Genomic DNA, 72089 nt, shown 5'->3' on the forward strand with positions numbered 1-72089 from the left:
ATATAATCTGAATATCAAAATTGAAATGCTAACAATGCCACCTATTACTATTATATAAATTACATTCACACTTTCTCAAACATAAATAGCTCATTGGGCATCAAATTATAAGTTAAAAATTGAAACAAATAACAACAGTGTATGAAATGGGACAAAACCCAGACCAAACCAGAAATTACAGTCAGAGAAATTCTTAGACCACACAAGCTGTTTTCAAGGCTAGTCTCTAGACCAGACCAGACCAACCTACCAATTTCAGTTTGGCCCAGTGCACTTTGGTAGTTTGGACCATATAAGGAACACCCCTATGAGAGAGAATTGATGTTTGAGAAAGGTGGTAATTTGTATAAACTTTTGCAATGCAAAATTTGCACAAGTACTGGTTACAAATCTATATCTATACTACTATAAAAAATATGAATATAATCTTGTGTTTTTGAATATAGTCACTCTTTATTGTGAGGGCATACAATGTAATTTGAATACTATTGTTAAGTACATTCAATTCCATTTCATTAAGTTTCGCATTTAAGATGTTAACTCCCATTCTCCCTTATTGGATTATATGTTTAAGACATCTTAATAGTATAAAAACTTATATTTTAAAATCAACCAAAAAACAAAACCGTATTATTGTTTAGGTGGTGATAAGAAGTTCAACCATTTTGGGTCAAATGGACCAACTCTTGATGCCATAATTAAAAAACAAAAATTTAAAAATAAATAAAGTATAAAATATAAAACATAAAGAAAATTTATAGAAAAAATTGTTTTATTAATGATGAAAATATATAATAGAATAAAAAAATATAAAATATAAAATATAAGAAGTTCACCCCTATGAGACACAACCACCTCACCTCTGCCTTTTAGCCTTTTAAAACCTTGATTCATCGTAATAAACAAAACTTGTTTTTACTAATGATGAAATAATAATAAAAATTTTAAAAATAACTAGTTTAAACATCAAAGCCAGATGAGCCAACCCATGACATTATAATTAAATAGTAAAAAATTTAGAATATATAAAATCCAAAATTTATAAGAAAATGTATAGAAAAGTTTGAACATATCTCCATTTTCTCATATTATATATTTATTATATTAAACAAAATGCTTGATAAATAATAATAATAATAATAATAATAATAATAATAATAATAATAATAATAATAATTGTTATTGTAATTTGAATTTCTAAGTACAACGTATGTGCCCATTTACTAGTGAGACAAAAAGTACAAATTTAGTGAGGTAGAAATGTAAATCATAGTTACAAACAAATGGATGACTCAATTATTTTTCATAGATACAAATAAATCAAAGGTACAAAAATTGTTAACTTACTATTGGTTCATCATTGTTCTTAATCGAGTTTATACAGAGCCTATAGAGGTTGACTCAATTGATTCAACGCAACTGATCCTAGGTACCATGTATAGTAGGATTAGATGATTGGAAAGGAGAAAGAGAAGATTGTTGCCCTCTCAAGAATGTAATGTAGATTGTCCTAAATAGAATTCTAGTCGAAACAAAAAAATTCTTGGATGTAACAATTCATCAAAAAAAATTCTAGTCGAAACAACTTGCAAACAACTTTTGGATGTAATCTCTCACCTAGGGGTGTCTTTGGACTGGATTTGGTCCAATCCGATCCAGTCCAATGTGAGTCCATTACAAATGGATTTAGTCCAATCCAGTTTAATGAATATTTTGGACCATTTTGGATTGGTTTAGAGACTGTCCAATCTGTTCAAATTCTTGTTAATTTAGATTGGTTTTAACTCAAACCTGGTCCATTGACATCTATGTTCTTATCTTCTATCAGTGTGGATCATATATTGGCTCAATGCAATATAAATTCATTATAAACAGACTAGGTCCAATCTGATATGTCATATTGGTCTATCCAGTCCATCCAAATTCAACATGCCTTGTTGGTCCGTCCAATCCGTCCAAATTGATTTTGATTTGGATGGAGTCCAACCCAAAACCGACCCATTGACTCTCCTACTTGCACCCGATTTTCATCAAAGAACAATTCTGTCAAAGTGAACCTGGGTTAATGTATAATTCAGGAGGTAACCATAAGAGTAGGATGCAGGAGGATGATGAGTACAGATAGAGTTATACAAAAGTAGTGAGGGAACGTTGTGTTGTTCAATATTATTATGGGTACTATGATATGGAAAAGATATGATATCTGAAAAGCATTTGACCAATAAATTGGAATTATAAAGGTGATAGCGAATTAGGTGTTATTTATCAAAATTCATGGATGGGCTTTCATTGGTCAAAGCTCTTTCCATACCATATCTTTTCTGCATCATAGATTTTCCCTATTGTTATTACTACAAGCTCTTCTATATGACATCAAATTCTTTGGTTACTAATCCTGTTATAAATTAAGCGTTGTTGATGCTTCCTCCCTTCACTCCAGGCACCGGATTGTAATTCAATTTGAGGACTGCAAATGGATCGAATCAAATCGGATATAGGCAGATCCAAATTTGATTTCTTTATATTCAAATTCGAGTTGGATCATATTCATCGGATATCTAACAGATTCGATTGAATTCAAATTATAATCGGATATCAATAATAGCACAAATAAATTGGACTAACATTAAATGATTATTAATAAAATGAATTAAAAATAACTTTAATATTATATTTTATAAACAAAATGAATTGAAAATTACTTGTATATATAAAACTTAGACATGACAATTTAGTGAAAATACAACATTCAAACCAAACGAAATTATTGCGTACCCCTTCCTCCATAATACAAAAGAGAAGAACCTGCACACAGCCACCCACAAACAGCTAGAATTTACAAGGAATGAATGGATTACATACTAATAATCTCATACATGTGAGAATGCAATCACACCTTCACAATCTGTATATAACTAGAAACAAACTTGGCTGTGTCTACTGGCATAATATGCATGTTGACAGGGAAGAACAAAGAAACTGAATACAGTAGGAGGCCCATTTCCAAATTTCAAGTGCATTCCCATTTTGTAATCTTTTTGTTTGGATTCATTATATCAAACAGAAGATGAAGATAAATAGCTAGAGATGCAACCAACTATTCATCTCTGTATTCTTTCATCTGTTCTAAAGTGTCAGAGTAACAACACTTAACAGACCCTCCCAATAGTGGACAAAAACTGCATGGCAGGGTTGAGAGCCCATACACTATTGCCCTACGAATGGATGCCCAATATATAAGCATAGTGTCCATACACTGTAGTGGACAAAGCTTCATGGGATGCTTTGAGAGTCCATACACTTTTGTCAAATTATTTTTAGTTTAAAGTTTTATGTACAGAATACAGAAGTAATTTTGCAAATGAGTCTTTTTAGGCTTAATACATAAGTATTTATTTTTAATGTTCGGTATAGAAAATTGTGCAACTTATTCAACAAAATCAATCCTAGAGATTGATTTCAACAATATGACACAGATATAGAAAAATGGAGTTTATCAAGTTTAGACATTTGGGTCCGTTTGGTTTGCAGCGACAAATGGAATCAGAATTGGAAATGAATTATCTCGGAATTGGAATCAGAATGATCTATTCTCATAATTTGTTTGGTTTAGACAGGAATTGAAATGAGATTTCATTTTCAAGAGAAGGAAGCCATTCCCTCAAATGGAAGAATGCCATTCCAGAAGGAATGAAAATGGAATTCTGATTCCACTCAACCAAACAGTTGGAGTCGAACGGCCTATTCCAGATCCTTATTCCCACAGACCAAATCGCCTATTCTGATTCCCCCTTGCTTTATAGTAATAGTTAGTGCTTGTTTGAAAGGGCTTTCATGCAGCCGCTTCTGGCATTGCAAGAAAGGCCCCACATGAAAAGCTGTGTTTGGTATAAAATCCAGAAAGCCAGAATTACGCTTACATAAGTCAAGAAGTCGACTTTCCAGTGAAGTTATTTTTGCGCTGCTCAATCAAAGCTACAACCCTCCCAAACAGGCTCTTATTCTTAACAAAGAAAATACAGGGAGTGTGATTGTATAAAGCTCGATTGTTGGCCCCTATGGGCTTTGATAGGAGTTTCCATCCATCAAAATGCAAAATGAGATTGAAGGGACTGTCAGAGTTGTTTCTGAAATGCTTTGATCTTTGTTGACTCCAAGCTCAAATGCACAAGTCAAGATATCCTTAGGAGTGTGCCTTGTCCATTGGAAAGGTAACAGGTGAGGATACAGTGTGTTATTTTAGGATTTGATCAACAAGGTTTTTAAAACTGAACCGAACAAAAAACTGGTCAATGGTCCAGTTCCTAGGTCGAACAGTCCGACCGTTTGAACCAAATGGACGGTCCATTCTGACAAAAAAATAAAAACCGTCAAAACCGGTAGACGGTTTGAATGATTTGACTGCCTACGTTAATGGTTTGCTGACCAAATCAACATTTTTTGGTAAATCCTGATTTTTCGGTCTAACTGTCCGGTCCGGTCCAGTTTTGAAAACCATGTGATCTAACAGCCATCATAGAATAGAAAAGCTAGGACTTTACTAAGGATACAGCCTGGCTTGGGCCGGAACGGGATATGTCAAAAAATGCTTAGATAGGGCCGGTGGACTGGACTGGGCTTATTGTTGCCACCCATAAAGAAAAACTATCCAACGGTTGGATTTTGCCATTTGAGACTGGAAGTTTGGAATGAAGGATAGAGTATTCTTGGATTGGTCTGGGTACAGGTCAACATTCCAACCCAAGGGATGGAGTTGGGTGTTCATCATCTGGGGTTTGGGCCTCCCAGTTCAGATCATCAAATAGGGCGGTATTCTTGTTTAAGAGTCAAATGGCTTTACATCCAGGGTACCCTAATGGCTGTCATGTCATGAGAGGTCAAAGGGTGGACATATGAATATCCATTCCATTACTGTCCTTCAATCTACAAAATAGGGTTATGTTTGATTCAATTTTCATTCTTTTTTATTTTTGTCCAAGATGAAATTTTAAAATGGACAAAAATGAATAAAAATGGGTAAAATAATTGCTATGAATCAAACATTTTTTTTTTCATAAAGATGAATTCTTATCAAACCAGCAAGTGCTTATATTGCTCATTTTCATTCTTAAAAAATGTATTAGTGGACATAAACCACTGGCCTAGGTCTCCAAAATCATCGGCATAGATGTTTATTGGTGGACGGCTGGCAGTCAATGCCCGTTGGCATAAGTTTCCACGGCAATCCGCCAATAAACATTTATGGTGATGATTTTTGTAAACTTACGCTGGCGGTTTATGACCAATGGCATAGAGTTTCTTTAAAGAATGAAAACGAGCAAGATGGAACATGATTGTTTTTCATGCTACAGGCTACCTCAATTTTTATGCTATGGATGGACTGACTTTTCATTCTAAAAAGAATAAGGCCCATGGCAAGAATTTCGTAACCAAACACTAATGTTATTCATTCAATCATTCTTGTCCATTATTGTCCAGAATAGAGCAACCAACGAAACATGGCCCTAATTTCTGGTTTCCCAATTGCAAAAGCTGTGAGCCAGTGATTAATACTCCCATCCCATGGGCCACAACTTAAAGAGCTCCCCTTGTTCTTCAAAATTCAAACTCTTTCCACCCAAATTGGATATTATACTCTACAGTGAACTCCAATAAGGACATTGGGCTGTCGGATTTTTCTCTTCATCACTTGCACTCAGGTGTCTCACCTTCCAAATTGAATGGAAATAACAATACTCTCTCTCTCTCTCCCCCCTCATCATAGGAGCTAAAAACTACTTTGCCTGAAGAGTGAAGACCCCACACAATGGGTTGTGTCCTCTAAGTGGTGCAAAATCAAGCTCGGTTATCCCCATCTGAATTGAACCACCTGAGCTCCATGGGGAGGGAGGTAGCATCATCTTCGGATCATGATAGAATAGAATATTCTGTGTCCTTTCCTTCTGACTTTCTTCACTATTTCACACAGAAGAGCAAGTGCTATCCATTTGTAATTGGAGAAAATGGTTGAGGGCTGGTCAACGATGCACCACCATGAGATGCCTGATCCTGGTTTCATGCTTCATTTCACTTACTCCCTCTTCTCTTCTGGCTCTTGTAGTCTTGTACTGATTATTTAAACACAGCAAGGGGCCAAATTGTGATAATATATATAAGAATTAAAAATAAAAGAGCCAAATTCTATTTACTAGAAGGGGGAGCTAAACCTCTTCTTAATCTCACAAGGAAGATGAAAGGAGAGTTCACACTAAATGGATTCCGTTCCTTAACCAAAAATGCATACTAAAACATTACCTCTTGCATACAGTGTTAAGTGGTAACCTCCTTCAACTTGGGCCAAACACAACTAAGAGACCCAACTTTGCATAAATAACAGACTACTGATTCACAATAGCAAATTAATTGGCTCAGGTTCCTATAAATAATCAACTCTTAAGTGGCTTTTGGCTCATAAGTGAAAAGACTCCCAGTCTTGAAATTGGATAGGTATTATGAGTTGATTGAAATACATCTCTCTTTGATTGACGAGTGACGACTCTCTCCATTTATCCAAATTGTTGATGTCATAACTACACATGGTCGGAGAGAAATGGGGAATCCCCTAACCATCATGGGGAGTGCCCTATAGCAAGATTTGACATTTTGTGCTGAAGGCCACAGATGTGGGTTTTGACAATTTCACTCTCAATGAGATGAATTGAAAATTGCTACACTTGTGTTATATTTTGATAAGAATCATAGTTCAGCCTCACCATGGTGGCAAGAATTAGGATTCTTTTTGGAAAGCCATGTAAGAAAATTGCCATTTATTAGGGCCTTGATGAAAGTATGCTTTTCTTAAGGATGATTGGCCATTGTTTTCGCTAGAGGTGCAATTTGGGTCAGATTGGGCTGAGAATTTGTAAAATTTTTAATGGGCTCAAACCCTAATCTGAGCCCTATGTAATTGAAATTCTTTAAATTGGGCAACCCAATTTGTTGCCCAAGTTTTTCGCTTCATAAAAGTAATGAATAAATCGTTCATGGAGATTGTTTAGAGGCAAAACATTCATGGAGACAATTCTTTGTGGGAGCAGCCATTGCAAGATATTTATCTAGTATCAGTGCTTGATACAAATTTCCCTTTATTAGTGAAGGCAGATGTGGTACCATTTCTTTATGGGTAAATTGCTTGTGCCTCCTCTCCGGTTTACCTATTAACTTCCGTTTGGATAAGCTTTTACCTGTGGAAAACAATATTGAGACAAAAAGTATTTTGAGCGTTTGGATCAGAGTTGCTTTTCAAAACATAATAATCTAAAGCCAAAGCACTTCCAAACCCCAAAACACAAACCCTGAAATTGGGCCTCTGTTAAAACCGCAAACCCTAAAGCTTATCGAAGCACAACCTTTGTCACCCCTCATGTATAGTCTGTGGTTAAGTTACTAATTCCACTCAACTGACAAGCTCTTTTGATCGTAACAGTAGATAACACCCCACTATGAAAAAACTCTGTTTGTCCCTTTTGTGGTCAACTGGTGGTTCATCCATTCTTCCTTACAATCAGAAGTCCAATGTTTCAATCCAATTCATCACGACTGCCCAACATTTTGTCTTATCACTTCCAAAGAGAGTATTTTCTGTGCTTTGTTACAAGTAGGATCCTGTGAAATGTTGGCATGGCTACAGCCAATAGGTTTAGAGGGTTTATCCTGCACAACCTATCCATGGCTTCAGTAACATTCCAGAGTTCAGCAAATGGGTCAGCTCTTACCTCTTAGGCCTCAGCTGGTTATCCATAAGCAGAAGTCGCACAATGGAAGAGTCCAATTCATCAAATCCTTCTGGTTTGACATTTTTGCTTGTGTCTAATCAACTGTTGGAGTATCAAATGAGCTCTGCATATTCTGCATCAATGGGGAAGGTCCACCCATTGGCAATTGTGGAATAATACAATGCAGAACGGGATTCTTCATTCTTGTGTTCGAGAATATGTGCGAAGATAAAGCTAATGCAGATGCATTTTATAGCACATAAGATACTAAAACAAAGAATCTCCTTTCCCAAATTCTTATTAGTTATTTCCTATACCATAGAAATCAGAGAGCACTCGGCCAACCAGAGACCTCCCGATATGCATGGCATCAATTAGAAACAGAAATTAAAAAAACAAAAGGAGACAAAACGTACATCTGGGTCAGGGAGATACTGGGTACAAGAGAAATTAAATAGCTGCTCATGAACAACCAAGATTCCCATAGAAGCCTCTGGTTTTTATGGAATTAACAAAGGAAATGGAGCTTGGTTGCATGTGCAAGTGGTATCAAACCATGAAATGACAAAAGCGATTCCTTTTATGTACAAAATTACCTGTTTAAACTATGATTTAATTTCCTCACTGTACTTGTTTGCTTTCTTCTTTCATGGTAGTGAAGCCCAACACAACACAATGAATGAATGAACCTGTGGAAACCAAAAGTGCTGCAAGTACGGTACTGAAAGCTGAAGCATGCGTTGGCAGATAATACACAAAGAATCTAGATTGGTTCTTAGTTCTTAGACCGGCCTAAAGGATCCTGGAGCTGGAGATGTTTCGTTTTCTTGTAACTGTGTGTTCGTGGCTTCATGCTTTCTTTTTTTTTGGTGCTTTCTTCACGTTTTAAGCCAAAATTAAGAGACCCCAACTTTGCTTTAAGCCTTTAACAAGGGCTATGGCCTATGAGTTGTAAAGTAATCCAGAGTTCTGTCTGTCATCTGGTTTCATCCAGTTGGGACCAACAACAAACAGGTGAAACGGTTTGTGAGCCCAGACAAGTCATGGGTTTCTTTAGTTGTACCAACTGTGCTCCTGGTGGTTACCATGATTGATGATTTTGGTTTCCAGCACTACTAGTAGACTGGAAAACACGAGTTAACTCGCTGAGTTTTCCAACTCGTGTTAGGTAAAGCAGATTCCAGAGGAAAGCAAAGCAGCATATCAGTGTAGGGTTGTGTTCAATTTATTGCTGTGGGCCTCCTCAGGTTCTCAGTCTTCACCCATATGGATGGATTGAGCCAAGAGAGCTGGTTGCTTTGTACTTCTCTGTGGCAACGTTTAATGAATTAATGTTAACTGTGAGGGCTGAGGAGGCGTGGCATTGGCGTTGGAACTTGGGCACTGGGCAGTGGGCACAAGCCCACTTGGGTGGAAAGTGGAAACAATTCAAAGAATTTGGATGCTCCTGCCGACATGAAACTGTTTTAACTGACATTCACCTTACCAGCATCTCCAAGCATTAAAAGCTGTGTGCGAAATATGAGGCCATTCGTCTATTGGCAGACACAAATCTCAGAAGATAATGCTTAATGCTTCTGTGTTCGTTCTATTCTGAGATGGTGATGATGATGCAGATGATGGGCTTAGGGCTTTGCGACAGAACCAATTATCTTAATAAGGGAGATTCTGGGCACAAAACAAACACTTTATTCTCTAATAATATTCCCACCCACTTGGAATCTTCAAAGTTTGAAAGTCATACTCATATCCCTTTCCTTCTCTTCATGCATCTTCTTCTCTCCAAAGTCTGTGGTCTCCTTGGTTTTGTAGCTGGGTCCAATCCCAAGTATCGGTATTTGGTAGCCCACATTTTCCCAATATAATAACAGGAAATGCTAACTCTTGAAATGACCTCCCGAACAGAGAGATATCATTTTGAATTCCTCGGACAGAGCAGAAACCTACGCCTAGCCTAAGTAGGCTTTTTGAGCCCCCAAACCATAAAAAAATAAAAAACCCATGTGCCATGAGAACAGAGAGAGAAAGGAGCAAGCAAGTAAGTAACTACTCCATCGAAAGCCGAGTCCGCTCAGCAAGCAGATACAAGCTGCACGTGAAACCGTACCAACACAGGGGAAATACGTTAAGGTGCCAATCCGACGTTAAGGTGCCAGTCCGCTCAGGAAGTATTGTCGATGACAGGGCTTGGGCATCTTCTCAACTACCGAATATTATCAAATGGTTGGTGGGCAAACTGGGGAATAAGCAGGTTGTCACGGGGGTAGTTCTACAGCGGAAGAAACCCGTGCGGCGTCCTGGCCAAGGCAGGCCAGGACAAGCCTTTCTGCGCTTAGAGGCTAGGAGTTGCCCGATGGGATGGCTCCACCAACGTCAGTAGCACTGGATCATGACCTCAAGTCCAATGGCCGGGGCACTCTCCTGGCTCAGACCGGTCCATGGGAGGCGCCGCTTACGTGCTAAAGGGGGACAACCATCATGGAAGGCGACCATGCGCCGATAAGGTGACTTGGCACCGATGTGAAGGGTCTCCTGTATGCCGATGATGACAGGCACCTGTGTGCCCTGATGATAGGCAACCGCTTGGGCCGGAACACACCCGTGCGCTAAGGGCAACGGGGTAGCTCACTCAGCTTGGGCAAGGGGCTGGCGAAGTGAAGGGACATGCTTGAACCAGGCCCGCATGCCAAGCCTCCCTTGAGTATCGGTAGCGCAGTGCCGGTCCAACACTGTCCCCATGAGCAAGTGTGCGCCCATGAGGAACCCTGGTAGCCATGCTAGCCGTTAACCAGGGCCGCCCCGCAAGGGGATGAAGGTCTAGGAGTGCCAAGGTTAGGCACCCAAGGAGGTCGACCACCCCTCCTCAAAGAGTACGTTAAGCTTCTGGTGGTCTGCCTGAAGATGACATCAGTTCTCCCAAAAATCTTACAGGCGAAAATGACGGGCATGTCCCTAACGTAAGCCTGCCAAGCGTAGGCAAGGCTAAGCCTGTGCTGAACCGTAACAAGGTGGCAACCACCAGCGTGGCAGCTCTCGCTCAGAAACCGGGCTTTTCGGCTTTTGCCGGCAGATTTTGGGGCACGGTTGGCAAAAGAATGGGCCGAACGATCTATTTCCACGAAAAATAAGTATAGCCGTCTCCCACCCAACACCTCTCACTCTCAGTCTCTCTCCGCCCACGCCACAGGAGTCAGGCGGGAGCAGCAGCAGCAGCAGCATCCCGATTCACACACACATACCAAATCCACAACAAAAGACTCAAAACACACACGTAGTACGGCCAAGTGCTCCACTTGTGTCCGTCTCTTCCAATGTTTATCCTTCCTCCTTTTTTATTTCTCTCCCAATCCTGGGAGTGGTCCCGCGCCATATGGTGTGAGTATGATGTGTCTCTTTCTCTCTCTCCCTGCTCATCGGGTCATTTGTCTTCTTTTTCCTTTTTTTTTTTTTTTATTAATCCTCTTTTTCTGTGCAGTGAATCATGCATTCCAACCCGTCCCGTTTCGTTCTTCTTCTAAACCGGCCCGGCCCAACCCTTGAGTTAGAAGTTCCACCGCTGGGTTGGATTTGGAAGGGGAGGAGAGCGAATTTGGTGCTCACAATATTGTGCTTACATCGTTTTCGCAGCCTTTTCGGTCGTATAACGGGAATATCTCCATATTTGTACCTTTTTATTTATGGGAGATGTTTTCATTTTTCATTGTATGACTTAAAAGAGCTGTGAGAACAGTGTCAGTACTGAATCCGATTTCGGGGAGGAGGGAGGACTGGGGACAGAGCCATAGAGGAGGCTTGAAGGTGTTGGATGTCAATTGGACTGGATTTGGTTTAATAGAATACGGTCTAAATGAGTCCATATGGATGAAGTCCAATCCAATCTAATGAAGATCATTTTAGATTAGTCTAATTTGTTCAAATTAATTTTAATTTAGATTGAATCTAACCCAAACCTCGTCCATTGGTATTTGTATTCTTATCCTCTACCAATGAATTGGATATTGCCACAATCCGATCCAATCCAATAAATACTTTGAACCAGTAAGTTTAGACAGACCAATTTAATATATATTTTTATTAGTCCATCCAATCTATTTAAATTGATTTTGATTTAGATGGGCTCTAGCCCAAAACCGTTACATTGAAACCCCTAAGCTTGTGTTGTTGGACTTGGGGTCAGTAATGTACTATTGTGAGTGTCAATCCAACCGTGATGGGATCTGTTCCTCACAAATGGGTGCCTCACAGGTACATCTACCATACATTGAGAACATTTCCCGTGAATAATAATTAATAAGTACGGGAGATATTTTCATAGGATGTGCATGTGAGGCGCCAGGTGTGAAGAGCAGATCCAGTCTCAATCCAACAGTACTGTGTAAATTCAAAATTCAAGAAATAGAGAGGAGAAAGGTCCCTTCTTCCTCCTCCCAACCTATATGGCCCTACCCAATGCACCACCGAAAGAAAACCCAACCAAGGCTCCAAGATGAGTCTGGATCTATTCCGCACCTCCCACATCTTAGAGTATGTTCTAACCACACAATAGGAACATATTTCATACTTATATTTATTATTCATAGAAAAATATTCTCAATACAGAATGGGATGTGGCTGTGAGGCGCGCTCTGTGTATATGAAGCACTGAGAAATAGAAAATCAGGGAAGTCACCATCTCCCCCCAACATGGCAACATGTATTATCGGTAACGGTGCATGTTTTTTTTCCTCAGCTCTAAAGTTTTCTGCTGTCATTTGTGCACTTGTGCAGAATCCATTCCCCCCAAATATCTTTTGTTGGTAAATGGTAAAAATCCCACGCAAAAGTGAAAGAAAAAAAGAAAAAAAGTTGAAAGAATTTGATGAGGTGGACACACATCACTGCAACAGGAATAGGGAAACACTTGTTGGAAAAACGCATGTTTGGAAAATCCCACGACCGCATGTTTGGTTTTATGTGCGTTTCTTAGAAAAACGCTGCCACATCTGCATAGTTAGGGTATGGGCTTTTATCGAGCCTTGAAACAATCTTTAGTTTACTTATTTATTGAAATCAGGTTCAACTATGATATAACAAAGATATGATACCGAAAAACTTGTAACGGTCAATTGAATTCATAAAGCGTTTGGATAGGTTTTGATTGGTTAAAACTCTTTGCCCATACTGTATTTTTTATTATTGTGTCGGAAACATGAAATTGATGTGACAGCCTGAGGTGATTGATCCAATGCATCGCAGACCTAAAAGACTCAGGAGAAGAGTTATCTCTATTTCACAGAAACCCTAACCTCTCGTATGAGGAGAAATTGCGCCATGGTCATATCAGGAGAAAACTTCCGCCTATGTATCTCCTGTTCTCGCAGTTATTGATGCCAGTAAGACCGCTGTCGATCCTAATCTTTCCCGCAAGTCTCCCCTTATCTATTACTTCTAATATAATATGAAACCTAAAAAGTATCCACATAAAACACCTGTTATGGACGAGAACTTCAAACTTTAATTGAGAACCACATAAGATGACAGAGCTAATATCAATTTAACTTGGTTCATACCAGCCAAGAGGCTCTTCAATGGTTAACTGTAGTTCTAGCCTTAAAATTATGGATGTAAATGGATCGGATCGGATCGGATTTGAATAAGGATATATTTGAATTCAATTTGATATTGTTTCTATCAGATCCATCCAATTCGAAGATTCGATTGAAATTGATAAGATTTGATTTGAATTTGAATCTTATCAGTAATATGGAGATCTGATCTGATTCAATTTATTTTCTTTAAAAATTAATAAATTATTAAAAAAATAAAACATATTAATTTAAATAAAGTAAAAACAAAAAATACAAATATTATTTAATTATTTTCATCATATATACATGATTTTTTATAAAAAATAAATAATATAACAAATTTATAAAAATATATTTATAAATAAATAAAAGTGCCACACTAATCACCTATATGACTATTGCTGAGTTGAAAAATAACTTGATATATCAAGTGTTTATTGAAAAATCCCAACCAAACAATAATAACAAAAAGCGTTTAAAGTAATGTTTATATAGGAATGGCAACGGGGCGGGTTCAGGGCGAGGATTACATTTTCCATCCCCGACCCCAACCCCCAAATCACCCCCCATCCTCGTCCCCGATCCCTATTGGGGAAAGAAATCCCTCTACATCATTGACCCCGATGGGGATTAATTCCCCGTCGAAGACCCGAATCCACAAGAAGAGAGACTAAGAGAAAGAGAAAGACTGAGACTAAGATAGAGAAAGAGAGAGAGGACCATTGCAAGTTGAGGCCGGCGACGAGAGAGTCCGACAAGCGACCGTTGTTGGTGACGATAGACTAGTAGTTTGAGAGACTGAGACTAAGTTTCAGTTCTTTCTTCTAAGTATCTCTATCCTCTGTCGAGACTTGAGTGGTAGACCGGTAGTCAGTGACGATAGACGTCCGATGTTTGACAGGCGAGTGGCGACAAGCGATAGCAACGACAATCGGCGGCGAAGACTAACTAGGGTTCACGGTTCAGAGTTCTCTGTCTGTGTTTGTTGAAGACTCTAACCTCTAAGTGTCGAGTGTTTTTTTTTTTAAGTTTTAATCTTTAAAATAATTAAATAAATGAATAATAATATAATATTATAATATTATAATATAAATACTATATAATATTATATTATATACAATTATATATTTATTAATTGGGGATGGGTTGGGGCAAGGATTGCATTCCCCATCCCCATCCCCAAACCTGGTTGAGGATTCAAGGATAGTTCCATCCCCGACCCTTACCCCTCCAAAATACCTCCCCATACTTGACCCCGTTGAGTTGGGGAGCCCGAGTACTTGTTGGGGATGGGGAAAATTGCCACCCTTACGTTTATTCAATAAACACCCACGGTACTAAACATATAGGGTGTTTGGTTCCATGGGCGTTTATGAGTTCACATCTCCACCCCATCGGTTCTGATACTATCCTCGGAAGATATTCCCAATACACAAGGGGATGTGCTGTGGGACATTGTAGGGTGGATATGAAAATTCCGCTACCACATAGGCACCACTTTAACAGTTCCCCTCTCGTTCTTCGGTACAAATTGAGAACAGCAAAAGTGGATTTCAGTTTTTATGCACGCTGATGTGATGCCTAATAGCGCCTAATTGTCTTAATTATTACCTTTCTTAATTTTGCAAACAAAAAATACAAACTTAAATGAAAGAACGTACACGAAACCAAACACATACATTAAGGGCGTCGCTAGCTGTGTCTCCTTTTGGAACCAGCGGAGGACGTGATGGCCTCTGGCCGTTTCTCTCCGCGTGCGTTGGGCCTCGTTGGCTTTTGTAACTTGTTCCTTAAATATTCAGTTTGTGAATGGATGAATGAAGTAACGCCAAACAGACGAACGGTTTTTGCCTGGGGAACTGAATTCTGAATAGACAGGGCAATCACAGAGGAGGAGAGTGTCTCAGTCTCAAGACACTCACCCCATTACGGTATTAATCCACCATGTATTCTGGAGCCCTGTGGGCTGATCGATTCCCGAACGCATGGTGAATACACGAGTCTGGTGATCAGATTACAAGGCATCATCACCTTCTCCATCACACACAAACATCCCCATGAGATTCTCTTCTTAATCCGATTTCTCAATAATGGCCTAAATCCCCATGAGATTCTCTACTTAATCCGATTTCTCAATAATGGCCTATAGCTATTGGCATGTGGCAGCCATGGTCCCCCTAAATTTTTTAAATACTGTAAGAAAAGATAAAAAAGAAGAAAGAATTCAAGGACACAGTGAGAGAACATGATTCAATCAAAGTCGTTATGTACGATGTGTGTCACTATAAATAAAATTTTCGTCAAGAGTCAAACCTAACAGCTCTTGCCAACAACCCTCAGGATCACCCACCCTATTACAATTTGGAATTTGGAAAATAACACCCCACCAAAGAAAAGGCTGAGAAGCTTTCTTTTTTACCCCAATTTCAACTTCCCCCTTGAATCATCATCAATTCATCATCCAGCCGTGTGCCATCATCATCCATTCAACCAACCAGACCAATCAAGTAATAACAACTACCCTCACCAGTCATTCACCATATATAAGTTCTCTAGTATTCTATTTTCCATTTCTGTATTTTGATATTTTATGTACAAAGACTCAAAGCTGAAGCAAGGTATATTCTACAGGTGGCTGGATCCCCCCTTTTTCTTCTTCTTCCTCTTTTGGGTCATGTTGTCTTCTTAAGAATAAGATCCTATGAGTCCCAAATTGTAGAGATTCCTCCTCACTAGACTCCCGAGTGATAATAGAACCGCCCCTCCAGCCCCGCCCACCGTCGGCGCCGCCTCATTCCTAGTCCCTTTGTTCTCATACATTCTTGAAGGAGATTCCTTTACTTTCAAAATGCCAGACCCAATTCTTTCTCGTACCGCCTTTATTATCTTAGGGTCCGCCGCTTCACCGGCTGTATCCGTCACATAGAACACATTCACAGCCATGTCCTCCAGAGTCGATATCTCCGCCCTAGTCACGTTCAACCCATTCTCTCGGAATGTTCGAGTTACATCCGATAACAGCCCCCACCGGTCCGACGTCCGTAGTTCCAACCTTACCCCCTGCACACACACACACACTGGCTTTTAAGATTTTGATGCAATGAAGTATGAAATCAAGCAATGCTTCAGATATCCACAGAAAGAAATAAAGAAAATCGAATATACCTCGGACGTCCTTCTTTCAATGGCAGCTTGCAAGCATTGAATCACACGCTGCTTCTCAGCTTCTGAACTAATTGGAGACCCGTCACTATGTCTTATATAGAATTCCTATAAGAATATAAACAAAAGAAGAGAATTCAGATTTTGTAATGGTAAGTAATCGAGAGATGCATAGATTATATAGCATGAGTAGGCAGAAATATAAACCTGAATTGCTTGATTTCCGGCTGTATCGATCGTCCCATGGAAGACGACGTATTCCATGTCCGTCAATGTGCAGACAATGTCAAACAGTAACTTGGGTCGATCTTTACACTGGACATTAACAACAGAATAACCCCTCTCTGCCCAATTTTGTACAGTGACGGATGGTGTCACGGTGGTGGCTTCAGTTCTCGACCTCCGCTCGTAGTCACGGTCGGCAAACATCATCTGGTGGAGACGGCGTTCTGTGTGGGTGACGGCCATGGAAACGGTGGTCTTAGCACTCAGGATGTCATTGTCCCCCTTGAGCACATTTCTAAGACGCCCTTCGATTCTATTGATCTTCTGGGAGTCTTCGATGGGGAATCCTGAGAGACAATCCTTGACATAGATTAGGGACGCAATCCGACCATTGTGCGTCCACACCTTCGCTTCCATGACATTGCATTGTAGGTCAGCGAGCACTGCAAACACCTCCGAGAGGAGGCCTAGCCGATCGGTGCCCGTTAATTCTAAGGCTGTTAGGTCTTTGAAACCATTAGTTGTAGTAGAGTTACAGGTACCAAGAGACTGTAAGAGACCAAGAGGGATTAGTCATTCATGGCAGTTATGTTGGAACGAATTAAACAGGGAAAAAGAAACCAACAACAGAAATTTATGGATTAGAGATACCCTTCCTTCTTTTCTTTAATTATTTTGGAAAGATTCTGGTTCGCCGGATTTTATTACCTGTTCAATATAGCTGATAACGCTCTCATCCGTGAGTTTGCTTCCGCTTTGATCGGTCACGTGGAAAACTGTCGATAAAAGTGAAGACAAAGAGATTTGGGAACGTTCAGGGCAAGGAACGAAGGGTTTAAATCAATCACGGAAAGCTGCTATACTAAGCTCTGAGTCCGGTGCACTTTAGCAATGGAAGGATCGAAGAAAGCAGATTATATTGCTTACCGTCCATGAACCATCTGCCGTCAGATGATATATAGGCCTTTTTAATACAGAGGTTCAGATCCGTGAGAACTTGAATGGCCTCCAAAAGGATTCCATGTTTTCTTGCGCTGTCAACCTGAAACACAAAAAAACAGAGGGGACTGATTTGGTTTATATGTTTCTGGGTATTCTTTTTTCGAAATCTCTCATGAATTATTTCTGTCTCAAAAAGAATTTCTATTATTATTATTTTTTAATTTTCTTCATTTTCTGGAAGGGATGGAGTGGTTGGGAGAAGCATACCTTCACTACAGTCGCATTAGCACAAACAGCATTGTCAATGACGACCCTGCAGACAAGTCAAGAAGGCAAATTAGAGGTTGGAATTTGGAGAGAAATTGACGCAGGAATGCTCGGTTGTCGTTAATGGTGAACGTAGAAAAAAAACAGAACAGAAGTCGCTTGAAAAGTCGAGTAAGACCAGAGAAAAAAAAAGTTCTGGAATGAACGGAGGAAAACGGGAAAACGTCAGAAAGCGGTGTGAACGGATGAGAAACCAACAAAAAGTGGTTGAATGCTCGAATTAGTTGAACAAAATTTAAAGATGCTTCGAGATGTTCAACAATGGAATACATAGATTAATGTTGAGCAAATTTAAAGATTCAATTGATTGACCAATCGACAGAGAAGATAAAAACTCGCATCAAGTGACAAACGCCTTGGGTTCTTAGAAAAAAAACAAACAAATGAAAAAGGAAAACAAGAGAAGTTGTAAAGATCGAAAAGCGGCCCAAAAACTGCACCGGCACGAAGAGAAAACATCAGACCATAGCCTCCCAAAACCGATCCATTTGATGTAAAACCGAAGCACAGTGTCGTGAAACTGTAAATCCTTGAATATGGGGACAATTCTTCAAGTCAAGGTCTGAAACAGACCAAATTTCACCAAGAAATCTAACAAAAACGCAGAGAAAACAACAACACAGAAAATAAAATAAAAAATCCCCGCAAAACCCCATTCACAGAAGATAGATATCTCCATTCAGAGAAACATACTGACCTCGGAGTGTTCATCCGTCTCACAAGCTTCTCATATTCATCCAAACACGCAGGCCACTCCATCCTCGATTTCAGTCCTTCCCTTTCTCTCTTTTTTAACCAAACCAATAATAATCTCCAAAAGCAAAAGAAATCCCCTCAGTCGGACCTTACACTTGCTCCCTCAACGACCGAAGAACTTCACAACCGGAGAAAAATTGAACAGCAATCTTGTCCAGTTGGGAACTGAACAGATGATAGATAAGTCAAGCTCCCCTTCTTTGTATCAACTCTCTTCACCATAGACGGAATCGAAAGCGGCAGCTCCAACGAAAAGACTCAAAAGAAAAAAGCTCTTCAACCAAGTAGAGACTCCTCTGTTCTTCGAAGTTCAATCCTCAAACAATCGCCTACACCCAGACCCAGCTTTTTCCCTCTCCAAACAGGAAAGAATTTTCTCTCTCTAAGAAGGCAGTAGAACTAGAAGCGCGAGGCACGCCTCGATATTCATCTCCCGGTCTCCTCCCATTTATATACACAAAGCGGGTCGACCCGATTCTATGCCCGGAATCAACCGGCACGCTGACTTAATACTTAACCCCTCCCTGTTACCCGGGTCAACAACCCCTCAAGAGCTAAGACACATGTCTCACCTCTCACGATGCCTTGACTCGGCGGTTCATCCCTACAACTCGGACGCCACGTGGGCAGTGATTCGTTGTTTGCGTGCTTTGGACTCAACAAAAAGGGCGTGAACAGTCGAGTTGTTGACGTAGTCACGGATTCCTTGATCCAAGCAAGGGGTCCATCCACGTGTCACCAGTTGGTGTGGGTCCACCCCCACCCCTCCCCCGGCCCCGGGCGATGGCTTCGTGAATAAGCTGAGATCTGCCGAGCGGAATTATGTTCTCCACGACGCCTCTGTCGTCTTTTCCCCTGTCCGTCCTTTCCTTATTTCCTATCCGGCTTCGGTTGGTTTTTCTCGTTGTACTGTAATTTGATCACCACACTCGCTTATAAAATGCCTTTTTCCCAGCCGTGCCCTCCTGCCCCTCACGGTTGGACGACTCAATACAAGGGCGCATTGGTAATTTTAGTGAAAAAGGATGACGTGTAAGGGGGGGGGAGATGCTGGCGGTGGACCGGTGGTGGATCAAATTGAAACATCATTCACCTACTAGCTCTACACGGGCTGTTGCATCCTCCTTTTCCATTTGGAACTTTTCTATTCTTTTTTAACTACCGCGTGAGATGAATCATGCCCAGATGCTTTGCCACGTGTGCAATAGTTTTACTAACATTCCGTTTGAAAGGGAAACTGCGAAAAGAAAGTGGCAGTTGAGTGTGATTCAAGGTTGGCTAATGGTGTAGTCCCATTCCCAGTTTCCCACTACCAACCAACCTGATAATAGCAAACGTGGTGAACATGCATATTTCTTGCACCAGATCAGATGTCTATTATTAAGCTCCCGGTGGGACCCAATTGATGGTCCACCACACCTCAATCCAGCTGACTTGTATCGGTGTATGTGTATGCATCATTCCTAGACGGGATCTATGGTCTACCAAAGGGACCGTTACCGTTATAACTAAACACCTTTTAAAGCGGCAAATTAATCAATCATCATTCATTCATCAATCCATCAGCAGCAGCCCAACTCCCGATGCCGGTTTCCATCCGGGGGCAGTTTCGTCTCTTTAAGAAGGTGGAAATTAATGCGGGCCCGACGCGTCCTTGTTTCATCAGGTACAGCAACGCGCTTGACATGAGCGGATTCTATAAAGGCGTGGATGCACCCACTTGGATTTATTATGTTGCCTTCTGGGTATTGAACAATTTCATGCTCGACACGTGTTGGCATCATGTCCTATATTAAAAGTGTTGGAGTATTGTCAGATGAGATTCCACATCCGTTGGATACTCTTCGCAGGTCAGGGCAGACCGATCCGACGGTCTAGGATAGGATCAGCAAGTGTGGTCCTGGAAATCCGTAAAACAGGGCCCTCTCCAAGCGCCCGCCCGCAACTCTTGACCGAAACTGATGAAGGCGCTGTGGTGGAAATGGCAAATGGTAATTGGGGAATTGGGGTGGGGGGGGGTCTGAGGGCTTCGTGTGGACCCCACAAGGTTTTTGTTTTTATTTTTTAATGGGATTTTTTGTCTGTGCGGTCATGTGCTGCGGGCAGAAAGCACGTGCATCGTCCCGCCGCGATCCGTGGCACCGACGCGCCGAGGACACAGATGGCGTTCAACGTTAGAAACTGATTCGGTCTGTGGAGACTGGAGAGAATAAATGCGGCGAGCAAAAACCCTGGTTCGGGAGTTCAGACCGTAAGGCCGCACGACGGTCAGGCTGTCGCGTCAGGAGGAGGCCACGTGTCGGGGACACCAATTAAAGTGGTCCAACGCGCGTGGCAGAAACGAAATACTACTCATCAGTGCCCTGCCCCTGCCTAACGAGTAACGACCGTTAGGAGACGAAAAAAGGAGAAAGAGTGAGCTGAAAAAACGACAGTTCGGACAGTTATAAGCTGAGCTGGGGGTTGGCCCCGCCGTTGATCTTGACTTTTGATGGTGCAATCTTTGGCGGGAACAGCGCTAACTTTTACCGCCAAATCGGACGGCAGGTGGGAGCGTGGGATGCTTGAAGAACAGGAAAGGTGGGGGCCATCCCACTGATTAATGATGATGATCAACCATTCCAAGTTCCCAACCTTTTGTTTGGTAAAGAGGCAGACTGATGACTGATGACTGATGAGAGAGTGGAGAGTCAGAGAGTTGGAAACTGGAAACTGGAAACTGGAAAGGGCGACGCATAGCATAATGGATCATTAATGGCTGTAGACAGAGAGGAAAGGACGACGTGATACGTGGAAAGGTGATGTGACACGTGGAAAACTGGTCCGACGTTGATCCCCGAATCACTTTTTTGAATCAGAAAAGCGAGACAAGTCAGGAAGCGATATTCTTTTCTTTTTTTTAATTCCTTTATTTATTTATTTTAGTAATTGGTAATGCCTTTGTATTTCTTTTTTTCAATCAATGAAATTATACAAAAATAAATTAAAATAATTTTGGGAAAACCCGCTGTTTGCTTGCTAGTGCTTTTTTGGGGGTTTCTTGTTGACCGAGGCAAGTGTTGGCGCCAAAATTTGAAGTTGAAGCAAACGCCAAACAGTGAGAGGTTGGTAGTGGGTACTATGAGAGAGAGAGAGAGAGAGAGTGGGTGCAAAAGTTGAAACGTGGAAAGGAAAACTGGTGGTGGTTCGTCACAGACTCACAGGGGCGGAGTGAGGCTGTTTGGGTAAGTGTAAAGTAGAAAAGTAAAGTGGGAAAGGGATACATAGGGCGCCGCTGATCTGTATTCCGTCTGATTATGGAAGCCTGTTTCTGTTCCAAATTAAAGCAGATTTGTTGTCTAGTTTGAAACAATTACAAATATAAATAAGTACAAAATTTTGCAATCTACGTATTTGTATTTGTACTCCTTTTAAAACTTCAATTAGGCACCAACACCAACACCAAATATGGCAGGGACAAGAGCAAAAGCAACCAAACGAAAAGAGATTTCTATTGAGAATCTCGTACTCAACCAAGTATGAGGTATCAAACACATGAACAATCTTAAAATGGTCACTTTGGGAAACTCGTATCGTAGGGTAATGAAAAGAGGCAAAGCAATTCCCTCCTGATGCTGATGGAAGGAAGGATGGGTTGGGTTGGGTTATTCTTGTTTTGAAATAATCCCTTCTGCACGTTTAACGTGTTTGAAGTTTTCTCAAGACTGGTAAGTAGCCATTTTCACAGCCTCAGCTTGGTATCAACACAACACATGCTTAGGGGTTGGGGTTAAGACCAAGGTTTTTAAAATCGATCTGGAGAATGAACCGGTTAAGGGTCCGGTTCTTGGGTCAAATAATCGGCCCATTCTAACAAAAACGTAAAAAATAAATCAAAATAATTAAAACAGTCAAAACCGTTCAAATGGTTAATCACTAGAGTTAGCGGTTTGCTGAAAAACCATGGTTAGGACTCCAATCACAAATAAACGTGAAGAATGGAGAAGCATTCAAAGCACATGATGATGGACCCACTATAAACAAACTGAAATGTACCGCTTTGTTGAATTTTGAATTTAATTTGTCTTTTGTTCTATGGGGTCTATACAGATTAGAGAAGATGAAACCCTCAACCCAAATTTAAAAACTAATCAAGCCAAAATCCTTTATTACGGAACAACTCTTTCATTTTCTAACCCACCCGCCTTTATTTGAGATGAACCATAAGGTTAAGAACAGGACACGTGCAAATAACCAAAAAAAAAAAAAAAAAAAGTTTATCAAAAATTCACCTTAACTTTTCAAAATTTCCAGGGAACCCCATGTTGGTAATTTCACGTTAAAAGATTAATGGTGTAAGTAGATTGCTATTTTACCCTTTATTATATTCAATCCATTTTTTTAATATTTCGAAAACATCCCTATTATTATTTGAACTAAAAACAATTTTTCAGCTTCATTGGAATACTTTCAAGCAAAACACAATGAGAGTAGAAAATCTACTTTCAAACCTCTCTCAATGAGTAGAAAATCTTATATATAAGGCAGCTGGGCACTTAAAGGGCATTTTAATCATAAAAATGTATTTAATATGACTGACTCACCATACAAGGGCATCTTGATCATAAAAATTGCATTTATATTGATGTGGACAAATTCTGTCAATAAACACTAAGGTGCTCTAATAATGGTGAGTTTTAGTAAACAAAAACTCATTGACATGGTGTTTCTGAATGTTTTGAAAAATTATGGTGAATTTAAGAGAAATGCAAAAAAGTCGACAAATTTTATAATAAACAATTTCCCTGAATTTAGGGTGTTTCATTTAATGGACAACACGACCATATGTGGGCAAGGTTGCATTGAATCAAGTTTCAACACAGAGCTCACACAAGTCAACATTGTAAGGATATGAACCAGTCCAGTCGTTAATTGGGGGTTTTCCTATTGCTATTAGACCATTACATTACTATTTTAGTGGGACCCTAGTTCTACTGTTCTAGGGTGGAAAGGCATGTTTGTCCACGGCCACTCCGTCACGTTGGCAAAAGAAAAGCATCGTCAATGAATTGAAATGAGATGATCCGATCCCAATCGATTGGTTGGTTAATGTTTTAATTACATTCCCTATCAAGGCTAGAAGTCAAACGAGGGAGCGGTGGACAATGGCTCACGTCGGTCTCCATCTTGCCTTGCCTTGCAAGTAGGGTTTCCAACTACTCCTTTCGTACTAATTTTATACATTCCAGCGCCAGATCATGCAAGAAGAAAGACATGATTTGTAATTTTGTATTACCGCACTCTAATTTTACGGTCTCAATCACTCTTATTATTTATTTTATATATTTTTTTATTAATAAATAAAACTTATAAACGCTGACAGAAAAGGTGCATGGTGGTAGTTAAACTTAAAAAATTCATGATTCATCCCATATTTGGGAACCGGTCGTTGATCGGACAAGCTTTTTTAATCATTTAATAATCCACTTATGAGTCTTCTGACTTGTGTTAATAAAGATCAGATGGTAATCTAATAAATTCTAAACCAAACACACCCCACCACCCTACTAAATCGATATAAAATAAGATTAAAAAAAAAAAAATCATATTGTTCATTCGGTTAACATAAGAGAAACCCACGTGGCACCTCTACTATCCACCCCATCGCCATTTAGAGTGGTCTGGATGGTGTTATATGCCCACCTTCCCATGAATTGGGTCCCTCCCAAAAGAAAAGAACTGAGAAGAATTGCCAAATACAAACGAAAATGGTCGGCTATTCATTCAATCAATCCTTTTCAGGTGGGACCCAAGTCGGTGAACGTATGGTTCTCATCTTCTGGTCTCTCTCTCTATTCTCTACTGGGTGGAGTGCAGTGGGCTAGGCACTACTCAAACATACCTATTGAGTATTATAGATGATGGAAGGGGAAGAATTCACATTTCACTGGGTGGGTGCCTTGGGAAATCTGAAGACTAAAGTCTAAACAGAGCAACAACCTTGTTTGTTCAGCTGTTCCCCAAGGAGCAGTTTGCGCATATATGGTAGTATATGGTACTACAAAAATCAATGAATATGGAATGGTAGTCAAGCTCAGGCCAACCTCTGGGCCGTACGCATGATGTGAAACATCCATTCAGTCATTCAGTGCATTGGACAACCAAAGATGAACCAAACCCCACCCCCAAGATTTTTGCCCCATCACCCACATGCCAAAGATTTGCAGGTCCCACGCCCACACCCACCATGCACACCACATAAAATTCTACGAGGTGGGAATTCAGGCCAACTCAGACGGATGCCGTTTTCTCCCTGGATCTGAAACAATGGGATGACCGGAGGGGATAATCAGATGATCATCTATCTTCCTAACACATTTATTTAGGTGCCGGTTCAGCTAATCCGTTTAGGAAGATCTTCCAATAGCCTACATGGCCAAAAGGTATATTAAACTTTTGGGGTCTTTGTCTTTTAAGGATCTAGACCATTCGGTAAATACCCTAATATCTAAAGAACTGTTAAACAAGGATTTTATCTACCATGATCAACATAAGAACTGTTAAATGAAAGATTTAAGGAGTAAAGAGACAGAAAACTTCATTGGCAACTTCCAGATTTTTGGCCATTTAGGGCTTTTGTGAGCTTTTCAGTGCACAGGTCATTTCGGTTTCCTGTCTTTCATTGCCAAACATAGAAAGACTAAATTTTAGTCTTCCAAGCTTTGAAAAGCCCACCACACAAAAAGACTTCCCAAACGTTTCATAATTTTAAACATCAAACTTCCGATCTTTTATTCATCCATTAAAAACTGCCTCGAATCCTTTGTTAGCTTGTGTGAAAGGAACAGCACAATGGCTGTTGAACATTTCGAAAAGATCCTAGAATTTTAGGCTCAATTTGGAAGGAGTACAAATACAAATATGTACAAAATAATACAAAAATCTAAAATTTTGCACTCTATATTTTTGTATTTGTATTCCTTCCGAATTGAGCTTTAGGGGAAAGTGACCTTATCAACACAAATCACTCTAATTCTTGGATGAAAGGTAACCAGAATTTGCATGGAACAAAGATCGACATGTAATCCCAATCCCCATGTTACTCTACTCTGTATTTGTTTCTAGCGAAGCTTATATTGTAAGAACCAACCACATCAAACATACCACCTTAATCAATCTAGTAAACCCATTCAGTTATCTGACAATGATTATTTGCTACTAGTAACTAGAGCTATCAATAGACCAGACATTGGTCCAATCTGATCTGGTCCAATATGAGGTCCATTACATATGGACCAGATCCAGTCCAATGCAATGAATACTTTGTACCATTTTGGATCAGTCTAATTCAATGTATGGACTGTCCAGTCTGTTCAAATTGGTTTTAGTTTAGATTGGTTCCAACACAAACCTGTTCAATTGACACCAGTATTCTTCTATCAATGGACCAAAGATTGGTTCAACCTGACTCAATGCAATATAAATCAATTACGAATTGACTGGGTCTAATCCAATCCAATATACTCTCAACCATTAAGTCTGGACTGGTCCAATTCAATGTCTTGTTGATCTAATCCAACCCAAAACCGGTCCATTGCACCCCCAGTAGTAACATCTAACAACCATTTATAAGACTCAGACATTCCTTCCTTCAGACCATATTCACTGTACCAGAAGCAATCCCCAAAAACCTCGGTGAAATTAATTTTCACTCTCCACCGCTATCATGTGGCAAATAAGTTGCTCCACCGCTATCATGTAGCAAATAACCATCACTAAGTCGATCCCTTACAAAGACTGCATCTTTTGTCGATGGTAGCCACTTGTTGGGGCCTAAGTGGTTAACCAATGATCAAGAACACATTCCCACCTAGCTTTAACACAGAATGTCGAGGGAAACAACCAGAAAGGAAAAATGAGCAACAAACAGCGCAGACTGTTATTAATTAGAATAAACTCTTTTACCCCAACTACCCATTCAGGTGGATACCAAGATCTGGCTAATGCCCGAGGGCATAGTCTAGCAAAACATAAAGGCTGTTTGGCAAGTCTTTTTTGGAAGGTCTTCTAGAAGCTCTAACAGTCAAAAGACGTAGTGAGTTTTTGCATCAAGATCTTGACAGCTTGAAGACCTTTGGGTCAAGGCAAATCTTTCTACGCAAAAACGAGTTGAAAAAAAAAACCGAAAAGCCCCATTTGGAATTTCCTGAAAATAGTCCAAAACGGGCTTCACACGTCTTTTGGCAGCTAGATCTCCTCCGAACCAAACAGAAAAAGACTACGCAGACTGCGCAGAAAGATGTTCCAAACGGGACCTTAATCTTTGGGGTCTGTTAACAGATGTTATTTTTATATATGTATGGTACCGCAAGGGTACTTCTGTAATTTCTTTCTTATTTTTAAGTTGTGCGGTCGCCCTAGTATAAACAATAACATATTGCACACCTGCAATATTCTTTTGGGGCTCTCAGTCCTCTCGTCTCTCCTCTCCTCTTTCCCTTTCTCTTGTACAACATGGTCTCAGAGCCAGGTTGTCCAGGCTTGAAAGGTGAGTCGAGCAGTCTGTCTCTTCATCTTCCAGTTGTGTCCATCTGCTGTTCGGCTTCCAGCATGTAAAAGTCTGTCTGCTTTTTTATCTTCCAGCATGTAGAAGGTTTTGTTTCGAGGGTGACAGGTTCTCAGAAATTATCATCTACGGTCCATCTACTGTTTGGCTCCCCTGATGTTCGATTGAAACTTTCAGAAGTTATCATCTGATGTTCATCTACTGTTCGACTGCCCTGGTGTTCGACTGAAGTAACCTCCTCTTTTTTACTTTGTTCTCATTGACTGTTCGGCTGCCCTGATGTTTGACTGAAGTAACCCTTTTTTTTTATTTTGTTCTCATTGACTGTTCGGCTGACCTGATGTTGGACCTGTTCCAGGTTTACCGATTAGATGTGTGGTGAACTTCACCTCTTTCTTTCCTTTCTATTGTGGGGTTGTTTGATCCTTGTGCAACCGTAGGTCATAAGAACCTGTTTATGTGCTGCAACAACAGTTTTGTTTTTGGAACCCTATGAAACCGTAGGTCATAAGGACCTTGTTTGTGTGCTGCAACAACTGTTTTTTGGTGGACTGAAGGTCTGGAAGTGGTTGGTACCTTCTATAATAACTTTTTGAGGCCGTGTTCCATTTTTTTTTTGGGTGTTGTTTTTAAATCTGAAATCATGAGTGGTGAAAATTTTGCTACATCTGGAATTTCCTCAATGTTGAATGGAATGAGTGGGGGTGTAGACATATCCTTTCCCATGGTTGTTGTCCCTCTTGATGGTTTAAATTACTTAGAGTGGTCAAGAGGTATCAAGTTGTACATCACTGCAAGGGGGAAGATAGGTTATATTAATTGGAGAATTAAAGAACCACACTCTAGGAGTGCTGAATATGATAGACAGAATCAGGAAAACAGCATGGTTATGTCTTGGCTCTTAGTCTCTATGCAACCTCAAATAAGGAAGAATTTCATATGGGCTGAAACGGCAAATGAGATCTGGGAACAAGCCAAATCTACATATTCAGAACTGCAACACTATGCAAAGATCTATCAACTACAGGCAGATTCGTCTACTTGTAAATAGGGGGAGAGGTGTCCATCGGTATATTACTTTGACTTGACTTCTGTCTGGAAAGAGTTGGACCATTATCAGAGTGTGGAGTGGAAATGTGACGAGGATGCAAAACTGTACAAGAAACTTGTCTCCCAACAGAGAGTGTTTGCCTTCTTACATGGTTTGAACCCAATGTATGAATCTATCAGAGTCCAGATTCTCAGTTCTAAGGATCTTCCATCAGTTCAGGAAGTTTATGCTCTTGTACAACTGAAGAGAGCAGAAGGAATTTGATGAACAGCCCTGGTGGAGATGCAATTGTGTTGGCAGCAAAAGGGGGTGTCTCTACCAGTGTGGGAAATTCTTCCAGGAAAGGAGATCTCTAGAAAAAAACGAAAGATAAAAAAAAAATTGTGGTGTACTCATTGCCAGAAACCCCGACACAGTAGAGATACATGTTGGGATCTTCATGGGAAACCGAAATGGACTCAAGATCTGAATAAGAAGCAAAGTTCAGATGTGAATAAAACGTCAGGACAACAAGGTACAAAGAAACACACTATGGCCAACATGGCTACTCGAGAGAATCAGCCCCCCATCCATACTATGACTCAGACACATTCCTCTAGATCTGACCCATGGGAGGGTATTATGAATTCCTTCCGTGACCATTTAGAGCTCTATGGTAGAGAAATTCGTCAGATGGATGCTCCTCCCTCAACCTCATTCGCATCTACATTAGGTAACTCTACCACAACTTTCCATGTTGCTTCTAATACCCTTGAGTCTCCCTGGATCATTTCCTTTCGTGACCATTTAGAGCTCTATGGTAGAGAAATTCGTCAGATGGATGCTCCTCCCTCAACCTCATTCGCATCTACATTAGGTAACTCTACCACAACTTTCCATGTTGCTTCTAATACCCTTGACTCTCCCTGGATCATTGATTCTAGAGCGTCAAAACACATGGCTGGTATGTCCTCTTACTTTCAAACTTATCACCTTCTTTCTGGAAGAGACAAGGTGAGACTAGCTGATGGATCATACGCTTCCATAGTTGGACAAGGAACCATCTCTCTTCACCTTGGGCTTACCCTCCCTGATGTTCTACATGTTCCAAAATTTCCCATTAATTTGTTCTCTGTTAGTAGTGTTACTAATTCCTTAAACTGCTCAGTGACTTTTTTCCCTTGTTACTGTGTAATCCAAGATCTGGCCTCAGGGAGGACGATTGGTAGAGGACGTATGGTTGATGGACTTTACATGCTGGAGAATAAGGTTGGTCTTCATGTTACAGTGTATGAGTCAGTCTTGTAAGAGTCAAGTTTATTTATGGCATTGTCGCCTTGGTCATTTGTCTTTTGAGTCTTTAAAAGTTGTGTTTCCAGAACGGTTTAAGTCGGTGTCCGTTTCAAATTTCTCTTGTCAAACGTGTCAATTGAGTAAACATTGTAGAATTCATTTTCATCCAAAAAATAGTAAATCTGAATTTCCATTTCACATTGTTCATTCTAATGTGTGGGGCCCTGTTACTTTACCATCTGAGAGTGGTTACAAGTATTTTATTACCCTCATTGATGATTATTCTAGATATACTTGGGTATATCCCATGCGAACCAGGGAGGAAGTACAAAAAATTATCCAAGATTTTCAGCGGATGGTCTTCACTCAATTTCAAACTACAATCCAAATCTTTCAGTCAGATAATGTGAAAGAGTATTTTCATAGTGATCTCACGGAGTTTTTTGCTTCACGTGGTTCACTTCACCATAGCTCTTGTGCCCGAACACCACAACAAAATAGTGTTGCTGAACGAAAGAACCGACATCTCCTTGAAGTGGCTCGAGGTTTACTACTCCATATGAATGTCCCCAAACGTTTTTTGGCTTGAGGTTGTTCTTTGTTCTACCTACCTCATTAACTGTATGCCCTCTCGGTGGTTAGAGTACAAAGCCCAACATCAGTTTCTCTTCCCTAAGGTCCCCCTTCTTCTCATTCCTCGTATATTTGGTTGTCGGTGCTTTGTCCAAAATTTGTCTCCCACTCGTGGGAAATTGGATTCTCGTGCTACTCCTTGCATTTTCCTAGGGTACTCCTTCACTTAGAAGGGATACCGTTGTTTTGATCATGTTTCTCGGAAATTTTATGTTTCCATGGATGTCTCTTTCTTTGAGGATGAGCCTTTCGTTTTTGTTTCTCCTGCAGGAGGAGTGTAGGCATGAGGATAAACTGGTTCAGCTCCCTCCTCTTCTTGATCCTCCACTTTTTCGTGTCTTATCCGTCGTCGCAAAGGCCAACCAAATTCAAGAGCTGTGGAGAATCTAGAAGTTGTACCTCCAGTGCCATCAAACTCCTCGGGGGCGGATCATACTCACTCAAGTAACTTGGCTCCCAATGATGTCCCTTATTCTATTTCAATTGATACCTCTGTTGCTAATGACCTTGACCTTCCTATTGCTCACAGGAAAGGTGTTAGATTGTGCACCACTAAACACCCCATTTCCAACTTTGTTTCCTATGAGAACATTTCACCCTCTTTTCGTGCTTTTCTTACTTATATTGATAGTGTCCCTATCCCCAAGAATGTGGCAGAAGCTCTTTCAGTACCTGAATGGACAGATGCCATGAAGGAAGAAATTAATTCCCTTCATAAAAATTGTACATGGAAACTTGTAAATCTTCCTAAGGGAAATGATCCAATTGGATGTAAATGGGTGTTCACTGACAAACATAGGGCTGATGGCACAGTGGAGAGGTATAAAGCTTGTTTAGTGGCAAAGGGGTTTCCACAAATATACGGAGTTGATTATGTAGAAACTTTTGCTCCTATTGCCAAGATGAACTCCATTAGAGTTCTATTCTCTCTTGCTGTTAACCTGGATTGGGATCTATATCAGCTTGATATCAAGAATGTATTCTTGAATGGTGATCTTGAAGAAGAAGTTTACATGATACAACCCCATGGTTTCCAAACTCAAGGCAATGAATAGAAGGTTGGCAAGTTGAAGAAGTCTTTATACGGGCTGAAACAATCACCAAGAGCTTGGTTCAGCAAATTCCATGTTGCCCGCTCAAAATTGGGTATCTTCTTTTCCCAAAGGAAATATGTCCTAGATTTACTTCAGGACACTGACTGGAAAGATGGGAGTGAAGCCAGTTGACTCTCCCACTGATCCCAACCATAAATTAAGTGACAGCCAAGGTGAACCTATCAAGGAGGTGAAACAGTTTCAGAGACTTGTAGGGAGATTGTTATATCTCTATGACCCACCCAGACATTGTGTATGTTGTTGGTGTCCTTAGCAAGTTCATGCATGCACCTAGGTCCATTCATCTAGAAGCAGCAGAAAGAATCCACCGATATCTTAAAAGCTTTCCTGGTACTGGCTTGTTATTTCAAAGACACGGGCATTTGAAAGTTGAAGTGTATACTGATGCAGATCGGGCTGGATCTCAAAATGACAGAAAGTCTACTAGTGGCTACTGCACCTTTATAGGAGGAAACCTTGTTACCTGGAGAAGTAAAAAGCAAAGTGTGGTGGCTAGATCTAGTGCTGAAGACAAAACAAAAGAAGAACTGCTAGAGAGGAGAAAAGGCTGATGAATGCGAATTGAAGAGGAGATCGAAGATTGATGCAGAAATCTTAGGTTGTCTTCTTCTTTGATTCTACAATTTGGTAACCTAGATTCGATTAGGGTTTTTTGATGTTTCTTTATTGAATCTTTCTTTTCTTCTTTCTTTTATGCGAACCATGATGGACTTCAAATTTGATATGTAATTAATATTTTAGCAGATCTTATTGATTGTGATTTATTCTTGGGAATTCTTGATTAGGGTTTTCGATTAATAGAATAATCTTGGTCGAATTGTTCTTATTTCTTGGATTACTTGAATTGCTTGAGAAAGAATTTAGGTAATCAAATCATCTAATCAAGAAAACGGATTGAATGCATCTTAGAGATAATTTGCATGGTTCATTGGCATTTATTCATACCTGAATTGATGACCTTCGAGTTCTTTGTTCTTAATGCATCGATGGTGATTAAATTTCTGATAGAGATATAGGAATTATTGCTCATAGATAGAGTGGGTTGTGCTCTCATACAATTAGGGTTTCGCCAACCCAAGACTGAATTCACTTCGATTGGGTTGCTTAAAGATTTAATTGCTAAACCGGTTCTGCTAGTTTCTTGCATGCAGTAATTCTTCTTATCATTAAAGGTGGTATGATCCGAAACTGCTTAGGGTAGTTTGTTAATTAAGAGTTAGGGTTTTTCTTAGCTTAATATTTCGGTTTATCAAATAACAAAAGGCTGATTCAGTACTAGTAATTGTTGGATCAATCCTCGTGGGAACGATACTCTACTCATCATTATATTACTTGATCGGCTAGTGCACTTGCTAGTGTCTTCTAAGCGCATCAATTATCCTGCTCCCATTTAAAATAATTTGGATCTTCAGGCTTCGACTTACCTTCCTTACCAGTAATAAACCCAAGCTTACCTCTTCCTCCGATTGTAAGCTTAGTTGATTGAGACCATTCAAGAAAATTTGTCCCATCAAGTTTTATAGTAGTAATTTGCCCTCCAGCACTGTCATTACTTCCCGGGAGGACATAGGTAGGTAGATACACATCCTTGTTAGAGTCCATTGATCACCACCCCTCTAAAAACACTTTTCTCACCAACACCACAATCTCCCAACACTAGTTGAACACCCAAACACCTTTCCTTGAAGGTTAAACACGGGCTACAACAATAAACAAAAGAAAAGAAGGTGCTGGCGGCAAAATAGGGGAAGAAAAAATTCCCAAAAAAAGTTTTAGGGATCCAAAAAATCTGAAGTTGCTTCCTGTAATCTCAAAAATTTACCACACTTCAAACACAAGTGGGTTTAATAGCAACCAACCTACAATGCGAGCATGCAAGCCCTAAACTCCAAATCTGTAATTTTTGCCAATTTTCATCTAAAAAATCCAAGAAAAATGTAAAAGAGCTTCAAACCTCCATGAAATGCATATCAAAATTCCTCTAAAAATGAGGCACATCAAGGGGTGTCAAAACCGCAAATGAACGTCGCCGATTGTACGGGTTGCTGACGTCAATCGGCGGCGTGTTGACATTAGCAGGTTTGTCTGTGAGTCATGACCAACGGCTAACGCTCTCCTTGATCTTCCGACACTCTGATACCAAGTTAAAGTAATCGAGGAGAAGAAGAAGAAGAAGAGTTTCGTCGAAGAATACAGGTGTGTTACTATTCATACCTTAAAGAGGCCTTCTTAACTTTTGGAAGAAAATTACAAATGGGCCCTTGAATAGGCACCTAAATACAAAAAAGGATGAAAGGGCACAAACGCCCTTACACTCTCAACATAGAAGAACTAGGGTAATAGATAGCAAACAGGAGTCCGATGAAACTCTCTTATTCTCGAATTCCAAAGCAAACAACCTTCCAAGCCTATGCCCCTTCCCCTTCAGCTCCCTAGTGTGCTGTCCTGGATAAAGCAACCATCACGAGTAAATAAGACATTACCATCATCAACAAGTTGCCTAACAAAGATAAGACTAGTAGTCAATTTAGGCACAAAGAAGGTTTTGGAAGATGTAAGGGTTTGGACTCAGAAGTAGACAAAAATAAATCATCACAACAACATACAAATAGAGAATCACCATTAGCAGTAATAATATGGTTGACAGAGGTGTAAGGTTTAAGAGATTGACCAAAGGAGGCCCCAATCATGTGATTTGAGGCCTTAAAATCAATGATCCACATGTGAGAAGGAGAGAAACACAAATAAGCAAACTTACCAAACTTCCAGCTCCAAGAGTCCTCAGAAGACAAGTCAATGGACTGCCTGTATAGCAACCCCAAGAGATTAGAAACTTTCTCAATTTCCCAGTCCTGGAATGACCTTCTAAATGAGGGGCTCCAAGTAATAGTACCCCCACTCACTTCAAACTGACTAGCCACCGATCCATTCTGATTTTTTGCAATCTAAAATAGCTGGGGGAAAACTTATAGCCAAAGGTCTGCTATCACACCAAGTATCCTTCCAGAACCTCAACCTATTACCATTCCCCACCTTTGAAGTCAATCCACTACTCATCCAAGGGAGAACTTCCATGACTTTCTTCCACAGGGAGCAACCTATAGAGTTCAATTATTAGTGGTTAACCAGTCCCCACTATCAGTATCATATTTTGCTGCTATTAATTTTCTCCACCATTTGTCTTTTTCTTTCTCAAATCTCCAATTTTCCCAAAAGAGCTTTATTAAACAACTTTAGCTTCCTGATCCCCAAACCTCCTTTCTCCTTAGGGCCACATACTTGATCCCAGTTAACCAGATGTAATTTCTTTTCCTCCTCCCAACCCCTCCAAAAGAAGTCTCTCTGGATTTTCTCAATTCTTTGGGCTACTTTGACTGGAATTGGGAATAAAGACCTTGGAGGATTCCAAGGTTTTTCAACAAATGACATTTTGAGAACTCGGAAGGAAGTGGTATTATCGGCTCAAGCAAAGGAAAGAGTAAATATGAAGTGGAGACCCCCAGCAACCAACTTTGTTAAACTCAATCTTGATGGGAGTTATATTGGTAGTCAGGTTGCGGCTGGAATGGGAGGGGTGTTCCAAAACATAGAAGGAAAGGTGTTGGCACTATTTTCAGGACCATTAGCTGATGGTAATGCATTGACAACAGAGTTGTGTCAATTGCTCCACAGTTTAAAATTCGCTAAGCAATTCGGTTTCCACAACTTGGAGGTGGAAGGGGACTCTCAAGTGGTCATTTTATGGACAAGATGTAGTTCCCAAATTCCATGGGTCTATAGGCATACTTTTCAGGAAATAGAAAGCATATCAAGGGAGTTGAATGTTGTCTTTAAATGGGTGAGAAAATCAGCAAATGGGATGGTGAATGTTTTGGCTAAACAAGGGACAGCAAGGCACCAAATGTTTTGGGAAAAACTATAAAATATAAAGTTTGCCTTTTAGGGTGGAAAAAAGCCACCTATTTGTAATACTTTAACTTGTTTAATAAAATCTCTTTTTACTGATCCAAAAACACAACTGTCAAAAAGAATTAATTGTGATAAAAATGACAGAGAATATACCCCCTTCATCAAATCAAATCACATAAGAGAAACATGGTTCTTAACACCAACAAAGCATGTACAAAAGGAAAAAGGCACAGCAGTCAACCAAAACTAGCCCAGGTCATCCCCTCAAAAGAAAAACAAATCTGGTTCTTCCCACCCATCTGCCAATCAGTTTATAGATCTTGTTGTTATGGTGCCATCAAAGCATTTAGAGAGCAATTTGGCCATGCCTAGATCATGTAAAGACTTTGCAGTAGTTTCGGGGGGGGGTAAGTAGAAGACATTTCCAAGGTCAGTGGGTTCTGAATCAACTTCTGAGCTCTGCAGACATACAGGAGGTATATGATGAAAAGATTTGTGTTGGCCAGATAGAGAAAAAAAGATCAATTTGGAGAAAGGTTATTGAGGGACATGAAGAGTTTGCAAGATAAGTTTTTTATGGAGTTCAAGAATAGGGAGGGCGATATTGATGGCAAAATTTTCATTGGACCTAAAGCAGCAGTGATAGAGGAATAATTCCCAATTGATTGGAAGGTTTTGGGGATGTCATCACTTTTAGCTTGAGTGATGGGATCCCCCCTTTTGTGTGTGTGTGGGGTGGGGAGTTAGTGGAGAGTTGGAGTCTTCAGTTCTTGTCCATGCTGTTTTGAGTTCCAAGTATTGGAAATTAGGGTGTCCATTTTGGTTGTTTCAACCGCCTAAGAATCCCCTTCTATCATGAGCAGGAACAATATTATATAAAGTACCATAATACTAAAAGCCTTGTAGAAAGGAAAGTATTTGAGTTCTCAAGTGAGTCGCATTCTCAAACTGGTATTTACTCCTGATTACCATTGTTGAGTCACCAACAGCTCCAGTAAAGGCAACACCAAACTCTTGTAGGGCTGGATTACCAACAAATTTCCATCCAACTTGACCTTGACTCTTACACTAGCCAGAAGTTAGAAATCTTGGATCAGAGGCTATCCATGAACAAAACAATATTATATAAAGTACCATAATACTAAAAGCCTTGTAGAAAGGAAAGTATTTGAGTTCTCAAGTGAGTCGCATTCTCAAACTGGTATTTACTCCTGATTACCATTGTTGAGTCACCAACAGCTCCAGTAAAGGCAACACCAAACTCCTGTAGGGCTGGATTACCATCAAATTTCCATCCGATTTGACCTTGACTCTTACACTAGCCAGAAGTTAGAAATCTTGGATCAGAGGCTATCCATGAACACTAAAGCTAGCTACCAAGCTTCACCTTCTAAAGACAAAGTACACTAGTACACCTTTAAATTCTTCCCTTGAAAGTTAGAACAAATGGGCCACTCTATCCGTTGGAAATAGTTAAAAAAAAACTGTATATCTATATAGATATATTGGTTAATTTTCAATAAACCTCTGACAATAGGATTTCAATAGGGATGCAATTGAATGCATAACAAGAATAGAAGTGTGATCAAGGTACTGACCTGTAAGGTTGTAACAGCAATAAGAATCTTGGAAACTATCACCAGTCAGTTGATAATAACTCACTGAACATGTACCTATTAATTTCCAAAAAAAATCTCATCTGAAGGCTTACTCAACTGTCATATTCTTCAGTTAAAATACCAATGTAATAGTAGCAGAAAACAACAAAGATAACAGCTAAGAGGAATTGATTATTTGGAAAAATATGTACATAAAATTTAAACAAGAACTTAATTCAATAACCTATTGACTCTCCAATGGTCAACTGTTTAAAGTAAGAAAGCAAAGAACTAATTCCGCACATGAAATTTTGCCACAATTCCTACCTACAGTACATTCAAATAAAAGAAATTTGACAGAAAAAGATTATAATTTGACCACCATATTTAATTTAAACAAATACTCCTGAAGCATAGGGAACTAATTTAAAAGTTAATACTTGAAGCATCACTTGACCCGATTTGTATCTCTTTTAGGGCCCATTGTAATCTTTTTGAGGTAGAATATAGTGATAACTTGTCCTTATTCCCCCACAAACAAGAAGAGGAAGAGGCTTATGGAGAACAAAGTTTCTCCATGGCTGATGTATTCGAAAAAATCAAGTTCTCTTGGTTCAGCTCCTACATCACTTGGCCTCTACTTTCAGTTACAATCCTTGCAGCTTGTACTCACACATTGACCCTCATTGATCTGGGAAAGAAATAGGTATTGAATACCATTAATAGCTAAGATAGGTGGATTTCTTCCCCCCCCCCCCCCCCCCCCCCCCCTCCCAAACAAACACCCTCATGCATATTTGAATATCAATGTGTAAAGTTGAATTAGTACACTAGCTTCCAAAACATTCAATTAGAATATACACAACAATATGCAACCTGTTCTCAATTCAGGTACCTTATAGGTTTTATGGCATAGCTTAAGTTTGTCCTACTATCCTGAATGTAGTGACATGTAGACTTCTTCAAGTGCAAGATTCATAGATCCAAAATATTTGACTCATCAACTTGTCCACCCCAAAACATTTACACCCAGGTTAAAAAATTAAAGACATTAAAGTGACAATATCAATACAGTTAGGCAATGACTAGTTGATTTGGCCCCTATAGCCACAAAGAACTGACTAGTTGACCAGAAAAAATATTCTAAATTTAAGGTATTTATAATAATCACATAAGCTAATATAGGCCACAAATATGCAATAAAAGAATGATATAGAACATTTTATTTACAATCTTTTTTATCAGTCATTTAATTTACCGTCTTTGTTTTGCAAAACATAGAAAAGGAAGCTTGAATGATAGGTAGTAACAGCCTTTGTTCTTCATATAAAGAGTGCAACCTTGACTATTTGATGTGCCATTTGTTTGTGGCAACTCCGTACCAACAAAATATTATTCAAAGAAAACATACAAGGACCCCTTCTCTACCGTCTTCTTTTATATGACTTATTTCTATTTCATAAACAATCAAACAACCATATGCCATTACAAATATTTTTAGAGCAACAAAATGCATATAAGAAGTGAAAATATAAATTATATCATTTTAAACAATTAGAAATAAACATAAACAAATGAAATTTTAAACTAACTCTGTGGTTGACCAGGTTTATTAGTTAATTAAATGATCAACCTACTCAATGAGTAGTTGCCTGGATGACTGCATAAGTATCAACAAACTAATAAGTGATGCAGTCAGTTTAGCCCTCAACTGACTACCAATGACTGGTCAGCACTTTGATAACACAGTGAAAAAGAAATGGGAGACATCTCAAGTCACATATCACTCATAAAAAAATGCATCCACCATGCATGGCTTTTAAAGCCAGTCTACTAAACAATCCCCCTCACTGAGATATGGGGGAATATCAATCATGGACCCATCTACAAGAATGAAAGGGACACCAAAGTTACAATAACTTTCATCCAATATCCTCACTAGAAATTGATGGCCATTTTATGAATCAAATAGTCATGGCTGTCATCAATCATCATCATCCACCCTATTAACTACATAAATCATATCCTCCAGTCTGCTTCATCTAGTGAGATAATCTTCTACAATTTAATACGAACCATATAACCTGCAAACACCAATTAACCCGACCATAGTATCAATTTTGCAAACAAGTCTTTGGCCCAACTAATGTATACACTATTTCATTTGTACGCAAGTTTATCAGGCTCTTTCTAGGTGCACCTCAATCTCGGCCTAGGCACATGCCTTTCTTTTAAATATGCCTTTTTTTTGTATATAGTTTATCATGTCTTTGGCCCAACTAATGTATACAATTCATCAACTTCTAAATTACCTTTTATTGTTGTTTTAACTAGTAATGATCTATTAACTTATAAAATAAACAAAAACAAAGACAATATCTATATGTATATATATATATATATATATATATATATATTGCGCAAGAAAAAACTTAGGTTGATGACAATGTTTTTGGACATGGAGGAATGACATGAGGCACCCCACTACCTGGAGTGAGGCGTAGTTCAGAATGCAAGAAACATAAGCCTTCTCAAGAGGAGAGGAGAAGGGAGTTGTTCTGGTTTTTCTTTCTTCTTCTTGATGAAAGATGTCTTGTATTAAGAAGAATGAGGATGCATGACACCAGCTGACAGGGGTTATGTCAAAGCAAAGGTAAGCAAGCCATAGAGATCTGGGCCCCCTAGCCCAAGAAGCCAAATTGCACTGCATTATTAAGGTGTTTAGGGGGTTATCTAGGGAGTGAAGCCCCCAACCCAGACTCCCCTTCCATTTACTTTCTTTTTCTTTCCCTCCCTTTCCTTTTCCTTCTCTTCCTTTCCTTTTCTTCCTTTCTTTTTGTATTAGGTGTGCATGAGGCACATGAGGCGTACCAGAGAAATATACCTCATGCACCTGAAGCATGCACCTCAAAGGCATCAACGCCTCCAACATACGCCTCAGGGCATTTTGAGGGCACTTCTCCTGAAGGCATGCCTTTTAAAACATTGGTTGAGGGAACTATCACAAACCTCCAACATGGATTTGTTTGTGTTTGCTCCGAGGAACATTTATAGAGGCTAAGGGCCAATCTCCTAGGGGTTAGTTATACAAGATGTTTAACATCACATTAGCCACTCTAAGCAATGCAACTAGGAGATAAATGATAATATTAAAAGTTTCACATGCTTGAAATGCTAGAGTGCTTGAAGCACTTAGGTTTGACCCACATGTGTTTATTTTTGCTTCCATTTTTTCACATTGAATATGTTTTATATGTTATGCTAGCACCAAAAAAATTATGCTTTTGTATTTTAATTTGAGCCAATAGGCTTTTTAAAACATTTAATTTCTTCCAAAATTAAAATTAATATTTTTTGTCTTTTTTTTGATAAATAAGAGTAATTTTTATTGAAAGAGTATCAGAAATACATGCAGCCTAGGAAGAGGCACGAGATGTTACCTCCCCAAGGACTGAATCATAAGCACTAAAACATGCCCAAACCTGAGATACAAATTACAAATTAGCCCAAAAACAAATCACCCCTTGACACCCCTTGCTTGGCCAAAAGAACCAGCCATTACATTTGCTGATCTGCTAACCCACTGGAACCTAACAGTCATATTTCTTGCCACCCATTTAAGTTTCTTTACCAGATCCCTGTAGCCCCAACAAACTGTGTTTGGGCTATTCAGCCAGCCCACTACTACCTTGGAGTCTCCTTCTACTAACAAATTGTTCGCTTCTAATTGACTAGCCATCTGTATACCTTGTACCGCTGCTAGTAGCTCTGCCCTTATAGAATCACCCTCACCCACTGGTCCTGAGAAAAGAGACAACATATTGTTGTCTTTGTCTCTCAGAATCCCTCCAATTCCATATGGCCCTGGGTTACCTTGGCAGCTACCGTCAAAAGTTCAATTTTACCACTCCATTCGGTGGGGGTTTCCATTCAAGTTGTAATTTGTTCTTGGTGGAGACTGTAGAAGCCACTGCTTTCCAATTTCTCCTTAAGTCATAAAAGGAGAAATCTGCCAACAATTGTGAAGATTTCAGCCATGATTTTTTTTTTATTTTATTTTTTATCAATAACCATGAAATCGTCTTTGTCAATATACATTCCTTGACTTCAGCAAGACTTCTTTCCTTTTCTTGAAATATTCTAGCATTTCTCTCCTCCCATAAGATCCACAAGGTGGCGGCTCTGATACATTTCCACATTATCTTCCCCCTTTTTGTCAATCTCCCAAGAGCATCTAGAGTGAACAGCAGCTTTACTTCAAATGGCAAGTTCCACCTGCACCCAAATAAAGAAACAACCCAATTCCAAATATTGGCAGCAAAGGAGCACGATATCGGCAAATGGTTACAGTCCTCACCCTTCTACACATAAAACACCAATTTGGGGACAGACACAAAAAAGGTTTCTTCTTTGGAAAGTTTTCCACAGTATTGATCTTACCATAATAGGCTTCCCAACAGAACACCGCTACTTTGGGGGGTATTGGCCTTGACCAAATCTCTTTAACAGGGAAGATCTAAGAGGAAGGGTTAGAGCAAAGGGCATTAAAGAAAGATGCGCAATTGAAAGAGCCAACCGGGTTTAGAGCCCTAACTCTTTTGTCCAAGTTAGTGGGGTCCAGGCACACCGAATCTAGAAGCAACAACAGCTCTGAGACACTCAAACTTATAGTTGACTAGCCCAGACTCCTAATTGACTAGCCCAGACTCATTCATTGTTACATTTTTATGTATTGTGGTTTTTTTCCCCAAAAGTTTGTGCCTTGCTTCAGAAGGGCACATGCCTCAAACTGTGCCTTGCACCTCAAGTACTAAAAGGCCCTTGGTTTTCTTGCACCTTGCACTTTTAAGACACTGCCACCAAGGACCATCTCTTATAGACACTCAAACTTATAGTTGTAGTGTCTTAACCCTTCAAAACCAAATTGCAACTAATTCCACTAGAAGAGAAGAAGAAGAGAAGCAATTGACATTCCATTCTAAATAGGATTTTTTTCGATAAGCAACAGAAAATGTTGGCTCTTAAAATAGGATTTTCAAGAGAGCTAGAATATTGGCGGTTAAAATAATGATCCTCAAGAAATAAGAAGCTTAGGAAACAAAAAGCATAGAGAATAGGAAACAGACCAGCTAATTCTTTTCATGCCATTTTTTGTAGAAAGAGTTTTTTATTGGTAACAGTAACTTTCATTAAAAAATAGTTAAACACATACAAATTCAACCACTCACAGCATGAATGTTTTTTTTTGTAATTAATAACTTCCCCCTGACCCCTTTTTTCCCCAAAGTGCTAGTTGCGGTATTTGATTCCACGTCAATGCTAGAACAAACCAGCTAACACACCAACAAGCCAACCCCCGGTTGGTAGCATGAGTGTTTTTTTTATCAATAACTGCCAAAAATTTGGACCATTTCTCGATTTGTGCTATCATCCTTGCCAAGGGCCATGCCAATCTTCTCTGTACCGTTCCAATTTTATCGGATGTCTCCAAAGAGACCAGAGCATGAGTATTGAACCCAAAAATATTTCAAAATTTACAACCCAGCCCAAAAAAAGGTTTTCCCTGAGGGTCCCCTACTTTGCCAAAGTATTGGCCAACCTCCTTGCCACTTGAAGATTACTCTAGCTTCCCTTGCTAAGCAGTATCTCCCTCATTTGTTGTCTAAGGGTGTTGATTTCTGCCTAACACAGGGCTCTTCAAGGGAGCATACCTCCTAATATGAGAGAGACAGAGAGACAGAAGGAAAAACGAGAGAGAGAGAGAGAGAGAATTTGGAAAATGAATGTCTGCCCCCTTTGATCCTTCTTTCATTATTTATACAATCAGTTACATTGGATCACCCACTTGCACAATCTTGTTATTCTTGTTATCCATTCTGTTATAGTAGTTGTACTCAAGTGGTGTTGGTTATAGGTTGACGTGATCTTTTCTTGTATGCTCGACTTATCATCCTAGGTGCCCCCGTCTTAACAGTCCCTCCCCGTAAAGGAGACCTTGCCCTCAAGGTCAATGTGTGGAAATCAGTTTTGTAAATCCAAGTAAGGTTCCCAAGTTGCATCTTCGAGTGGAAGACCTTAACAAACTACCAATGCTTTTGGTTCGACATGATGACCTTTACGCACCCACCTGAAATCTGTTATGTGGGTAGGCTCAGTTGCAATCCACAGTTCCTCAGAGAATGATAGAAGGGTTGGTGTTGTGACCGATCCAGTCTTTGGCCTTTTTTAGCAAAGATACATGAAACACAGAGTGTAATTTGGATGTGGATGGGAGGTCAAGTTTGTATGCCACTGGCCCAATGCGGTCAATGATCTGGAATGGGCTGAAATATCTTGAGCCCCCTTGAAAATCCATTGTAAGGCAGGCCCAAATCGCAAATCACTGGCCCCAACTACCTCAACCATTGGATCCCAAGAACTACATCTGCTCCATTAATTTCTATCTTGAATTCATGTCTTTGGAATTTAAGCCTTCACCCCGTACATATACTGTCACACATTAGATTGCTTCCATTGGCTACATGTACTTGAAAGGCCATGGAAGGCTGAACTGGAATTCCTAGTTGCTTCACCAAAGTTTGTGTGACAAAGTTGAGGGTACTGCCACTGTCTATAAAGACTGTCATTGTGACAAAGTTGAGGGCAACCTTGTACCAACCTTGTCACTCTCATAGTTTGAAAGGATGCCAAACTAGTCAACGCTTGCAAAGATACCTCTAGAAATTCTCTTGTCCACTATTCCCATTCTTGATCATCAATCAGTTCCTTGCCACCCGAGATTTTTTGATACTTGTTGGGTCTTGCAACGATGGCCAGGCCCATTTTTTCCCCACAGACATAACAAAGGCCTTTTATCTCTGCGAACCTGCATCTCGGCCTAGGTTATTCTTTTTGCAGGCATAATTGGACCTAAGTTGAAGCTCCCTCCTTTGCGCAAGATTCCTGGTCTAGGTTCTGGTTTACCCAAGACTCCAAGCTTTGGATTCAGTATTCCTGGTCTGATTGCAGGTCCCATTGGGCTGTTAAATCTCCTTGCTTGACTCATTTTATCTTCATATGGTCGAGCTAGTGCAACTGCATTCCAGGCCGCTGACGAAGCTGCCCACCAATGCTTTTTCCAAACCGTATTGCTTCTTCCGGGTATGAAATCCGCCCATGTAACCCTTGGGTGTCATTGTTGGTACCACTAGTACCACAATATTGCTTCTTCCAGGTAAGCAAAGGCAAGGGAAACACGATAAGGGTGAGGTGTATTGTGGTAATCAAAATAGCATTCCACATGGAGGAGCCGTGGTGTTGGATCACCTCCTAAGAACACCGGAAACTCCATCCTCGTAGCCTTATTTGTGCCTAATCCGCTTCAATTACTAATGTCGCTGATAATATCTTCTTTCCCTTCTCTAGTTAGGATCGACGGCACCTACTCTAATTGACTCGGTAAGGATGCAAAACTTTATTTAATTTCTTTAACGTCTACCAAGATTCAATGGGTTTCTCCTTCCACTTAATTTGAGTTTCCATCGACGATGTTTCTGTGCATGGCATCTTGAGCTCTAACACTAATTTGTTAGGTTTCTGCCTAGCATAGGGCTCTTCGAGGGATCCTACCTCCTAATAGGAGAGAGAAAGAGAGAGGGGGAAAACAAGAGAGAGAGAATTTGGAAAATAAATATTTGTCCCATTCGATACTTCTTTCATTATTTATAGAATCAATTACACTGGATCACCTACTTGCATAATCTTGGTATTATTGTTATACATTCTATTATAGTAGTTGTACTCAAATGGTGTTGGTTACAGGCTCATGTGGTCTTTTCTTGTATGCTCAACTTACCATCCTAAGTGCCCCTAACAAAAGGTCCATACACCCAAGCTTTCCATCTACAGCCATCCTATTAATAGTTTAGAATCTCCCTCCACCTCAAAGTTTTGGAACCCCCGTTGCTTGGCCAACCTCAAATATTGAAGTAGGGACATAATTTCAACTCTTAAAGAGTCTCCCACAACTGCTATCAGCGTGCCCCCCCCCCCCCCCCCCCCTTATTTCAATTTCAAATTGTAAACAGTTTATACAACTTGGTGATGGGACTGATGATCCCTTTAATCACTCTTTTCTATCCCTCATTACAGTACAACCCAAAATAATTGTTGTCTCAATGCCTCTTATTTTGCTAAACAATCAGCTAGCCCATTTGCACTCCATCGGGCCCATCTAAATTCAGCCTCAACCTCCTTTGCAATCTTATCCACTTCCCTAATCACATGTTTAAATGTCCATGGGGTATGGTTGTTGTTTGCTGCCCAAGAAATGGCTACTTTTGAGTCCCCTTCCACCTCAACATGCCTATATCCTAACTATTTGGCTAGCTTTAAACCTTGTATCAAGAACATACCCAGTATCCTCCTTTCAGAATTTCTGAATACTCCTATTCCTGAAAGACCCGGATTTCCAAAGGAGCTCCCATCAAAATTCAATTTCACTTTATTGCCTTCCGGTGGTTTCCACTCCAACAGTCCAACTTTACTTTATCTCTTACTCTTGATGATTGTGCTACTTCAGACCAGGTTCTTAGAATGTCTATGACTGAGAAGACTTGAAAGCTATCCAAGGACTTTACCCAATGAACTACTTCCACCTTGATGCTATCAATCACTTCCTCTATTGTTCTGCTTTTTTCCAAGAAAATCATGTTATTCCTTTCTTCCCACACTACCCAACAAATTGCTGCCTTTGTTGCTTTTCACATTACCAACCCTCTCTTCTTTTGTTGTCTTAAGAAGTCACAGTTGAAGAATCCTGACACATCTTGAGGGGCAGCCCACCTATAACCAAAGAGAATACAAAAGAATTCCCAAATTCGAAGCACAAAAGAACAGGATTGGCCAGCTTTTGTCTTAAGACTGATTTCCAAAACCCAACTGACCTAGAGTTTCCTACTAAAGGTAGACCTAGGTAACTGATTGGCCAACTTTTGATCTCACACCCCAAGATCTCAGCAAATCTTATTAGTTCTCCTTCCTCCAAATTGACCCCTACAATTCCACTTTTGGTCCAATTTATCCTCAGCTTTGTCGCTCCTACAAAACTATTCACCAGCCCCTTCAAATTTTCCATCACTTCCTCATTGTTACCTTCACAGAAAAAGATGGTGTTGTCTGCAAATTGGAGATGGGTAACAATCACCTAATTTCTACCTACCCTCCAACCTCTGATAAGGCCTTGACCATCAGCTTGTGCCACCATTCTGCTTAGCACTTCTGCCACTAGGGTAAACAAGAATGGGGATAGGGTGTCTCCTTGCCTAATTCCTCTCTTAGCCGGGAAGAAGTCCTTTGCTACACAATTGATTAGGGTTAAGTAATGAGCTGAACTTAAGCATCCTTTAATCCAAGATCTGCATCTAACTCCAAAGCCCAATATTTCTAGTATTTTTAGGACTTCCCAATTAACCAGGTCATAGGCTTTTTCTAGATCTACTTTACAAACCAGCCCTTTTTTCTCTACCCTTTATTCTTTCAGCGACACATTCATTGGCCACCAAGATTTGGTCCACAATCTGCATTCCTTCTACAAAAGTGCCTTGGAAAGGAGGGATGATCAAGGGTAACACCTTTTTTATCCTTTCTGATAAGACCTTTGAAAGAATTTTGTATACTCTTGATAGAAGGCCATGGAGAAGACAGACATCCAACTTAGGGGCTTTAGGCCTATCCATTGAAAAGATTGCTCCCATTGAGCCTAAACCACAATCAAAGTGATAAAAGTTCAATTTTACTCTTTGTTGTGCTACAGGTGTCCATTGAGCCTGAACCATAATCTTTGTAGTCAAAGAATTTGCCACTACCAACCACCCCCTTAAGATATCCTCAGCTATAAAGTCTTTGAATAAGTTGATTGCTTTCAACTAGTGTATGACCTTAATAACTATACTTGCATGCCACCCAAGTTGGTTGAAGAATGTCAAATGCTAAATCCAAACTCCAAAGCACATAATATTTTTTTGGGATTGGGCTCTGAATTATGATGTGTAACCCTAGTTCCACAACTAAATGATAACAATGGTTATTCACCACTACTTGCAATTCTCTAATTTTGTCAACCCCAACCTTGGTGCACCACAGCCTTTTCAACATTTTGCGTCCCATTCCCACCTTGCATCAGCAATAACCACCACATTGTTGTACAATTACACAATTCCTTTTCCATCGTCTTGCATATCTCCCCATGTTGGGGTAAGTAATATCATCAAGCAATTATATATTATTCTAACTAGTGATAACTTTTATCCCTAAGCAAATTTCATTTGATTTCTAGGACATGCAATAGTCAGAAGATATGAATGCAAATTTACACAGACCTTTTTTGCCTTATATGCATGATGTAAGTGTAACTCATGGAACCAAAGATGTCTTGACCTGTTCATTTTTAGGACAGTCGCTCATTCTTTCCAAGTGCAGGATTTATCTGCTTTGTTTTTAGGTATTAAACACAAGAATTTGTAAGAAATATGCATAAGATAAAACAAGGGCATTGCATATTGCAGGTAAGAAAGTGAATTTATGTGCGAATTTTAACATCGCTTAAAATGTGGAGGCATGTCATTTCAGATAAAATTAGAAGGGGAGGGAGAGAGAGAGAGAGAGATTGTATCTAAGGATTCAATATAAAATGGTAGTAAATCAACATACAGCCCTGGCCAAGTGTTTACAAGCATTGTTTCGACCATTTTTCTAATCAAAGGCCACATGAGTAAAATGATCTTTGTATTAATTAGCACAAGCAGAACAATGAAAGCTAGTGTTGAAAAAAAAGTATATACACTATAAGATCGTTTAGATGTTAATACCATCTTCCTGCAATATCATATTCAATGGATGCATGTGGTAAGCAGAAAGAGATAAACAAGGCATCCCAAAGAAATTATTCCATGTACACCCAATCTTTAAAATGAAATTGGGAAGGGTAGAAAGCCAAGATAATTGTAACTAGGATCACAATAACCCCAATGAACAACAGATAAAGAAAGCACTTATATGCATTGTCAGAAGACCATGCTTGAACTTTTTTTTTTTTTGATAAATGAATCCATGCTTGAACTTTCAAAGGCCAAGAAAATGGTTAAAATGGTTAACAAAGAAACCCTGGGAATAGAAGCCCAACTGCGATACTTCACAGAACCACCACACAGTAAAGACATCAAAGCATGTGTTGGAGGTTCCAATCTTCTGTATACATAATTTACAACTCCACTTCCAATGTTGAGAAAGGGAAAATGGTCCCTTATAGAGCTCTAAATCTGCCAGATGAATAAACCTGATTCTCTAGGACCCTAAACAATTTCCCCATGTCTGAATCCACTATCACCACAATCTGCACCAGAATCCAAACCACAAGGAGAATCATACCACTTAGGATTATCTGGGTAGAAACTCTCTACCTGTATACCAACAAGACAAGCATCTGTCACTATTGCCCCATCATGCCTGATGGGTTTGATCAACTTAGAATCTTCACAGTCAAGGATTCTCTTCTCATCAAACTCACCACATGCATCCTTCAACCATTTATCAGATTTGCAATTATCACTCATCAGATCCTTTCTACTAGTACAGTCTGTCTGCATCCGATCCCAAGGAACAACATCTTCAAGTGTACGCTCAAAACTGTCTTCATCTTCCTCGAGCAACTCAGCATCCTTACTATCACCATATATCCCGTCATGGTGGTCACTCCAATGTGCCAGCTCACTGTCTCCCACCACCACATCATCTGAATGCTGCTTTTCACGAAGCAATTCAACCGGCCTAGAAGCATCCTCTCCTATACTCCTAAGCCTATTCAAAATATCTGAAAGTTGTCGACACAATGAGCCCAATAGATCTTGTGGCATTTTGGCAATTTTCCCTTCCAGCAACCCAACTTCAACCTTAAGTTCCTGCACCCGGTGCAAAACTTGAAGCTGTGAATCCCCCTCGTCCTTACCTATCAGACCAAATGCACCCGTCTCAGTATCATCACTCATCCCATAAATCGTATCATGATCCATTAAGAATGCACCTTTATGCCCGACAACCCTATGTATAATTCTCGCGTTCCCATCCAATGGCCCGGGCTCGTGCCCAGAGTGCACGGCATACAGCTTGAAGACAGCCATCCCTTCTTCCTGGTACACAAATGTCTTGTCCTTCTCATTATAATTTGCAATTGGAACAATTGCCCTAATACGGAATCCACACCCACATCGCTTGGACGCATAAGGCTCCCTCTTCAAAATCCTTGATTTCTTAGCTGCGGGCTCCCCAGCCCGATGACAAGCATAATCCTTAACCTCCGCCATGAACGGCTTGTACCTAATATACTTCTGACGAATACAAAGCACAACCTTGTGCTTCGCAGCCAACTGCTGGAGGCGGTGAGGAACCTCCTTGGCGGGAACATCAAAGGACTCAGTGTACTCAAATCTCCGCCTTTTAGTCCTCGGAGCAGAACCTGACGCGTCTGAGCAAACAGGACAGGACGCAACAGAAACCCTAATAAATGATTCAGGGATCCCGTAAAATTTGGCACCGACGGTCCATACCTGCTTGATCCGCTCGATGGTCTCCTTAAGCCCTAAATGCTTGAGATCGGCGTCTCCGTGGAAGCTCATGACGATATCTTGCCACTGATTGATGTGCGATACATACTGCTGAGAGTTGTTCTTGAAGTACAAGACTTCGTTGCCTTGATCGTCGACGTGTGCGTTGAGCTTGTCTTGGATGCGCTTCCACGCCGTCAGGTAGGCAGTGTCCTCGTTGCGGTCCTTCCAGACGGAGCGCCAGCTCCTGAGGACCGGCCGAGGGGTGGCGCAGCGGATCTCGTCCGGCGTAGCGAGGCGGCGCTCTAAAATGCAGCGGACCATTAGGGCATGAGACTCTCGATTGAAGGTGTAGAATTGGGTGGAGATGTGGGGTTCGGGGTTAATGTACGTCGGGGGGTGTTGGTGCATGTTAGCAGGAACAACGTCGGTGGCAGCGGCGCCGGCAGCGGTAGAACGGTGGTGAGCGTCGTCGGCATCTGAAGAGCTGGGGCCTTGTCCTCGTCTTCGTCCTCGTCTTCGTCTTCGTCTTCGTCTTCGTCTTCGTCTTCGTCATCTTCGTCTCGGAAAACCATAATTCTAGGAACCGAAGGGAGAGAGAATGATTGTTCTGGGTGCGCCTGTGGCGGACCTGGCGGGGGTGGTGGTTGTAATTCTTCCGGCTGCTCCATCAATTGACGGTGGAGGTGGTGATTGTGACCGTGTAGGACGTCCTCAGTTTCGTCTGGGTTCATGAGCGTCGAAGATGGTGAACGATTTCGGAATCTACACGCTTCAACTCTCTGACGCCCGGGCGCGCGCGCTCTCTCCCTCGCTTCCTGACTGACATTGAATGTCGAGGGTTTTGTTCCTCTGTTTCGTTTTATCTTCTTTTATTTTGTTTACAGAAAAATAGGATTGGGCTTGGTGCCCCTTTGATTGGACTTTGGACTTTGGAAATGTCCATCTACGTCTCTTCACTCTTATCACTCCTTTTATTTCTTTTTCCTCCCCACGTTTGGATTCGAGTTGATAGAACATTCGTGAACGATCGTCGGGTACGAGTTATACATTTGTGATTCATCCCGGACTATGACCACACGATAAGCTTTCATCTTTTTCTCTCGGCAGGAAATCTACTTCTTTTTATTTTTATTTTACCCAATTGACGAAACCGGATTTCCTCCCCCACAAGATTGGTCCTCCCTCCCACCTCACCCGTCACCACAGCCTTTTAGAAATATTTCTCCACGAATAAAACATACAAGTACTAAGTGTACAACCTTCAGGTGAGATATTAATTTAGCTCGTAGATTGGTGGGAAACGTGGATGTTACATTTTCTTTGGCTGAGAATGCGTTGGTTTGGTTCAATTTAATTGGTTTTAGGTTCTTATCAATACCAGCTCCAGGGGCTAATTCTAGTATTTATAGTAGGGTTTCACGGGTCGGGTTGGGTTGGTTTCTTGGGAATTTCCCAACCGGCCCGACCTGGTCGGGTTAGTTAAGGTGGGAACCGAAACCAACCCACTGACAGGCCAAACCGATCTGATCGGCTTGAGTCGGGTTGGGTCGGTTTCGGTTTTGCTTCTGTACAAAGCCAAATAAAATCTGAATTAGTTGATAATTTGATATTCAAGAGTCCAGGATAAATCTAAATTTAATTCAGGTAAAGAATAAAATCAATAAATTCTTCATGTAAAAACAAGTGTCAATAATGGGCCTTCTAGAGTAAAAAACTAGGTAAATCAATAAAATAAAAATTTAGAAACCTTCTAAATTCTAATCTAGGTAAAAAACTAAAAAATGACACCTAATTGAATTCTAATTGTAATTGCCTAATGGGCCTTCTAGAGTTCTAGTTCTAGTAGAAGTCTAAAAGTAGAAGACTATTAGGAATTATGAAACTACTCAAACTAGGAAGTAGGAACTACCAAACTAGTAGAATACTAGTTCGGTTCGGGGCGGGTTGGTTTCGGTTTTCACACAAGAAAACTGAAACCGACCCGAGATTTTGGTTTATGTATGTGCCCAACCTAAAACCGACCGGTACGGATGAAAACCCGACCGACTCGGGTTGGGTCGATCCGGATTGGTCAGTTTGGTCGGCTTGGGCATTCTTATGAACAACCCTAATTTACAGTTTTAAGGTCGATTTCAAAGTTTATTTGTGGAATTTGTTCTTTCTTTATCCAAAAAAAATAGAATATGTAAATAATTAATAACAATAACAGTAATGGTAATAGGTAAAATTATAGTCAGAGTTGACTCTGACATCTGACTGTATATTTCAAATTATAAAAACCTTCATCATGTTATCGGAGACTTATGTGGTTATTGTCAACATGAGACTCTTAATCCAAGTTGGACACAACATGGATTATTTAAAAATAAAAAAAGAGTTTTCACTTTCTCTCTTGTTCCCTTTCTCTCGCACACACTCTACCTCTTGATCTCCCTCCCACTCTCTTACTCTCACAATCATCTCTCGATCTCCAATTCTCTGTCTCTCCCACTCTCTCCGCTTTGGTCTACAACCAAATCAACTCTTCTCTCTCTCTCTCTCTCTCTCCATCAATCTCTTCTATCGTTCTCCCTCAATCTTCTCTTGCTCCCTCCCTCATTTTTTTTTTATTTTTCCTAGAAACTTATATGGTATTAATCAGACCGTATAAGTTATAAGTTAGTCAAGGAACGTACAACTTGTACAATCAAGTTATAAATTTCTATCAAATTGGTATAGATTTCATAGCTAAGAGTTTCTTGTGATTTTTTATCAAATTGGGTTGAGGAGGTTAGAACCATACCAAATTGGTCTTATGTTCCTTAATATGGTATGGTTAATACTGTTAAGAATTAAGTTTTATTGACATGGTAAATCAAAGACCATGTCAAATGTCCTAGTTTGTAGGAGTTGTGGTTGAGGATGTTCACCACTTTGTTTTGATTATGTTCCTAAAAATCTACACATGTTGTTAGTAAACATTGTGTTGTTTAGAATATCTCTATTTAAGTTGTAAGTCTGTCTTTTATTAATACGAGCCATTCAGCTTGAATCTTCTATTTCAATACCAACATTTGGTATCAGAGCCATTGCATTAAAAAAAAAAACATCAATTTTCTTGTAGCAGCAAGGTGATATGGCGTCCGACAACAATAGTTTTGTGCAACCAGCTATTCCCCGTTTTGATGGTCATTATGATCATTGGAGCATGTTGATGAAAAATTTTTTACGGTCCAAAGAGTATTGGGACATTGTAGAGAATGGGGTGACTGAACCAATTGCAGAAGAAACACTCACTGAAGCACAAAACAAGGCTTTGGCAGATCGAAAGCTCAGGGATTTGAAAGCAAAGAACTATTTGTTTCAAGCAATTGATCGCTCAATTTTGGAGACCATTCTCCAAAAAGACACTTCAAAGCATATCTAGGATTCAATGAAGAAGAAATATTCAAGCACAACCAGGGTGAAGCGAGCACAACTTCAAGCCCTCACAAGAGATTTTGAGACTCTTCAAATGAAATCAGGAGAGTCTGTTACCGAATTCTTTGGGAGAACAATGGGGATTGCAAACAATATGTGCTTTCATGGTGCAATCATGGAAGACGTTAAAATTGTTGAGAAAATTTTGAGATCAATGACTTCAAAGTGGAACTATGTTGTCTACTCCATTGAAGAATCCAAAGATGTTGAGCATATGTCCATTGATGAGATTCAAAGTTCCCTACTTGTTCATGAGCAAAAACTCAATCGTGAAAATAATGACGAGCAAACAGCTCTCAAAGCCTCTATTGAATTCTCAGGCATGAGAGGAAGAGGTCGAGGAAGAAGTGGAAGAGGACATGGAAGAGGTGGTCGTGGAAATAGGGACAGCACTCACATTTCCAAGAGAGATGACAACTCTTAAGAAAAAGTAAAGGGGCAGTATGACAAGTCCAAGATCAAATGTTACAGATGTGGATATTTTGGTCACTACAAGAATGAATGTTATACAAAGTTACCAAAAGAGAATGGAGAAAAATCCAATTTTGCTGAAAAGAAGAATGAGGAAGAAACACTTTTGATGGCCTTTCATGCATTGTAGGAGCCTAATCAAGAGACATGGTATATGGATACCAGTTGCAGCAATCACATGAGTGGGTGTAAGTCTTTTTTTTCTAAACTTAAATGAAGATTTTCGTTCAGTTGTAAGTTTTGGGGATAAATCAACTATGAATGTAATGGGAAAAGGGGATATTCAAATCAGAACTAGGAATGATTTTATTGAAATCATTTCAAATATTTTTATATTCCTGATTTAAAAACAAATATTTTGAGTGCTGGACAGTTACAAGACAAAGGTTATAAAATCACCATCTTTAAAGGAGAATGTGAGGTGTATAATCCAAAAAGAGGCTCCATTGTTGTAATAAAAATGACTTCAAACTGGTTGTTTCCTTTGAAGATCAAAACAGTGTCAGCTTGCTTGTTTGTTAAAGAAGATGGCTTATCATGGAGGTGGCATCATAGATACGACCATTTGAACTTTAATGGGTTGAAGACACTACATCAAATGGTTACTGGCCTTCCATCAATCACTCCTCCATCAAAAACTTGTGAAGAATGTGTTATTGGCAAACATCAAATGGGATACATTTCCTAGTGGAAAAGTAGAAAGAGCTCGAGTTGTACTTGAATTGGTTCATTCAGACCTATGTGGACCAATCAATCCAACTTCAAATGGTAATAAAAGGTATTTTATATCTTTTATAGATGATTTCAGCAAAAAGACCAGGGTGTATTTTTTTGTAGGAAAAATCATATGCTTTCCAAGCATTTAAAAGTTTCAAGGCTTTAATTGAAAATGATGCTGATAAGAAGATTAAAACACTCAGAACAGATCGAGGAGGAGAATTTTGTTCAAGTGAATTTGATGCATATTGTGAAGCAAATGGCATAAGGAGGTAGTTAACTACTTCATACACACCGCAACAAAATGGTGTGTGTGAAAGAAAGAATATAACCATTCTCAACATGGTTTGAAGCTTGCTAGCTACCGGAGGAGTTCCAAAGCAGTTCTGGCCTAAAGTAGTGTTATTGTCAATTCATGTTCTAAACAGAAGTCCAACTTTTGCAATGAAGAATATGACACCTCAAGAGGCATGGTGTAGAAAGAAGCCTTCAATTGAGCACTTCAGAGTATTTGGATGCATTGCATATGCACATATACCTGATGAAAGAAGGAAAAAGCTTGATGACAAGAGTAAAAAATGTGTGTTTATTGGGGTAAGTGAATCTTCAAAAGCTTACAAATTATTTAATCCCATGACAAAGAAGTTGGTAATAAGAAAATATGTAATTTTTTATGAAGATTCCAAATGGAATTGGACTGACGGCAATTCAATTTCAAATCCAATACTTGATGATGTTGTCTTAGATGATGAGATAGAAGTTCTTAAAATCCAAGTGCAGCCTCAACCTGAAATCCAAGAGCAATCATCATCTCAGTCTGAAATCCAAGAGCAACAATCATTTCAACCTGTGGCTCAAACTCATCAACAATTAGAAGAAGAAAGGGGTTATAACTTGAGGGATGAAAGCACATGAAGGAGGCCAGCATGGATGATGGATTACGATGTAAGTTATTCAAGTTCTGATGATGATAATGCTCATTTTGCATTGTTTGTAGACAACGATCCAATCACATATGACGAGACTGTAAAAGAGAAGAAATGGAGGGAAGCAATGGACAAAGTAATCGAGTCCATTGAGAAAAATCACACTTGGGAGCTGACTGATCTGCCTAAAGGACAAAATACCATTGGTGTCAAATGGGTTTACAAGACAAAGTAGAATGAAAAAGGTGCACAAAGCCCGGCTAGTAGCAAAAGGTTACAAGCAGAAGCATGGAATTGATTACAAGGAAGTGTTTGCTCCAATTGCTAGATAAGATACAATCAGGTTGGTGATTTCACTAGCAGCTCAAAACTCTTGGCCTATTTTTCAATTAAATGTAAAGTTAGCTTTCTTGCATGGAAATTTGCAAGAAGAGGTGTTCATTGACCAGCCACTCGGTTATGAGAAGAAAGGAAAGGAAAAGAAGATTTATAGATTAAAGAAAGTACTTTATGGACTGAAACAAGCACCGCGAGCTTGGTACAGTCGCATAGATGCTCATTTTACCAAGTTGGGATTTCAAAAATGTCTTTTTGAGCACACTTTTTATGTGAAGACTGAAGAAGGAGGTTATATACTCATTGTGTGTTTATATGTTGATGACTTGATATTTACCAGTAATAATATCAAGATGTTTGATATGTTTAAAGTATCTATGATGAAGGAGTTTGAAATGACTGATTTGGGATTAATGTGTTATTTTTTGGAATTGGAAGTCATTCAAACTACTGCTGATAATTTCATTTACCAGAAGAAGTATGGTCAAGAACTTCTTGCAAAATTTAAAATGGCTGATTGCAAGCCAATTGAAACACCAACTGAACCTGGTTTAAAGCTGTGCAAAAATAATGGTGACAAGGAGGTTGACAAAACTTATTTCAAGCAAATCGTTGGTAGTCTCATGTACTTAACCTCCATGAGACCTGACATCATGTATGCAGTAAGTTTGATTAGTAGATACGTGGAGAAGCCATCTGAGATGCATCTAAATGCAGCTAGAAGAATCCTTAGATATGTGATAGGTACAATTGATTATGGTGTGTTTTACAAAAGGAAAAATGGTATTGATCTTGTTGGCTATACAGATAGTGATTATGCAGGTGATGTAGACGATCGCAAGAGCACTTGTGGTCACGTGTTCATGCTTAATTCTGGTGCGATATCATGGTTCTCAAAAAAGCGAGATATAGTGACACTTTCCACAACTGAAACCGAGTTTGTAGCAGCAGCCTCAAGCTCATGTCAAGCTTTATGGCTTAGAAAAATGTTTGAAGTACTTGGTGATGAGCAAAAGGGTCCAACAATCATTTATTGTGATAACATGTCAACTATCAAGCTGTCAAGAAACCCAGTCATGCATGGGAGAAGTAAACATATTGATGTTCGTTTTCATTTTCTAAGAGATCTTTGCAAAGATGAAAAGATTGAGCTGCAATATTGTAAGAGTGGAGAACAAGTTGCAAATATTTTGACTAAGCCATTAAGGCAACCAGCGTTTGAAAAACTGAGAAACATGCTTGGAATTTGTTCTATTCGAAGCATTAATCAAGAAAAAGAAAAAGACCAATCCTAAACGGGTTTCAGCAGAAATCAGTTTAAGGGAGAGTGTTAAGAGTTAAGTTTTATTGACATGGTAAATCAAAGACCAAGTCAAGTGTCCTAGTTTGTAGGAGTTGTGGTTGAGGATGTAGTTAAGTTTTATCAAAGACCAAGTCAAGTGTACTAGTTTGTAGGAATTGTGGTTGAGGATGTTCACCACTTTGTTTTAATTATGTTCTTAAAAATCTGCACATGTTGTTAATAAACATTATGTTGTATAGATTATCTCGACTTAAGTTGTAAGTCTGCCTTTTATTAATACGAGCAATTCAGCTTGAATCTTTTATTTCAATACCAACAAATACCGTATAAAGTGTGTAAAAAATTTTAAAAAAAATGAAAGAAACTAAGAGAGAATGATAAAGATTGAAGGAGGAGAGATCGACCGAAAAAGAGAATGAAAGATAATGAGAGATCAACCAAGAGAGAAAATGAAGGAGAATGAGATTAAATGAGAAACAAAATTGAGAGAGATTGAGGGAAAACAATAAATTAACAAAGAGGGAAAGAACTAGAGAAATTGACTGAGAGAATGTAAAATTTTTTTCTCAAATCACACAGTCGTTGAGCAAGGAGAAACAACTGCCCGAGTGAGAGAGTTGGAGGGAGATTAAAGGACAAAGGGAGTGGGAGAGAAAGTGAAAACCCTTTTTTTTTATTTTCAAATAATCCATGTTGGACATGATGGGATTTAAAGCTAAAATCTTTGAGAGAGAGAGAGAGAGATGGCGGGGGTTTTTATAATTTGAAATGTACAACCGACTCTTAGAGTTTTGTTGGTTTTTGAAACAACCTGTAGTGTCATTTTAAATGTTGAATCGGCTAAGACTATAATTTTCCCATAATAATAAGGGTTAAATACTTAAACTACCCTTATGGTTTAGCAAATAGACACAAACCTATCCTACTATTTAAGAAATTACTTGAATTACACTGAATATTTCTGACAATAGACAAAACCGTTAAATCTTGACAAAAAAAAGATAAAATGACTATGTTACCCTTTCATTAAATAAAAAGGTAAAAATTATAAAATACATCCAAAGAGAAAAAATACACCATAAAAGGTGATCTCTGTAAATTCTGACAAGATCTTCGATAACCACTTCAAATCCCAACAAGCTCTCCAGTGACTGCTTCAAATCCTGGCAATATTTTAGGTGACTGTTGTGCAAATCCTGGCAAGATTTTCGGTGACCGCTGCAAATCCCGTCAACCATAGGGAATGAAAAATGTATTTTTCATTTTTTTTTTCCCTCCGAGGCTCCGAAGGCTCCCAACATAACAAATATCTAACCAACTTAATGCTTAGGCCAGGAATTTTGTCCTCAAGATTTCTTCAATGCCAAGCAAACCAAACTGCGATATTTCCTCTGCTACTAAGAAATCTTAATTCACAACTGTTGAGTTGAATAAAAAAAACCCAAAACAGCAACTTCATGAAGAATATGCTCTGGCACTGGGAAACCTAAAGAGAAAGCAATGAAGACACACCTTAAAATGCTGATTTTACTGATAAAATCTAGGGATTTTCCCTCATAGGCTACTAGTAACCCTCTATAAACTACATTTGACTCGTGAATTTGGCATCAATCCACCCTTAGAAAATTCTATCTCCACCTAGGGATGGACTGAATGATAAAAACCCCTAAAATATACTGGAAGGAAATACAATAGGAAAAACCATACAAAGACTGCAAAAGATTTTGGTTTTGAATTTCTGGGTGCCTTACAAGAATTAATAGAAATTAGAGGATTTCTAGCTCATCTGTTTCACTTTAATGGCAGAAATATGTTGTTGCAATGAATACTGCCATTCAGAAGGTAGAGAGGTGGGAGCTCAGTGATGAAAAACAAGGCTTGTGATTGAGGGCTGGGATGTGCAAGCTGCAGTTGTGGTCGCTGTTCTCTCACTCCTTTGAGATGTTGGTTGCAGCAACACAGACGCAAAGAGCGTTGGTGGCTGACACAACTCAAGCTGACAGATGGGCGGCATCAAAACTGTCAAGAACCCAATTGGGACTTGATGGTTCTTGGGTATCGCTACTTTGCGATATTCGATGGCATCAGAACTGCCAAGAACTCAATTAGGACTTGACGGTTATTGGGTTTCGCTGCTCTGTGATATTGGATGCTGTGAGAAAGGTGAGGGAAGATGGCTTATATGTAGATGACTAATGTGGCAGAAAACCCCGGACCATTGCCTGAGAATGTATGGGGATGACTGGTAGAGGAACTTGATTGTATCAAACCAAATCAATCTGAGTACCCTGAACGGCAGACCAAGAGTTCCATAGCTCCTTAATCGTTGCATTCTACTCCAGAACTGGTTGATCTCTTTTTAAATTATAGTTATTTATGGCTTTGGCGGGACAGAACTATAGTTTGAATCTCCACAATTGCCATTAGCGTTTGAATTAAAACTCGATGGAGGGTTCAAAATGGTAGCAGTAGATGCCCTCGGAACCCACTCTTCACAAGTAGTACAAACATGAATACGGGAAAGTTACGGATTTGAAGAAACCCAATTGCAATTTCTTGTTATTCTTGTTTCAAGAAATTACAGATTTGAAGAAATCCCATTACAGAATTTACATATTTGAAGAAATTACAGAATTTATTAATAATAAAAACAAGAATAAAACACACCAAAGAAGGTGACCCCAAATCTAAAAACAAGAATAATTCCCACACTAAATTTGTCCTCCCTGTCAAATGGAGCAAAGGCTTTGGGACGGTTAAGTCTTCTTTCCTCTTTCAAGAGAAGATATCACCAAAGGCCGAAGGGCATTTTGGACTATAAAAGGGTAGTTTAGGTATTTTAACAGCGTTTAAATATATAAAAAGTGTCATGTGGCATCTCATGCTAGCATATTTTAACAGCGAGCTTATGGTAAGGGATGATTGTGTCCATTGTAAAAAATAACTGGGGTACTTTAAGTAATTTCTTAAATAGTAGGATAAATTTGTATCCATTCACTAAACCATAGGCATAGTTTAAGTATTTAATCTTTAATAATAATAATAATAATAATATATTTTTCATCACTTATTATATATAAATATTAAATCCAATAAAAATTATCAAATCACTTAAGTGCCTGAATGATCAAGTGAGACCATGATCTTTGTAATCATGTATAAGACGGTGATAGCAATCTTCACCCTGAAGGTGAAGAAGAGATGAAAATGGGGGAACTAGAATTTAGTCAAAGAAGATTGGAAATCAAGAATGAAAACGAGCAAGGGATTGAGTGATGGGATGATAGAATGCCCATTGATTTTATAGGGACACATGTTAGATACTTAGATCATAGGGCGGTGGGCCAATTACTAGTTTTGTAGACCATAAATGCTTTCTCCTCTACGATCCTACCATGTATCTCATGCAGTGTGTTTCCACAACTCTTGCACGCTTGTATGGTGCTTTTGTTTTTTACGGGCTTTACTTTTACACTACGGTTCGACGTTTGCCCATGTTTGGTGGTCGTGATTTACTGTTGCCCAATGTTATTATAATCGTGAAGGCTCAACTGTAGCTATCTTTGGTAGTATAATTGCGACATACAAGTCCATCACCTTATCCCATGAATTCTTGGGTTAGAAGAATATAGCGCAATTTGGTCTTCTTCTTCTCCCATAATTCGATCGACAGCCAACTTAGTAAACCAATAGTTTATCTTAATTTCATAGGAAAAGCTTTTAACCTATTGCATTGTTGTTACATGTTTCTCCGATGGATTATGACTTTGCTAATGGTTTCAGGAGCAACATTTCCTTTCTAATCTTTTGTTTACACAAGAAACTTCATATCAGTTCATCGTCTCTAAGTCCTAAAACATGTGATCATGTACTATGCTAATTACTTACGAATAAGGAGGAACCCATATATATATTCAATAGCAACTAAATCAATAAATTCAATTAAAATTTCATTTTAAGAATAATCATTTATAAGCTAATGAAAGTAAGGGTCCATTATTATTATTATTTTGTATTTTGAGAGGGGGAAGTTGGTCAATGGGATCTTCATTCCCATTGACAAAGTGCCCATGTTATTTTTCGTATTTATGTGGGGTCTACATAAAATTTATTTTCCCTATGTACCACTTACCCGAGTAAATGATACCCATCTCCCAAATGGGTAATTAGCTGTCTTGCCTGGGGGAAAAGTTTCCAACATTTAGATAGGGCAAATTTTCCACTTTTAATAATATATTTTTTTTAGGGCTAAAGCAACCATTTTTTTTATTTTCTTGGAAAATAAAAGAACATGTGTAAGTGCATTTCCCTGAATAAATAACTTCTCAAAAATTGAATGGGGCCTAAATGTAACTAACATCAATGTGCTTGAGACCACACATTTTGCTAACAACTACTACTAACCAAGTCACCAATTCGATCATTTAATTGACAAGCTAAACACCAATGACAAATTAGTTAATTCAAAATCCTTAGATTTAGATATCAAGACATATAAAAATTATATTAATGCAAGATGAAGGGGAAAAGGACATGGTTCAAAGTAATAAGAAATGACCCAAGTACTTATAATTTAAACTAGACATGGATAGGATGTCTGCAGACAAAAAGTCTGGGGCGTGGAGTTTGAGACCGCAAATGAGGGAGATTTAAACCAGTCTGCTGCAGACAAACTGGAGTAATTTACTTAGACAAGCAAGAAGGTCAGCCAATAGTGTGATTGATACTTTGGCAAAACAGGGAACTCAAAGGGAAAATCTTTTTTGGGCTGTACAGTAAATTTTGAAATAAAATATGGTGTCAACACTCATGCTGTGAATGATTGGCATTGTACTCTTTTATTAATTCAATGAAAGTTACCATTTCCAATAAAAAAATTTAAATCAGATATGGCACTGAACATAATGGAATGGTGAAATAGGATTCGTGTAGTTGGGATAAGGCTTAAATGATGTCGATGATGATATTATGATATATACAATGTAATATGAAGGAGATAGAGAAGAGGGATGATCCAAAAAATGAGTCAACTAAACTATGATATATGAAATGTAATAGCCAACCCAATTGCAAGATAGTTTGCTAGTCAAGACCTATGCAATTCATGGGCTTTGTTAAATAAAATTATTAAAGCTTTTCATATTAGAAAGAACTATTATTTTTATATATTTCTTCTCAAAATTTATAACTAACTAGAGTGAACCCATGCGATACATGGGCTGCTTTTGCAAATGCACTTTTAAGGAAAAATGAAGACAACGAAGTTAAAAAACAATTCAAAATCGAACTAACGAAGATATCCAAAGGCTCATGCTAAGCATTTTTCCTTACTGAACCAAAAGAATACATGAAACAAATCTATATTAAATTAATAAAAGAACAAAGAAAAACCTAATAACCCATGGAAAGGAGAATGGTTTCTTTAGACCTTTATATAAGAAGAAAATTGGTTTACTCCATGTATTGGTGGACAAATTTGGGTTTTGACATTAGGTTGGGTCAAAGTTAGGGTTCATATTTAGGTTGGCCATTAACCCAACCCAATCAGTCTAATTAACACTCCTACTTTATTAGGTACTAGGTAGAGCCAAAAGGGATTAAAGTAAATTGTTGAAACCTCCCCCAAAGTTCCTAACCATTATTAAAACTCCCTAAAATTTCTGATCACCATTGTTTTTAACAGAAACCAGTCATAATAGTAATTGCATGGGTTTTTTGATCATTTGTAATGCCTCTTGTTAGAGTGTTCTAACAGAGGTATAGGTATTCACACCTAAAACTTAAAAATAAACTAAGCTAGAGACCTAATGATTCATCTTGTTGAACCATCAAGCCTTTTGACCCAATCAGTGGACTTTAGGTTAAACGATAAATCATTTCTTTGTATACTTTTTGTGTTTTTAGCAACTTCCATCATCAACAAAAGCCTCATTTGCAATACTTTTTTTTTTGTTTAACACGATAAGTATATAATGTTGTAGACATGGTCAAATTTTTGTATACATTAGATATCATATATAATTACATAAAGTTTATGATTAATAAATTCAGTGTTTATATTATAAGCTTATAACATATATGCATAAGTTAAAACCAATTAGATTTTTTTTTAATTTTTAAAATTTCTTTATTTTAAATACAATAAAGCGGCCAAGTCCGATATTATTAAATTTGGATCAGATTCATATTTGAAGTTTCAATAATTGGATCTTATTTGGATGTGGTTGGATTTGATTCGACTCCCATCCAATTACAGTTGTTTTGATACTTTTGTGTGCTTATTTATTTTTACATTTCTATTATATGATTTATGATGTCAATACTCCATAAAATTGAACTATTGTCCCACTACAGGGTAGGACGGTTGAATCGCTAATGTGGACCTATATATATATATATATATGCTAATTGTTTCTTTGACTGTTGACCATCAAAACTTCTATTCAATATCCTTCTACATCTAGATTCCAACATCTGTCTAATATAAGAAACAAAGTTAAGGAAAATTTCTCAAGGAATTGTACAAGCTTGATTGAGAACTTCCCCTAAACTTTGTAAATCTCTTTTATTTTTTCTTTCAAACCAAACAAAGCTATAGGGAATCATTGTTCTTGATGTGCTCGTGCCATCACAAAGCCATGGAATTTCAAACAGAATACTCCTTTTTCCCTGTTTGGATGAAATGGATGCGACAGATTAATGATACATAGGCCCATCAGCCCTTGTAAACAAGGTCCATAAATTTCCAACGTGCTGTGAAGATATTCAAGTGAAACCCTTAACTGTGTTTGGTTTCTAAGAAAACAATTGAGAAATTGAAAGTTGTTAGGTCATAAATACATTTCGAGATCGGCTTCAGTCAGTGCAAGGCCCGTTCAAACACCGCTCAAACAGCCTTGTGCTGGGAATATCTCCGTACCTATGCATCTTATTTCATGGGGAGATATCCCAATGCAAGACTCCAAAGGCTGTTCGAACGGGCTTTGCACTGACTAAAGCCGAGTTCATACTTTTCATAATATGCTTCGGGCACTTCCCACAAATTTCCATTTCTCATTAAACTTTCTGATAACCTAAACATAACAAAAGTTCTCCAAAATCAATGCCAATACAATTGTTTTCCTTGCAATGCATGTCACCGATCACCACCACCCAAGTAGGAGTGTCAATAGGACCGGATTTAGTCCAATCCAATTCGGTCCAATATGAATCTATTACAAATGGATCAGGTCTAATCCAATCCAATGACTACAAATTGATTTTAATTTAGATTGACTCTTAGTTCCAACCCAAACCTGGTCTGTTGACACCTGTATTTTTTTCTTCTATCAATGGACTGGATATTGGTTCAATCCAACACAATCCAATATAAATCCATTACAGATGGACCAAGTTCAATCCAATCTAATAAATACTTTGGACCATTAAATCTGGACTGGTCCAATTCAATATATCTTATAGGTTTGTCCAAATTGTACGGGTCCAACCCAAAAGCAGTCCATTAACACCCCTCCTCCCAAGTAGCTCTTCTTATCAAATATAGGTGCAGTAGTTTCCATTCATGGGCTCCAGCGCAAAGAAAAGGGCAAGAGATTCCACTAGATGCTTCCTCTATTATATGAGCCTCTAACCAGTCTAGTGGAACTCAACCACGGCAATCCATTGGATAACCTCATTGAATTAGAGATCAATGTTTGTATTATAGATATGAGGCATGGGCCCATGTTTTACCAAATAATGAAAATTGTAATTAAAGAAGCCCATTTCAAGCCTCTGCACTGCACAGCCCACAGCCACAAGGACCCATTTACAGCCAGGCCAAATGGCCAATAACTAGCTGCATTATAGGGACCTCTCGAGTGTGGGAAAGAAAAAGAAGAAATTTCAATGCTCAAGTCAATTTGATTAGTCTGTAGGACTCTATGATCAAGTTACACTGATTGCTAAAAGGCTTAGAAGAAACTGGTTTCAGACTAGCAACAGTTGTTTAGACACGTCAACAAGAATCGGATGGTCGAAATCGTACACCTGGCAAGTATATGGAGACAAATTCTTGTGCCAATGCCGAGAGATCACCATTGTTAGAATTTTGGTCATCACATTGGTTCCAACAATCTGCCATCTCAACTATCTCTTGCAACTGGAGAGGGTCAGGGTCAAAACACATGGATTCAAGAGAAGTTGGTATCAAGTCCGAAGATACGCCAAGGCTTGCCGATGCAGAAGATTGCGATGGAGACAGAGACTGAGGTAGCTCCATGGTTGTGAGTTGGGCTTTGATGAATGCCAACTCTGCTTGCAAATTCACCACCTGCATTCGCAAAGGCCAAACTTTTCTCTGATTGGTGTTTCAACTAAAACACTAAACTTTTTTTTTTCCTCCGGTCATATTAAAAAAAAAAAAAAATCTCATACTCAGGGGGTTTGGGGGGGGGGAACCATTAAACGTCCCACAGCACATCCCGCCAATGTTTCCAATACAAGGTGGGGATGTGATGTGGGATATTGTCTGGATTTGCTCCTGACATAGCGCTCCTCACACTAACCTCACTATGCTTTTCAGCCACATCGGAAATATCTCCTATACTTTATATGAGATCGGTGTGAGATGCACTCTGTGAAAAATAAATCCTAATTATTCTTTCAAAAGCAATTGGATTAAGGTATCCTACATAAGCATTAACCCAACTTAAAAGCTTAACTTTGTTTATTTACACTGCAAATCTGAACCAAACACATATTTTGTACTTTTTTTTTGTCTTATTTGCACTTATTGACAGTACAATTTATAAATATCAAATCCCTCTCTCCCTCTCTCTCTATCACACACAAACGAAAGTGGGGTCAGCATCATATTGCTGTCTAATTTTAATTTACTCCCAAACAATAAAAAAAAAAATCTCCTATCTCTATTCTCTTTCATATAAGGTGGAGGACTACATTTTACTTATCACAAGCAAATGAGACAGTCAAATATGAAACAAAATTAACTCAAAATTTACATTCTTCCTAATTTCACTCCCATGCATTTACAGTAATGCAAATGAAATTTGCATGGCAAATTATTTCAACCTTAAAATAATTCAAAGTCTTCAAATTGTGTAAATTATTTCAAGAAAACATTACTATGTGGACAAATCAGGTTGTAAGAATAACATCACCTAAAACTATGGAATTAAAAATTTCTTATATAGCTTCATATATTATTATTAAAGATAAAGAGACTGTAGGTTGTTTTTTCCTTTTTTTTCTTTAAATTTATTGGAATATATAGGGTTGAAATTTTGATCATAAGAATCCAGTTACAGTCAATATGATCCTCCGTACCTTTCTATACCCTAACTACGTTAACTATGGCATGGACCCTCATGTAGGGAGAATTATTGAACTTAATGTCCTAATAGAAGTTATTTATGTAGTAATAGTGGGTTCTTTGGTTGAAGAGAAAAGCTAATATGGTCCACAGAACCAAGGTGAACCTCTTGCTCCTTCTTCTCTCTTGATAAAATACTAGGCTGATCTTACCTAACTAGAAGAGCTTAAAACAAAGACCCACTGAACAAGGAAATTTTTGACAAGCCATTTGACATGCTAGACCAGATATTAGTTGATCAATAGGTTTACAGATTGTATACAATAGAATCAGTTTGGACGGTTGGATTAATGAAGACAAGGGAACAGGCCCACCAATCAAATAGTTAAAAATTTGATCAAGTCCAACTTTTCTCTAAGCTCAACTCTTTCAACAGTACTATTATTATAGTTAAGAAATAAAAGATAAAACAAGTAAATAACATGGTGGAGGCCCCCTTGAAAGATGAGTTCTTGGGCTTAGTATCTGCGTTTTACCTAACCCAAAACATGATAAAAAGATGAGGTATTTGAAAAATAAGAAAAAAAAAAGTTTCACCTTCTTGTCAAGCTCAATTCGGAAGTCAGAAGTCTGGACCTCCCAATTAATGGGCCCCAATCCACAGGATAAAGATTTTGTGATATGGATAAAGAAGGATTTCTAATTAAAACACTGAAAGATTAAGATCATGAGATGATCAGGAGAGAGAGAGAGAGAGAGAGCCCTCCAACGTGGGTCCCACCCATTGACCTCAGACTCGGTGTGAAGAACGGATAAGGCTGTAAAGTCTATGGAGTATGGAATTAATTCAGTAAAACTTGCATTATAATAATGTAAATAACATTAAATGAAACAAGAAAACTAAACTCAGACCATATTAGATTTCTGCCTCGAAGAGATAGAATGCACCAACAAAGTCAAAATATAAAACATTTGAATATTAATTCCTAGAGTTGCTACCAAGTTTACTTGCTAATTCCGGCAAGCAAATTAAAAGGGATAAGAGTGGAGTAAGTTGAGTGAGACTGTGAGAGAGACAGACCATGAGACCATTTTGGTTTGGTGATCTCCACCCGGGGGTTCCCCCCTAACAGCGCATGTTAGCAGGAGCTAGCCTTCAAGTCATCAACTTTCAACCTTATTCCACACACAGTCTAGGAAAGTCTAAGATGACCAAATTAACAAGCTACAGACGCAATACCAGATCCCGAAACCTAACCGTTTGACATCTTGATTACAACTTAGACTCATTATTTCCTTTCTGTTGTCGTGGAAAGAAGAAAGGAGGAAATGGGGTTGGCTTACTTGTTGCTGGAGAGCGAAGATATGGCCGACACAACCATAAACGGGATCTCTGATGCGAGCGAAGGCTTCATAACAGATGGTAACGACGGCGTCCAGACGCTTGTGAACTGGGATACGTAAGAGCAGCTTGGACACGTTGCTCGCACCGAACACCTTGTGCACCGCCGCGAAGTGCGACGCTCCTTGCTCTGAATCGAAATATGGTGCAAATATGCAACCCTTTACGCACTTTCGCCTTAAGAACTTGCAAGCACCACAAGGCCCACCACCACCACCGCCACTACCATTACTATTAACACTGATTCCGCTCATCTCTACAGAATCGATCTCACCTTCCTTAGTGAGACTCGGTTAATAGTGGGGTCACAGAGAGAGAGAGAGAGAGAGAGAGAGAGAGGAGGGAAGTGATGATGGGGTGGTATATATTTGGAGAGGAAAGGGGGGATAGGGAATGGAGGAGGGGTGTGTGTAGGTAAATAAGAAGAATACAATAAAGTAGTAGGAGGAGTAGCGTTGGATGGAGTGGAGAGAGGGGGAACTGGTGGTAACTGGTGGGGACATTGAAGGGACTAGCTTTTTTATTCAAACTTTAAAGCCACGGCAACCCCAACAGACCACCCTTGCTGCAGCCGCTTGCGTGAAGCAAACATACATGCGCTCCATTGTGACTCTCTCTGTATCTCTGTACCACCTAGCAAATCCCCCCAATTAACCACCCAACTGCAACAGTTATGCCCACGTGCGACACCCATCCTCACGTGGGACAAACATCCCCCACCAATCAGCAATCTTGAATCCCCCTTCTCTCTCTTGTCTTTTCCCTTTCATTTCTACCAAATGAAAGAATCCCCCCTTCATTTATGTTCCCATCCTTGGGATGTAATCCATCTTCTACACCTCAACGTAGAATAGTTGGAAATGAGACTGATGACGTCGTTAAAAGGGTTATATGACATCAAAATTCTGGTATCTAACGCCATCCACTCATGTCTCATTTTATTATTCTACTATCGATCCTCTACCGGTATTTAGGAGAGGGTAAGTTGGTCAATTGAATAATTTGATTAGGACCCCACATTTAGTTGTTGCTAGATATGGGAAATTATCAATTACATGGAGGTTGGACAAGTAGTGGAGGATAAATTGGCTAATCAAACAGTTGACCATAATTCACACGTTCATTTGCGGCTATATCAATTACCTAGAGGTTGGATATAAGTATTGGTTAATGGGATAGTTTACCATATCCCCAAATTCATTTTCTGCTATTGTGGGTTCCATGATAAGTCAAGATTTAGGATGTTGGATAAGCAATTTATTAACACTCTCTCCCTCCCATTTCTCTTTATTTGCCCAAATAACTTATATCGCACAAGAACATTAGGCTAAGTTTGAAAGGGATATAAACACAAATACGTAGAATACAAAACATTATATTTTGTATGTATTTATATTATATATTTGTATTTATACTCTTTTGAAATGGAGCCTAGGCTCAATTTGGAAGGAGAATGATGAGAGGTAATTTGGTCTTCCAATGGCATTATGACATGTGGCATTGTAGAACAGTTGGGTGATATATCGGCACCACATAAGCAGATTATTTCGGACACTTCACAATTGCATCAGTGACCTCGACGCCACCTCGGTAGGCCGAACTACGAACAGTTAGGCGACTTGCTTCTACCGAATTGCCCTGGTCCCGATTAGCGATCTACCTAACGTCTCGAACGACCTCCCCTTTAAGTGGTCAATCGCCTCCAAATTCCTCGAGATCATAACGCCACGTTGGAAGAACTGGTTATCACCCTATCCGTTTTGGACGGGATTGGATAGACATTATCTGTTTGCATGGAATCCATCTCCAGATGTGAAACCACCTCCGAACTAGACGGGCCGGAGATCCCAGACCCGTTTCGTGAGGCTCACAACAACCCACCTATATAAGGACCTCACTTCCAACCTTAGAAGGTACACATAATTTAGCTCTCAAGCACTCTAGTTCTCTTGTATTTTTGCAATCACATTCCTATTTCGTTGACTTAAGCATCAAACTACCCACCCCGGGTAAAGCAACCCAGCCACTTTGATCTCTCTCTTACAGCTTAACCAGGCAACCTACTCAGTCCAATGTCCGACCTGTCTGTAGCAAGGAGCACTAAATCGCGTATCATCAAAGTACAAATACAAATACGTAGAGTGCAAAACCTTGTATATTATATCCTTTTGTATGTATTTATATTGTATATATTTATATTTATACTCCTTTCAAACTGAACCTTACAAATACAATTATGTAGAGTGAAAAACCCTTTATTTTATATTATTTTGTATGTATTTGCACTATACATATTACTATTTATGTTTTTTCCAAACTGACCTTTATTAGAATCAAGTTTATTCGAAAAAGTTTTACCTACAAAACACTTTCACCGGATAAACCTAGAAAACGAACGGGCCCAAATGCAAACTATAAACCTTGAAAGCTAGAATACTTACTGGGCTAAATCGGTAATTTAAGGAATTAATCGTTAAGTAACATACTTAACAAGTGCAACGACGAACTCAAAGCATGCATGTAGATGGAGCTCAGCTCCGCACGTAAAGAACCATAGACGCTGAAGCCAATGATTTCCTGTAAGTACGAAAATACCCTTAATTTTGGCGACATATTTGGCACCAGATTTGGCGGACGGTCAAGATGGAAAGACAGACTCGTTAGATCCAGTTGATGGGGACCCATCAAGAGTTGGACACCGTAACGGGTACCTTGGGATCACGTTTTTTTTTTTTTTCAAATAGAGAAGAAAATGGAAGGTGGCCGTTTAACTTGGATTTGGAGTCGTTCACTGACGACCACGCAAAACCATGCCACAGCTGTTGCCACATGACATGCAGTTCTGAGTCCGGTTCAGTGGTACTGCTCTGACACGTGTCCTCTTATGATGTCATTCATCTGGTCCCTTCTCTCAGGAAAAAAAGCTGATTTCCAAGCAACACCAATGCAATCTTCTCTCAGCTCAGCTCCACTTGCTGGTTTTATTTTATTAATTACTGGAGAAGTTTGAATCTGTGCGGACGGCGCGGCCGTCCGCCACTTGTCTTGTCCGTGCGGGAGAAGATGAAGCAATCAGACACAGAAAAAGAAAGCAAACTTTAATAAGAAAAGCGATGGGGGGGAGCCGGGAGGGGATTTCGCTGGTCATACGTACTGAGTTCTTCTCAGTTATCAGTTCTCAGTTTCTGATCTCCCTAGGATTAGGACAAGATTGTTGGAGGATTAGAACGAGAATTGAACAACCCATTGAGCTCTGAAGTCTGGACGATGAATGTTCACCGCGGAGAGGACGATAATCGATATAATTCTCTTCTTCTCCTTCCTGCTCCATGGTACGGCCGGTGTTGTTATAATATTTGTAGAGGTTATTGAAAGCAGGGGAAAATGGTGATTAGAGTACGATTGGGGGATTTGGGATCCATAGTCCATACCCAAGTTGGCTACTATTTTAATTGTGTGTGTCACAGCGTTAAGTCGATGTCTCACCAACTGATGGTTGGTTGGTGGAACAGGTTCATCTGGTCGTCTGATTACAAATCTAACAGTCAAATTTACACGTAAATTACCGAATGAAATCACTGGTCGGCCCTGTACCAAGTTGTGCCACCTGCAACCGTTGGAGTAACACAGAAGCCAATGCGACTGAAACTGGAGTCAGTAGAGATCAGTAACAGTAACAAGCAAGGAGGGTGCGTGGGATGAATGAATGAATGAATGGTCTGTAAGTCTGTTCCTGGTTTTTTTTTTTCACACAAAAAGCTAGTGAATCTGCAGTAATCCCACTGGTCCAACTGCACCTAACTGAAGGAGAGAACTTCCAAGCTACTGAGGAGACGTAAACCTCTCTACTTCTCTGGTCTCTCCTCATCACTCACAGATAGAAAAACAGTGCTTATTTTCACGTTTGCCTTCCGAAAGAAAAAAAGAAAAAGAAAGTACATGTTTACGATGTAAGCGTCCGTAGAAGTCAGGAAGTAATTAATGGCTTAATGCCGCAATAAGTAACGTTGCTGGAACGTTTCTGCAGTTCTGCTGTGTTCCCCCAAACACAAAAACAACTATTTTCTGCTCCCCAGAACAGCAGAAACATTCCGTAACCTCAGGCTTTCATTTGGAACTTTTCACCTTTGGTGAAAAAGTGTGGGAAACTGCTTCATCGGATCAATATCACTCACACAGTCGGTCGATCACACTGTCTGTCTGAGAGGTTCTGTTCTGAGAGAATTGGGTGAGATTAATGCAGAAAGATTAGATATATAGAAGATAGAAAATCAAAATTTCTAATGAAAAGATGCTAATAACTATATATCCTCCTCAGGGATCAGACCGGCGGCCAGTCTGGTGCGAACCCACCAAGGCACCAACCATCTTATGCAGTTTGGCGATGGTTCACACAGGTTCAGCCAGCTGCTTTAGCTTGTTTCTGTTATTAAATATTTGTTGATCTTCTGTGCAAGTTCAGGTGGAGGAAGTGAGAAGGAGGTCAACTTGCTCTCGTGCAGTTCCCAACATTCCTCCTCTGACTAAACCATCTACTCAACATTATTTACAGTTGACAGATTTGCCAACCAAATCACTTGTAAACACACACGTTTATGTCTTCAACATAAAATATTGGAGTCAACAAAATTAGGAAAATCGATTACTGAAACCTCAATTGTTTAAACGAGTACTTTATAGTAATTACAAGTAGACCTTGTTTATTAATTAAGATATATATAGTCT

At 39.3% G+C, this 72089-nt stretch overlaps 4 protein-coding genes and 1 non-coding gene across 5 annotated transcripts; 1 reads left to right on the forward strand and 4 right to left on the reverse strand.

The window, feature by feature from the left end:
• Positions 1–15570: 15570 nt before the first annotated feature.
• LOC104611164 (ACT domain-containing protein ACR8-like) lies at positions 15571–19157 on the reverse strand. Its single transcript, XM_010278109.3, has 7 exons — positions 18675–19157; positions 17918–17963; positions 17636–17750; positions 17417–17484; positions 16691–17257; positions 16487–16591; positions 15571–16381 (listed from the first exon to the last, which is right to left on the reverse strand). The coding sequence occupies exons 1-7, from the start codon at positions 18734–18736 to the stop codon at positions 16007–16009; spliced, it is 1338 nt and encodes a 445-aa protein (XP_010276411.1). The 5' UTR covers positions 18737–19157; the 3' UTR covers positions 15571–16006.
• Positions 19158–42252: 23095 nt separating this feature from the next.
• On the reverse strand, positions 42253–42353 carry LOC148800855 (U6 spliceosomal RNA). The gene has a single exon (XR_016072153.1). It is a non-coding gene; the product is annotated as a U6 spliceosomal RNA (small nuclear RNA).
• A 5253-nt stretch (positions 42354–47606) lies between these two features.
• LOC104611154 (uncharacterized) lies at positions 47607–50383 on the reverse strand. The gene has a single exon (XM_010278099.3). It carries the CDS (start codon positions 49843–49845, stop codon positions 48187–48189), a length of 1659 nt encoding a protein of 552 aa, XP_010276401.1. The 5' UTR covers positions 49846–50383; the 3' UTR covers positions 47607–48186.
• A 2466-nt stretch (positions 50384–52849) lies between these two features.
• LOC104586584 (uncharacterized) lies at positions 52850–53320 on the forward strand. Its single transcript, XM_010243873.1, has one exon. It carries the CDS (start codon positions 52850–52852, stop codon positions 53318–53320), a length of 471 nt encoding a protein of 156 aa, XP_010242175.1.
• An 11054-nt stretch (positions 53321–64374) lies between these two features.
• On the reverse strand, positions 64375–67764 carry LOC104611148 (LOB domain-containing protein 19-like). Its single transcript, XM_010278085.3, has 2 exons — positions 67307–67764; positions 64375–64960 (listed from the first exon to the last, which is right to left on the reverse strand). Exons 1-2 carry the CDS (start codon positions 67616–67618, stop codon positions 64646–64648), a joined length of 627 nt encoding a protein of 208 aa, XP_010276387.1. The 5' UTR covers positions 67619–67764; the 3' UTR covers positions 64375–64645.
• Positions 67765–72089: the final 4325 nt, after the last annotated feature.

Source organism: Nelumbo nucifera, chromosome 4 (assembly GCF_055504915.1).
Source record: "Nelumbo nucifera cultivar China Antique chromosome 4, China Antique-T2T, whole genome shotgun sequence".
NCBI classification, from domain to species: domain Eukaryota; kingdom Viridiplantae; phylum Streptophyta; class Magnoliopsida; order Proteales; family Nelumbonaceae; genus Nelumbo; species Nelumbo nucifera.

Coding starts and splice junctions, on each gene's coding strand:
- LOC104611148 (XM_010278085.3), bottom strand. CDS start 67,618: ATGAGCGGAATCAGTGTTAATAGTAATGGTAGTGGCGGTGGTGGTGGT. Junction 64,961..67,306: donor TCTTCGCTCTCCAGCAACAA/GTAAGCCAACCC, acceptor TTGCGAATGCAG/GTGGTGAATTTGCAAGCAGA.
- LOC104611154 (XM_010278099.3), bottom strand. CDS start 49,845: ATGCACCAACACCCCCCGACGTACATTAACCCCGAACCCCACATCTCC.
- LOC104611164 (XM_010278109.3), bottom strand. CDS start 18,736: ATGGAGTGGCCTGCGTGTTTGGATGAATATGAGAAGCTTGTGAGACGG. Junction 17,751..17,917: donor CTAATGCGACTGTAGTGAAG/GTATGCTTCTCC, acceptor TTTGTGTTTCAG/GTTGACAGCGCAAGAAAACA. Junction 16,382..16,486: donor TTGAAAGAAGGACGTCCGAG/GTATATTCGATT, acceptor GTGTGTGTGCAG/GGGGTAAGGTTGGAACTACG.
- LOC104586584 (XM_010243873.1), top strand. CDS start 52,850: ATGAAGAAGAAATATTCAAGCACAACCAGGGTGAAGCGAGCACAACTT.